This window comes from Glycine soja, chromosome 11 (genome assembly GCF_004193775.1).
Source record: "Glycine soja cultivar W05 chromosome 11, ASM419377v2, whole genome shotgun sequence".
NCBI lineage: Eukaryota > Viridiplantae > Streptophyta > Magnoliopsida > Fabales > Fabaceae > Glycine > Glycine soja.
The window spans coordinates 41,494,441-41,545,581 of record NC_041012.1 but is presented as its reverse complement, the minus strand read 5'-3'; the positions used below and the strand labels follow the sequence as shown (position 1 = coordinate 41,545,581).

General features: G+C 31.1%; 6 protein-coding genes and 1 non-coding gene across 7 annotated transcripts; 3 read left to right on the top strand and 4 right to left on the bottom strand.

Annotated features, from left to right (window-relative positions):
• Positions 1-634: 634 nt before the first annotated feature.
• Positions 635-3,715, bottom strand: LOC114376199 (WAT1-related protein At3g30340-like). Its single transcript, XM_028334188.1, has 6 exons — positions 3,452-3,715; positions 3,150-3,212; positions 2,924-3,040; positions 2,389-2,806; positions 1,687-1,838; positions 635-1,070 (listed from the first exon to the last, which is right to left on the bottom strand). The coding sequence occupies exons 1-6, from the start codon at positions 3,634-3,636 to the stop codon at positions 881-883; spliced, it is 1,125 nt and encodes a 374-aa protein (XP_028189989.1). The 5' UTR covers positions 3,637-3,715; the 3' UTR covers positions 635-880.
• Positions 3,716-6,977: 3,262 nt separating this feature from the next.
• Positions 6,978-8,224, bottom strand: LOC114376200. The gene has a single exon (XM_028334189.1). The coding sequence runs from the start codon at positions 8,181-8,183 to the stop codon at positions 7,062-7,064; it is 1,122 nt and encodes a 373-aa protein (XP_028189990.1). The 5' UTR covers positions 8,184-8,224; the 3' UTR covers positions 6,978-7,061.
• A 1,824-nt stretch (positions 8,225-10,048) lies between these two features.
• LOC114373301 (pentatricopeptide repeat-containing protein At3g62470, mitochondrial-like) lies at positions 10,049-12,503 on the top strand. The gene is made up of 2 exons (XM_028330795.1): positions 10,049-10,511; positions 10,568-12,503. Exons 1-2 carry the CDS (start codon positions 10,290-10,292, stop codon positions 12,140-12,142), a joined length of 1,797 nt encoding a protein of 598 aa, XP_028186596.1. The 5' UTR covers positions 10,049-10,289; the 3' UTR covers positions 12,143-12,503.
• A 1,967-nt stretch (positions 12,504-14,470) lies between these two features.
• LOC114375107 lies at positions 14,471-15,516 on the bottom strand. The gene has a single exon (XM_028332857.1). It carries the CDS (start codon positions 15,243-15,245, stop codon positions 14,553-14,555), a length of 693 nt encoding a protein of 230 aa, XP_028188658.1. The 5' UTR covers positions 15,246-15,516; the 3' UTR covers positions 14,471-14,552.
• A 3,661-nt stretch (positions 15,517-19,177) lies between these two features.
• On the top strand, positions 19,178-24,104 carry LOC114373300 (transcription factor MYB111-like). Its single transcript, XM_028330794.1, has 2 exons — positions 19,178-19,182; positions 23,602-24,104. Exons 1-2 carry the CDS (start codon positions 19,178-19,180, stop codon positions 24,026-24,028), a joined length of 432 nt encoding a protein of 143 aa, XP_028186595.1. The 3' UTR covers positions 24,029-24,104.
• Positions 24,105-24,881: 777 nt separating this feature from the next.
• Positions 24,882-26,189, bottom strand: LOC114374820. The gene has a single exon (XM_028332516.1). The coding sequence runs from the start codon at positions 25,992-25,994 to the stop codon at positions 25,044-25,046; it is 951 nt and encodes a 316-aa protein (XP_028188317.1). The 5' UTR covers positions 25,995-26,189; the 3' UTR covers positions 24,882-25,043.
• Positions 26,190-39,871: 13,682 nt separating this feature from the next.
• Positions 39,872-39,945, top strand: TRNAI-AAU. Its single transcript has one exon. It is a non-coding gene; the product is annotated as a tRNA-Ile (tRNA).
• The last annotated feature ends 11,196 nt before the right edge of the window (positions 39,946-51,141 follow it).

Sequence of the window (51,141 nt, the reverse complement as noted above, 5' to 3'; positions counted from 1 at the left end):
TAAGTTATTTACGATTTTAAAGGTAAGCATCACTTGGGCAATTGATAGTTACACTTCGACTTTTACTTTTTGACGAAATTAGATAAAACAAATTATTTACATAAAAAAACGTAGTATGGAAATTATTGATATGACACGAGTGATTTTGATTTTTTTTTTAAAAATCAATTATACTTATAATAAATGTAAAAAATTTACATATTTTACATCAATTATAACTATAACTAATATAAAAAAATAAAATAATTCATATTATAACTTTTACGTAAATAATTTTTTATTTCTACTTATTTTTGTAAAAAAGTCGTTACACTCCTCCCAATTATAAACATACTCTTCCTTATTTTTTTAAAATAAATTTTATTACTAAAAATATCTTTTTATATAAAAGGTATAAACCTATTAAATTTATATAAAGAGGTGGGGAGAGGCAAACTTGTCTCGACCCATTGTAATCCCTCATTTTAATGCAAATTCTAAAAAATAAAGCTAGCACACACCAAGTCGTTAAACTAAGATCATGCATGGAAAAAATTATTTTTGAGAAAATATTTATTAAAAAAAAACAATTGTTTTGTAAATAAATTAAAATGCTTGGCCACTTAGCATAAATTGGTCTTATCGGAGATAAATCTTGATTACAAGTAAATAAAATCTTATTTGCTGAGTCTTACGATCGTAACATCTTGACTTTCTCATTTCACTACAATTTTACCCTCTTTTTTGTTTTCCTTTTCATTTAACGTACATTACATTACCTTATTCCCAGACGGATCAAACCATAGCCCCTTATACATTGTCTGATGTATTGTTTAAGTAAAAACCTACTTAAAACTATGTAGAAAGTTGCTTGACAAACGTGAACATACATATAAAACAATTAGTGGCACTGCGAATCACACGATTCTGCGTGAACATACACTGTCAACTGTTGTATTTGCGGTTGCGGTTCTTGCTCCTTGGTTTCTTCAGCTTCTTGGACTAACTTGACCACACGATTCTGCATTTCCATGCTCTTACCCCATAGAAGAATGTACAATCCAATAATCACCAAGATAGACCCCATCACACTAAACAGCAAGTCGACGAAACTTAAATCAGGTAAAGAGCAGTTTTTCATTTCCTTAACTAAATTTAATTAAATTGCACTAAGAATGTAAATATTTTTTATACTTTCATTCAATCATCAATTACTATAAATGAAATGATTGTTAAATTTTATAATATTTATTTTAAAAATCATACATAATAGATATAACTCAATTCACAACATACTCCGAGTTTATGAAAAAAGAGTTTATGAAAAAAGACTTAAGTTGAGTGAGTTTAATTTTCATAAAATATATTATTGGAAGAGACAAAAAGCTTTAAATATGATTAAGTCTCAGATCAATAATTAATCTAATAGTCAATCCTTAATTTGTGAGGATATCTCGGGTTCCACCCGAAAACCAAAGGTCTTATAGTTGAAAAAAAATTATAAAATATTTATACATTAAAATTAAACTTAATATATTGAAAATCAGGCTTTAGAGAGAGGCGACTGATTGTTATATCTAACTTTAGTTACTGTGGAAGAATTGAGAACCAAGGAGCCACTATAATGTGGGGCACTGATGCACTATTGTGAGGGAGTATATATTATAATAAGAGGGTGCAACTGTGCATAAAGGTAGAAGAATTTACCTTCCAAGATGGAGCTGCTCATGCAAGACAGGGATATCAATCATTGCTGCCATTATCTGAACAAGAGGACTGAATGCTGCAGTAAAGACAGGACCTCTCTTCTTCACACACCATGACATGCCCACAAAACACAAACCCGAACCAATCATCCCCTGTAAACAAATTGTTTACACTTTGTTAACCTTAAGTCATGAAACTGTTTACAATTCTAAATTACGCTTTCCTCCTTCATTGTCACTGGTCATTATTAGTATTAGATGCTTTCATCTTTTCTCTCTTTTTTTAACACAAAAACTCCAATCATGAAACAGCATCACGCAAAGCTGTCTATAGCTTAAGAATTTGCCACCCTTTTTCCATACCACAAAAAACAAAGGATTTGATTCTTCTAAATTGAGTAAAGGTAAAAGAAATAACTTAGGTGTTGATGACAAGATCAACATGGTATTTTAAGATATTCACGATTTGTTATGCATTTGCATGTACTATTATTTACTGTTAATTATTCATCTATAACTTCAGATTATTTCCTTTTTATTCTAAAAGTGAGTAACACACTTTAGAGGACCTACTACCTGAAAAATTCTCACTTGCCTTTGTAAAAGTAATTTCTCTCTTATCTTAATTTTAACGCAATTCTATATCGAATGGTAATGCCACACGGGAACTCTAACTCATCATGGCTTGGAAAAGTGAACTTACAGCATATAGAATAGCAATGATTTGTATCTTTCCCTTGAGAACCCAAATGGACAAGTTGTGGTCAGTGAAGAAGCAAATAACAGCTGATTGAATGGCCCCAAAGAAGGACATGATGGCTGTGCTAGAATACTGGCATGGATATCTCTTGCTTATTTTTGACTGTAAAATAAACCAAGAAGACCAAAAGATGGTTCCCAAAACCAACGCTATTACACCAATAGTCCATTTTCCCTTTGTCCTTGTAGAAGCTAGATTCACTGCAGAACTGTTGGCCACAGGAGATACAGATTCATAGTGAGAAAAATTAAACAGTGGCTTGCCTTTGTAAAGTGTCAACATCAATGCGCCGCCTATGCACACCAATGAACCAAGAATCTTAGCTCTCCCACTTTTGCATTTGATTTTCACGGTCTCTAACCTGTGAGAGAAAAGAAACAAATGACACGGTTACCCTGCATCATGTGATGGTAGCTTACTACAAAGAATATAAGAATAACATAGGTTTGAATTTTGAATTTTGAATTTTGATTCATACCCAAATGGTAATGCCATCATGAATGTGACCACAGGCACCATGTTGATGAAAGCACAAGAAAAGGTAGCAGAAGTATATTGGATCCCCATAAGGAAAAAGTATTGAGTCACTGATGCCCTACAGTCATGTTAATCACATAACAGATAATTCGCAATTACATGACAAGAAAAAAAGTGCTAGTGAGAAAAGGAAAGACAACCAAGGACTTGTATTTTTTGTGACTAACCCAACAATGGCACTGCAGAATAGGTAACATAAAATTCGAAATGTGAGCCTTGGTCTGTCGTTTCTGCAATAAAATTAAATATATGCTCATAATTGCAAGATATCTAATATCCCTTCAAGTATACATGGATAAATTACTAGCTTAACATTCTTGATGCCAATACAAACAAATTGTGGCTTAGGTGGGTGAGTTCAGAATCATTCATTATCGCAATTTGATCTATCTGCATGTTAACAATATCAAAGAATTCACCCCCCCCCCCCCCCCCTAACTACTAAAATTAAGAAGTTTAGGGTACCAACCTTTCCCTAAAGTAGCAGATTGGGGCTATGAAAATGGTAGCAATTGACAGCCGGTATGTGATAAAAACCAAATGGTTCATTCCCTCTTCAAGGACTTTCTTGAGAAGAATATTCACTGCCGCAAAAGAAAAATCAATTGCTATCATTACTATAAAAGGTTTCCATTCATCACAAGTACTCCTCATTTTCAGCTATGCAATTCTATTCCACAGCTCTTGATGGGGCAGGGTGAAGCTTTTCCTTCCTTATAATTTTATTTGGATGAGAAAGTGATAGTTGCAATGCCACAGAGAGCTACCTGTGGATTTATATAAAAAAAAAATATTCCAGAATAAGTGGTAAGAAAGCAAGATCAAATTCTGCAGTCACATCCAACATTTTAAGCAACCAGCTTTGACAATAGTTTAATAATTATGCACTTCCTTTTGTTTTCTTTTGACTGATTCTGTTCAATATAAGGAGTTATTCCAGAATCATGTTAAGGGCTTGTATAAATATTTATAGGTTGATTCATAATCTATGACCCTGACATTATTAGCCTATTATATAGCCACGTGTTTGTGCATTTGCTAATTCGTCTAGGAAGGAAGTTGGCTATGTTTCATGCTGTCCCTGTTCTTTTCACCCAGTGGGCAATTGAAGCTTCTGTAATTGGTGAGAGGCATCTTTTGGGTGGAACTGTAGAAAAAATGGTGCTTCTCCCGCCCTCATTTACGTGGCATCTAATACTATTCATCTTTTGAAATAGGGTAAGCAGCAGCCACAGCTCAAAAATATGGAAAGCCAGAAAAAATTTATCAAATCTTGGTTCAAATTAATCACTTCAAAAGGCAAGAGAATATAGTGATGAGCACAGTAGGAAAACGTTTAAAGCATGAAGAATTAACGGTCCAATGAATTAAAGCTCAAAATCTTCAGGTGGCATGGCTAACGAATTAGATTCTTTAATGTGGATAAAAGCTCACACACACACACACACACACACACACAAATATATATATATATATATATATATATATATATATATATATATATATATATATATATATGAAAGGTTAAGAAGTAGTTTTTGCATTAATTTTTGTGAAAGAAAGGAGGAATTTGAAGTATTCAGGTCTGCTCTAGTGAGAATGATACAATAAAATATAAGTAGGTGATATTAAACTGCCATCTAAAATTTTTAGATATTAGGTTATTGATGAGTGAGTCTTTATCAATTATACATTACTTAATTTGTTTATTTTTATTTAATGTAAAATTTTATCTTCACACTTAAATTCTAATAAAAAGATATAAGAGTTGGATAACATAATAAGTTATTATATTTTTTTTCTCAACATATTATTGGTATGAAATAGTCCTGTTAGAAGAAATGATTAATATTAGTTGAGAATTATGAATGCACAAAAGATAAATATTTTTCTCTCAAACACAATTTATTTTATGTTGAAAAGTTAATCAGAATTTTGAATTTTGAATTATTTAATTAAAAGATATAAGTTGTTTGTTCCTACTTGTGTTTATCATTGTTGGTGCAATTTTATTATCTAATACTTGATAGTTGATACACAATAAATAATTTATTTATTAAAGAGAAAAAAGACCATGCAGTTCATGTTTTCAAAGGAAATTTGCAGCAGAAAATTAAGATGGTTCATGATAATAGATGATATATTCCATGACTATGCAAAAGTGCAAATTAATTAAACAATATTATCTTGATGCCGGAACCTGCTAATATGGTCATGGGCCATGGCCTACATGGCTTGGTGGACATGGCGCAAATTCTATAGCATTTTGTATTTTAGAGCTTAATTAAGCATATGATAACATGGGTAAGTTAATTAAGATGTCAACTATTCCTTGGCTTTCCTGGGTGAGGTTCCTCCCTCAAGCTTTTTCTGCAACTAATATGCAACACTTTCCATGCATGATTCCTTGTTTTCCTTTTGAATTAATATATATATTAAGAGCTTGGTAGAATAAGGAGGACCGTTCAATTTACACAAGATCTAATCTAAGCATTAGCACTTGCTTTCCTTCCAGGGCAGGGTGCAACTTGGATTTTCATCCTAAAAAAGATTAAAAATTGGAAAAAGTGAAGAAAGAATGCTAGCATGCATATAAAGCCTCGCTCATTCGCCATAGATTGTGCCTCTTGTAGACTTTGTCAAGGCTCTTGTCCGTGTCATACAAATTCCACCACTACAATATTCCCTATTAACCTCCTGATATATATATATATATATATATATATATATATATATATATATAGCCAACCAAATGATGACACATTCGGAATTCAAAAGAATAAAGCTTGACCTCTTAAATCATTTCGAGTATTTTTTTAATTTCAAATAAGAGAATTTACAAAGGAGGATCGAGCTGATGGAATCAATGAATTATTAGACAATAAATCTGACATCCCTTCAATTTAGATTATATAAAGTGAGCATTTAGTTTAATTTATTTTTTAAAAGATAATTTATTTTTCTCGTGATTTGATCTGAACCACTTAATTTAGACACATGAATTCTTATCTCTTGTCAGCATGATAATTGTACCATACTTCTAGGGACATATTTTTCCATTTGGAGTCAAAATTAGAAAATTAATATTGAGGTCCGCGAGTGAAATTGTATAATAGAATGAAATGATAACCACTTGAGTAGTTAATTGTGTTATTATTGTTATTTTTGGTAATTACAATCATCTTCCATAAAAAATAATCATATTTGAGTGGAGTGAGACTTGCTTAATTATTTTTGTTCTTGCCAAATGTTTGCAGAAGAAGCACGACATAGTCACGAAAAGAATATTAACTGTTTAAGTTTAGCCCAAAAGAAAGGTTAAACGTTTGATTAATTTATTAGCTGGTGCTGGTGTCGATGAATCATTCAATAAAAAAGAAAAAATAATTTATTAGCTGGTGCTTGGTGTCAATGAATCATTCATTAAAAAAGAGAACAGAATAAAACTTTCATCGAAGATTTACAAATGAGTAAAGGAGTATTGCTAATACTTTTAATAACACACTCTCTTGTTATTAATCATAATTTATTAAAAATTAGAAATTATGAAGAGAACTTCTTAAATAAAAAATAAGACTTATAAATTTTTATGATTTTAAATAAATTTTAATTAATAAGGTAGAGCATTTAAAAGAATGTCTTATGTGATTTGTGATTGAAAATATGTGATGAAAAAGAAAAATTTCATTAAAAATGATAAGTTAGATCTTGATGTTTATTAATTAAAATTGTGTATATTTCATATGAATTACCAAACAAAAAAATGAGTGTTTTGCTGGCATTTGCTTCAATGAGCTAGTGTTCTCCTCTTATATATTTAGGGAAGGAATTTATCACAGATAAATAAAATAATGCCTTACAAATTAAAATGACAAAAAAAAAATGTTTATATGTTTTAAAGTCAGGAACAAACAAAACATTCTACTTCCCTCACAGAAGAAAATTGGTAAACCTTTGAGCATACAAAGATGGTCTTCTATAGTATCAAGTTAAAATTAAAGAATGATTAGTAGAGATCAAGATATATTAAGAATTGACAAATTGAGATTTCTTTCACAGACAATATTAACACTAACTAATCAAGCTAGCTCAGAGGGAACATAGAGGAGAGGATCCCAAGATCCATTAAAACTAAACCAGCTGTTGTTCTGGTCACATTGCACAAACTGTTGCTGCTCCAATGTCCAAAGACCTTCATTTGCACCACCAACTAGAGGCAACTGCATGCTCACCATATTCATCATTTGGCCACTTTTGTTGCTACTTGATGGTCCCTGATCCATGCATGTCATATCAACAGTAGACTCAATTACCCCAGAAAGTGGCCATATATTAGTCAAGGTGGCTGCAGCAGTGCTGGAAGATGCAAGAAGGCCATTATCAGGAAGAACTTGGCTCATATATTGTGTAGGCCAAGGCAAATCATATGCCACTTCACTGGGCCATGTTGCCACAGGTGGGGTTTGACAAAGTTGATGAGAGTTGACTCTACCACTGCTTGTGCTTGCTACAGCTCCTTCATGATAATCATGATTTGGGATAACCACACTCTTATTAGCACAAGTGTTTGATGAAGCTAAAGTACTCATCACACCATGCACAGGGCTGGTTCCAGTTCCATAATTCATCCTTGTGAGAACAGTATCATTAGCTGAAGATGATGGTATTGGTAATAATAACTCTTTCTTCCCAGAACAATTCTGACTTGATCTTGAAACCATGCCAGATTGAACAACTTGAGCAGCAGAATTTCCAAGAAATTGAAACTGATCAAACTTCCCTTTCTTTCCATCAAGCAGTTTTGCCTTAAGTGCACCAAGAAGGCCTTCTGCATCTGAACCTGGCTCATTCACATCCTCAAAAGAAAAGGGTTCAGTGCATTCAGGCACAAACTTGGAACCACCACGCTTATTAGCACCACCAGAAGAAGCTGACTCAGGCAACTCAAAGTTGGTTCTAGCATTGGAACCTCTCAAGGCTCGTGCAGCATTATCATATGCTCGAGCTGCATCCTCAGCAGTGTCATATGTTCCAAGCCAAAGCCTAACTTTTTGTAGAGAGTCTTTGATCTCAGCCACCCATCTCCCTGATGGCCTTTGTCGAACCCCTACAAACCTGTGGTGCCCTCTTGATGATGACTTCTTTCTGCTGCGGCTTATTCCATTATCACTCATTGCTCCCATATTTTGCTTCTTTGACATCTCAAACCCTGCCACAACATGACTTACGTACCTAACCTTTTGATGAGTTTCAAGGGAATTAGATGGGGTTTATAAGCTTTAATTATAAGGCTCTAGCATCTTCATCTCTTGAAAAGGGACAGATAAGAACATGTTAAAACTAGCACGGACACATGTGACATAATTTAATGAGTATATTAGAATGTCACCATTGCAGGCCGTGTTGTTGATATCGACACAAAGTTTTACAAAAGGACACAACCTTTTTATAATATTCATTGTAAATTGTAGAGTTTATGTTGAACTATTAATTATGCCAAAGAAACCAGATAATCTTTTATAGGTTGATGAGTTAATCATTTTGTTTTTATGAGCCAACTTTTTATTATCATTTTAGTCTTTGTATTTAAAGTTTTAGTCTCTATAAACAATTTTTGTATATTTTAGTTCTTATATTTCTATTTTGTTGCGATTCTACACTGCTACAAAATTAACAATAGACACTAAAATGTAAAAAAAATTGCTGGTATAAAGACCAAAGTGTAAAAATTTGAAGTGCAGAAACTTAAGCAAAAAGATGGTGCAAAGTAGAGACAAATTCATAATTTCATATAGGAGCCAAATGATTAATTAGACTTTGGTTCTATTTTCTGATCTTCTTTTCCATCCCTCAACATAAATAATATTGCAGTAGAAAAATTTACAGTTTAGGAGAAAAAAGTTGTTAAAAAAACCATTATATTTAAAATTAAAGAAGTCGAGAATGGCATAGATAATTTAAATCCGTATGTTAAATATAATCATCCATTCGCAGTCATGAATGGTGACAATCTGATAATCATATGCAAAGTTGTCCTGTTTTGATTGTATGGCTACATTAAAAAATTATCTCCAATTAAGGACCTAAACTGCACAGCTATATGGCAATTAAAAAAAAAAAAAAGCAAATAAGGACATTTGAATAGCTCCAAATAATCCTTGGCTCCAACGTTATCATCTTTAAGATCGAGGATGCAAATGTAGACTAGGCCAAATCTTTCGGTTCACCAAAAAACAAACAATTAGGCGTTACTACAGTTGTACTTAGTGTCTTTATTTGATCCATTTCTTTTTCTTTCTTGTTCCTTTCCTGCATTGGTGATTTGGTGTGTCTCTTTTCTTTTATGGGATAAGACATAAGATTGTTTCCGTGTGTATATACATAAAAAAGAAATATGAAGTAAGAATATATATATATATATATATATATATATATATATATATATATATATATATATATATATATATATATATATATATATATATATATATATATAAACATCTTGCCTGTAATAACTGGAGCTAGGGGGTAATACACTCCAAAAAGTTATGAAATATCACTTCATCCTCAGAATAACAAACTAGTAAATCCCTTTGAGGAGCTTAAAAATATACTTCAAAAAATTTACAATTAACCTCAACATTCATATTATATCCGGGCACTTTAGAAGACTAATTACAAATTATAAATAATGTTTTGATATTAGATAAATAATTAACAAACTTATGAAACGATCGATTCAATATTTATTTTATTTTAAATTTTAAATTCAACATATTAAATTAAACATGAAGATATGATTACGAAGCAGGATAATAGTAAATTGGTGGATAATTATATTCTTATAAATTTTATGAGTAAATATTTATACTTAAATCTAAACTTATCCAGTGGATAATTTTTTTTTCTATAATGAATATTTATGGTAAGTTGAAATATTAATTAAGATTTTAAAAAATCAATAACTTGATAATTTACTCCATCTTTTCTGCTACTGCTATTGAAAAGATTATTGAGATGCCCCCCCACACCCCGCTCCTTTTCTTTTCATATTTACAAACTTCCATTTTCAGTGGCCCAAGGGCCCATCAGGGTTTAACCCGTGATCCTCACCCATTCCTTCATTGCCACACAAACACCTAACGCCACTCACTGCAATTCTCTTCTTTTCGTCCTTACTTATTTCACTGTCTATAATGTAAATGGCACTTCAATGACTCTATCTCTCCGACACAGAACCATAACCTCCTCCAACGTTCGACCTTTAACTTTGTTCCTACGCCACCACACAGATTCACAATTACCTTATGGCCCCTGCTGCGTCTTCTCCACCACCAAGCTTCGCTCTCTCCATCAGAGACGACCACCGCAAAGACGAGGAGAGCAAGTGCGCTTACCTTGTGGTAGCTCTCTGCCCTTGTCTCGTTTGCTTCGTTCTTCTCTTAATTGCACTTTCCATCATTCTCGTTGTCAAATTCCATTTCTTTTGCCACACCCCTCTCCACTCCTTACTCTACAAAAAAAACTGCTGATTCCCCATCTCGCCACTTTTTCCGCCTTACCCTCTTCCCCTTTTCATGAAAAGTTTCCGTTTTTGAATAGTCCTAGGACATTTGCTAGTAATGCTGATTCTGGGGTTGAGAATGATGATGATGATGATGATGGTGGTGATGGTGATAAGGGTTATGATGGTAGAGGTGTTAGTGGTGAATCATGTGCAGATCCTGTTGAGGTTGAGAGGGTATGCAAGGTGATTGATGAATTGTTTGCGTTGGATAGGAACATGGAGGTTGTTCTTGATGAATGTGGGGTTCGGTTGTCCCATGATTTGGTTGTGGATGTGCTGCAAAGGTTCAAGCATGCTAGGAAGCCGGCCTTTCGGTTCTTTTGTTGGGCTGGGAAGAGGCCTGGGTTTGCTCATGATTCTAGGACTTATAACTTCATGATGTGTGTTCTTGGGAGGACTAGACAGTTTGAGACCATGGTGGCAATGCTTGAGGAAATGGGTGAGAAGGGCCTTTTGACAATGGAGACTTTCTCCATTGCTATCAAAGCCTTTGCTGAAGCAAAGCAAAGGAAAAAGGCAGTTGGGATCTTTGATCTGATGAAGAAATATGGGTTTAAGGTGGGTGTTGATGTGATTAATTTCTTGCTTGATAGTCTCAGCACCGCAAAGCTTGGTAAAGAAGCACAAGCTGTTTTCGAGAAGCTGAAAGATAGATTTACACCTAGTTTGCAAACTTACACCATACTTCTTAGTGGTTGGTGCAGGTTAAAAAACTTGCTGGAAGCAGGGAGGGTGTGGAATGAGATGATTGATAGGGGATTTAACCCTGATGTTGTTGCACATAATGTTATGCTTGAAGGATTGTTGAAGTGTAAGAAGAAGTCTGATGCCATCAAGTTGTTTGAAATCATGAAGGCCAAAGGTCCTTCACCCAATGTTCGGAGTTATACAATTATGATACAGGACTTCTGCAAACAAAAGTTGATGGGAGAAGCTATAGAATATTTTGATGTAATGGTAGATCGTGGGTGTCAACCTGATGCTGCACTTTACACGTGTTTGATCACTGGGTTTGGGAGGCAGAAGAAAATGGATATGGTATACAGTCTACTGAAGGAAATGAGGGAAAGAGGTTGTCCACCTGATGGAAGGACCTACAACGCTTTGATAAAACTGATGACTAGCCAACATATGCCAGATGATGCAGTGAGAATATACAAGAAGATGATTCAAAGTGGCATCAAACCAACAATTCACACTTACAACATGATAATGAAATCCTATTTTGTGACAAAAAATTATGAAATGGGTCATGAGATTTGGGATGAGATGCATCAGAAGGGGTGCTGTCCTGATGATAATTCCTACATTGTATACATTGGTGGGCTTATAAGACAGGACAGGTCTGGTGAGGCATGCAAATATTTAGAGGAAATGTTAGAGAAGGGAATGAAAGCTCCGAAGCTTGATTATAACAAGTTTGCTTCTGATATTTCTAAGACTGGGAATGCTGTCATTCTTGAGGAGTTAGCTCGAAAGATGAATTTTGTTGGTAAGTTTGAAGTGTCTAATGTCTTGGCTAGTTGGGCTGACATGATGAAGAAAAGTGCCAAGAGAAGAGAGCCTACAACATCTGCTAGGCAATTTACATGATTACTTGATTGAGTTACAATTGGCCAAGGACCCCTTTCGTCCAAGGTTGTTATGGCAACACAATCTCTGAGCTACTGATCATGTTTAGATTCTAGTTTTTGTGTGAACTTCTTTTTTGTACCCCCGCTCCATCTCAAAAAAAAAAAAAAACTATTTATTTTGTATATTGCTGTTGGTTGTGTGTATAATGGCATGTACTAGTTTGAATGAAACATTCGGCTGATCCTTCTTGAAGTCTTTGTCAATTTGCTGTTTTACATTGAAGCAGACAAGTGGTAACTACCACATCACATGACAAACTGGTTTACATCAGATTTTTTTGTTGTACTTTTATTCAATGAACCTATGAGTTGATTGGTAATTCCCGTGCCTAAATTTTCGTTTTATTCTTTTCACTTCTATGTTTGATCTATGGTATAACAAGAGATTGCCTTAACAAATAATTTGTGATAAGGTATAGGACTAAGTTCTTACTGTCAGTTTTTTTTTTTTAAAAGAAGTTTCTACTGTCAATGGGCATACATATGCCAAAATGCTTGATAAGGATCTCTTTACTTTCTCGGTCACATGTAACCTTTATAAAATTGACAACTGGGATACTAACATCGATGCTCCATACTATGAATGGTTATTTCAAAGGTTTGTTTATTCAAATTAGCAATTAGAAACATGGATGAGTCTGGAAATTTTAGTAGATTTAAAGCTGCATGAGCATGCTAAAAAAATTTATACAGGATAAAGGTAAAAGAATAACTATATTTTTTTTACAATATTATTTAATATCCTCTTACTGAAAGAAAAGTATTAAATGTTTTATATGTTTTTAAGACATTGAACGTATTTATGTTTTATTTAATGTATTTTATAAAGTGTTATAAAAATTAATGAAAACAAGTTATAACTTATAAGAAGAATATAGCAGTGAAATACTTGGCAACAAACTGCAACTAACATTCTATTTGGTAAAAGACAACTTTCTTCTATAAATTAATAATGACTGAGTGTGTGTTCGAGTAGGCGGTGCGGTCACTGCACCTTGCTTATTTTTTCAGTCACACCAATGCAACTCTTTGTTGCTTTTCCATTTTCAATTATTCACCATGATTTTTGGTGCTAGAATTGATTTTGCTTGGTATCCAAACATGCACTTTGGTTCTTCATTCAAATTGTTGTCTTACAAGAATTACGAGATAAATCCAATAATCCAACGCGAAAGGAAGGTCTTGATCTGTTGACATAATTACGTTTTGACCTCACAACCGGTTAGCCAAGCATGCTCTGAGTGGGTCAGTAAATCTGTCAGCGTTTATGCAACTCTACCAGGCCCACCTTCATTGATATCTATTCGGTTAAGTTCCAAAAATTTGGATCTTCAACTTCAAGTACTACCGATTTCTGGCCCAAGTGTCTGGCCGGGAGGGACTTGGGATCAGTCTAATTGGAACTTGGAAGGTTGGTTTTGACGTTCTGTGGTTAATGCAACAAAAAGAAAAAGTACAATCACATAATTGCTGATGTGTCAATTGCATGAGATTTTCATTTGTCCATATAAAGAAGAAAAAAATTTGTAAGGTGGTAAAAAGGATATAGGGGAGAATCATGATAATTGAGGAGAGGAAAAGTCAATCGCTTGTGCAGTGCCATTGACTGGCTGAAAAACTATCAATCAAATGATTGCATAACGATTGTTCTTGTGCTTGGTTACTCGGAAATTACTGATCAAGGAACATTTAGATACTTCTGGAATCTGGATTCTAACATTTAAGTATCGGCAATGCTCTTTTCCCAGTATTGTTTTGCCAAACAGCTTGTAATAATGCATATACTGTTCATGATCTTAACAATATTATACGTTTGATAGATTTCTGCTTCTTTAAATTTAAGTTCTATACAATAACAGTCACTGAATAAAGTGAATATATGTATACAATTACATGAAAAATGGTTAAAATGTCTAGTTTTCTTTATAACTATCAAATTTTCTTTTTGCTCTATGTATAAGAAATGATATTACTTATATTCTCATTTTTCATACATTCCAGTGAAGGAAGCAAAAGTGATCAGAAAAAGCCGAATGAGTTGGTATTCAATTATGTTTAAGCTTTTTCAGGTTGGGGAGTCTGATATTTTAATTCGGTGTAAGCTTTGTGGCCTTAAATTTGATATAGAAATATTCAAACTTGACATGGACCTACCGCAACAGAAATTGTTTATGACCTACAATGATCTTAAAAGCTGAGATGCATTCCCCTCCTCTAGTCTGAAATTACAATGTGGAATTCCAGAAAATCGAGAAGGAAAAAACGGTTAAAAAGCTGCGGCTATGGCAAAAAGTGAAACAAAATTTCAAAGATATAATAAGCGAAGTATATGTAATAATACAAGAAAAAACTTGAATAACAAAACTTCATCATCTAACAGTGGAAGCAACAGTTTGAGCCCACCACCTGAGACTATCTTTTATGTCAATTTCATTGTTCAGAGCAGGAATCTTCCAATTCACGAGAGGGTTCTCTTTCTTTCTCCTTTCTTGAGCCTTCCATGCTTCAGAGAGGTAAGGTCTTTGGACTGAGGACCCTAATTCAGAATCCTCTTCTTCCTCATCACTTTTCCCTAGCCTTTGCAAGCCAGGAATGATTGAAGCCAAACTTGAGTCCTTATCTTCCTCTGAGAAAACAAACCCCAGATCCATGAACCCTTTCAGCTCCTCAAATTCAAGGTCTGATAAACTCTTGCTCGGTCTTTTCTTCCTCCTTTCCCTCTTCTTAGGCAACACTAGTAGTTGAAGCTGCACATGTGCTGCTTCTGCGTCTGTGACATCTTTTCCTGAGAGAATGGTTTGAAGCTTTGGTGAGAAAACTGAGTCTGGTGAGAGAGAATCGTCCTTGAAACATGTCATGGAACTCAACTGGTCGCTCATGGATCTGCTATGACCGCTTTGGATGCGTAAAAGTGTTGGTTCTGATGGTTCTTTTATTTGATTATGATCTGAAGAATTCTCATGAAGACTTGTTGGTATTGTTGATGAACTTGTGTGTTCCTTCAAATTTTGATGCCCGAACCAGCATGAATCAAAGAGCTTCAAGACTTCTTCTGCATCCATGATGAATAGATGGTGGCTTTGGAAACTCAGCTGAGGTTTCTGAATTGTACTAGCAGACGTAAATTGTCAAGACATGGTAGATAAGAATTAATATAAGATATGTTATATTATACCCTTCATGAACTCTGAAATTACGAGAAGAATTCAACCAATCATTTACACGTTTTGGATTTGAGACATTTCCCTTATTAATGTATCATTTTGTTGTTTATTATTTGTATTTTATGAGTGGTAAACCTTGGTTTTGGACAAAAATGAAAGTGTTTTGGAGTGGGGTTGGCTTTAACAAGAGGCAAAAACAAAGGTTTTTTATGGCAAAATAATAGAGAATTACGAATGCTACTAGATAAAGCCAGATATGAGGTTGGCCAATGGTTGATATCAACCACACTGTTGCCAATCTTTTTCTGTTCTCTCAGATGTTGAGATTCTTTTGTCACATCTCTTTCTTGCTGGTTTGGTGATTGCATCAAAGCTTTCATGTGTAAACTAATTGCGCCTAGCAGTCACAATAGCAATAATTGATAGTTGCTTCCAAACTACACAAAATTGAAAGCCTTTTTTTATCCCTGTGGTCGGCATTAGATGCAATTTTCATGCTAATTTTCTGACTGTGCTAGAGATTTTAGACTTACATATACAAAACTTTTTAACGAAAGGTATCATGTACCCTTTTTTATATAAATGGTTTTGGCAAATTATTTACTCCATAAACATCATTTTCCTTTGATATTTAAATCTGTTTCTGATATTTCATATGCGTCTCTGTGCAATTAAAATTTGTTGTTAAATTACACAAGTCTTAATTAAATTAATTAAAGAATCAGATTGGGATTCACTTCATGTAGTTATGAATTGATGTTAAATTAAACTTCACGTGATTAGCGAAAGCACAGAGTTATAATAATCCAACATGCTTCTACCAAATCATATTATCACTTTTAGTTACACCATGTGTGTTGCACTGTTGCTGCTACCTAATTGTATATATTATGGCTTTTAGTTACATCATCTGTGAACAAAATAATAACAACAGTAACACTTCTTTTACCTTCTTTTCTATATGTTACTCAAGTTTATGATTTGTCACAAGTACACAAGCACTAAAATTGAGTTTAATTTGTCAAATTAAGTTTTTCCTCGTCCAAACATAAAGATAAATTTTTTAAAGACTAACACACATATTTCCCAAATATTTAAAAGATAATTTGGGAAGAAATGATTTTTGTGAATGTAATACGTTCTGGTATAAAGTAACGACGGAGTGGTCTCTACGGCTTCTGCCACATACTATATACGTTCCACAATCTCGTGGTTAGGTGAAGTCAAGCAGAAAATCATTTTGGGAATATTATGATAATAAACGTACATTGTTGGTTGTGGCGGATTCAATCATTCAGCGAGGAGGGGAATTACTGATAAGCCTAATTCCACATGTGCGTTTCGTGATGGAAATTTTCACACAAGCATACAACAAATATATAATATATACATAAATATACATGTACGTTTATTATTAACAAAAATATATATGTTTATTGTTTACGTGTAAATTCTAGTTGAAAGGATTCGAATTTCCATTGTAAATTTTTAATTTTTTTAAAAAATTATTATGAATTTAGGTTTGGGGACCTAAATTCTTAACTTGATTTTAATTTTTTTTTAAAAATTACAGGGTAAATTTTAGTTCTTTTAATCTAAATTTATACTGTGAATAATAAATATATGTATGTTTGTTAATAATAAATGTTTATGTATATATTATATATTTATTGTATATTTATTTGAAAATTTCTCTCGTGATGACTTCACGAGACAGTACCGTTGATTTTGTTTTTTTTTTTTAATCTTTGCCATGTCATTGCAAACAGTGCCGATTTTCTTAAACAAAGTGCATCTGGTTTCTTAAACATTAGTGTTCTGTTTGGTGTAGAAAAAATAAGATAGAAATGGAGAAGAGAGCATGGACATAAAGTGTAGGAAAGTGAGAAACAATGAGGAAATAAAAAAGTGGAGGGTTTTACCTCAAGAAACAATCATACAAACACGCGAGAAATAGTATGGGTGTAAATAGAAACCTAAATCCTCTCTGGCCCAAATTCTTCCCACCCCCTCTACTTTCTCCTAATTTCTCTTTCATTTGTTTTTTATTTTTATTTTATTTTTGTGCTTTTGTTTTCAGTTTTTTTTTTTTTGTTGAGAGGCAGGAGGGATATGAATCTTGTAAGTAGTCTGTGTTCGATTGAATTTAATCTTTTGTACATCCTAATCCAATTAAACATAATTAAGTTGGGTTGACTTTACTTTTTTTAGCAATCCAATTTAATATTAATTGAGTTGGATTGAGTTGAGTAATTAAAAATATATTGTAAAAATTTCAAAAATAAGAAAAAAAATAAAAATAAAAATACTATTTTGTAAGGATAGAATAAGTATGTTACCAAACAAATAAATAATACTTAATGAATCAATTCATTATTTATATATATATATATATATATATATATATATATATATATATATATATATATATATATTTGAGTTAATTAGATTTATTGAGTTTGAAACTTATGAACTAATTACTTAATCCAATTATAATTTAGTGTACCTAAAAAAACAACTGCTTTCTGCTACTAATTTTTAGTTACTAGTGTATGTTTAATAGAATGAAGAAAAAAAAAAGAGATACAAATTTTAAATTAAAATAAAGAGTTAAAATATGAATCTAATGAAATTTCAACGTTTATTTTATTTATTTTTTATTCTCTTTTGCATCTATCAAATACAGTGTTAGTTAATCTTTTATTTTGGAATACTTTTTTCAACCTTCAACGACTAACTTTTTTAAATATAGTCTAAAATAACAAAGATAAAAGTGAGAGAGAGAAAAAATAATAAACAAATATATTGTGAAGTCAAACACTACTTTAAATAATGTCTGAAAAAACGTGGCAAGCTAACGAAATAAATGCTACAAGAACAGTAAAACATTCATCGGTACCATTTGCCAAACACTTCTAACTTTAATTAATACTACTAAAACTTATTCATTATAAATTATTTCTTTTACGCTAGTACTAGTACGTTGTAGTAATTGACAAACAGAGCCTTTTGTCTAGAAAACCATGTTGCAAAAGAAGGAACATAATTGGAGTCAGATTGTGTAAGCCAGGGAAGGAAGGTTGTTGTAAGAAGACTGGGGATGCAGCTGGTTCTGGAAAGCTCGGCTACAAATTTTTGTGTTACGTTATCTTATGACTTAATTTAGGATATTGAATAATTATAAATTAATGCCTGAATCATAACCTGTTAATTTATTTCTTGAAAATATGAAAAAGAAAATTTAGTTTTTAAAATTGACAATTTTTTCCCATTTGAGTTTTGGGCATTAAGACTTATTAAATAGATTTCTAACTTTAATAATTACTATATACTAGTATCATTTAATTGCTGACAATCGATTTGATTTTCTATTCACCGATATAATTTTTTTTTGACAGAATCACCGAGATAAACTGATAAATGTAAAGACTAAATTAAATACACGGGGCAATATTATTTATAGACTAAAAAATAGATTGGTGTAAAATTACTTATTTTAAATTTTAAGGACATTTTTTTTTCATTTTCTATGGACTAAATTGACAAGTCACTATACATTAAAAAAATGAAAATGATTATAATGTAGGAGATTAATTTGATTTGATGTATTACTTTATGCGAGATTACTAAGACCACTGCCAAAACTTTTCGGATGGGAATATTTAAACTTCACGAATATAAGTTTAATAAGTATAAGCATACGTATACTAGCTAGTTTATTTAGATAGATTTATAAACTTATTGAAAAATCTTCCAACAAACTACATTTTTACCTCTAATTAGTTACTACTTCCTTGTAATTATTCCCAAAAGGGTAAGAGTTACGGGTAATGAGGTAAATAACTTTGAGAAACTGCTCTGATGATAATCTTTCGAATGGATGTTTGCCTATTTTATATCTTATATCCAACCGTTTGTATCATTAAAAAAAGACATAACTATCAACATTGGTTATAGTCTTATAGATAATTTTAACATTATTTCAAACACTGTTGTGGTCCACATCAATAATAATATAGCGTGGGTATAGCCTGACCAATGTCTTTGAAGCAACTTCATAATTATTAAGTTAAGCTAGTGACGACTTTTCTTGCATTTTGCAGACTTAATTGTTTTGATTGTGCAGTCGTTGTTCGATGAAGCAGATAAAATGTTCAACCCAGAAAAAGGGAAGGACAACAAATTCAAAGAGAGATGTGATCAATAAATTAATATTGGAGCATGGCATTGTACCTTTCTTCTTCCTATGCTAAAGTGGTTTAGCGTGTGCAGGAGTATGAATTGTTGGGCAAATCTCCTTTGGCAGTTTCCCTGGCTGCCTTCGTGACCTGAATGGACATGGTTGAGTGCCCAACTAACCCGGCAATGCACCCGCACTTGACTTGTTGCAAGTTTTGTCACACTGAACAATTTCAAGCTCAACATCTGTATATATAGGTGATGATAATACTCAGACATAGCATATATTATACAAAAGGTGCAAAAAGTAAAGAGTAAAAGCTAACATGTAATAGCACAATTTTAACACACTTTTTTAATATTTTATTTATTATTGACTTAAATTTATTAAAAATTATAAAATTCTATGTTCTGAATGACTTCTTATTCAATGAGACTTGTTTATTTTATGAGTTTATAATTTTGTAATTTTTTATAAATTTTAATCAGTTGCAAAAAAAATATTAGAGAGTGTATTAATTGCTAGCATAATTCAAAATTAAAATACTAGATACTCCTATCTCAAATCATGATTTTATTGTAAGACCTAAATATTCCTATAAGCTGCGATCATTTTGATAATTTTATGAATATATTTTTGTGTTGGAAATTAAAAATGTATACCATATGTTGAACACTTAGAAAAATCATTTGTCTACATGTATCTGTGTTAAGAAAATGTGAAACTTGTAACAATAAAATTAAAATTTGATATGCCTAAAGAGGCGTAGGCACGATGAAAGCTTTCCCAAGAATTTCTCCTCGGCCACATGCTGTATCCCATGCATCCCGAATTTTGTAATCTAAGAGTTGGTGACAGCTAGATCCCTTTCACCTTAAATTCTAGTATGAAGGTTTTCTTGATTCCTTTTTTTTTTTGGGAGTAGTGTGCATGAATCATATAACATCATATAAACAAGAGTCCTACTTCATGCACACAAAAATTGCAGATACATACATACATCGATGTATGTAGTATATATAATTTCATAGTTTGTGATAAATTACAGTGAAAAACGAGCATCTGATTTATATGCGAAGAGAAATTATGATAAAGACATATCCTTGGACTTTGAAAATAATTGATAAGGAGAGAATCAGGATTATAAACCGGGAACATGAAACTTCCAGTGGAATTGTGCTGGCATATGCTCCTCCTACTCTTTTCTATGGCATATCCAAAATTTGGTGCGATTATTACTTGCTATATATAGGACTTCTATATTATAACATGATAGCCTTAGACAGAATTAGTGCCGTAAGTGTGAAAGACGTGCTAGCTGTTGAGGAATGACAGAGCAATTCTCCTTTGGCAGAGAGAACATGCACATGCATTCTTCTGGTTTGCCAAAGGAGAATTGTCCTGCCAAATTCTAACAGTTTATGATCAATGCTTAATTAAATTAGCAGTTTCTTCTTCTTTTTTTACATTTTCTGCTAGAGACATGTTTTAGATTATTGCGACAGTAATAAGCCCATTTAATTCCCTCCTTAACAATCGAATTATATGCGGATAATTCTTCTAAAACTAATGCCTTTTCTAGTTTTCTTCAGATGTGAGGAAAATGGACAGTGAAAAAAATTCAATTTTAATTACGTGACATGGAATTGAAAAATAGCAGAGATTTTCCAAGACTATGTCCTTCACAGGAAATGGCTTGTCGGTGGAAATCAGCCACAAGAAGACTCTTATGCATTGATATCATGTGATTAGATTAATCAAAAGTGAAATTTAGGCTAGTAATTTTTGTTTGCTACATTGCTATTTTTTATAAGTTAGAATAGTAAGTAAACTACCTACAAAAGGCAGAAGGATCATACATCGTGTTCTTTATTTGGCAGATATTAATATTCTCTCAATGTTTAACAACAGAGGAGATTTTTGTTTTGGTTTTCTTCTTGACATTATATCAATTATTTATCTTTCCTCACTTCTTATCTCTCTCAAAATTTAGACACTTAATTTAATGGGTGTCCAAAAGTTATATTTCTATAAATTTTAACATTCATGAGACAGAAAGAGAAAATTGATGTAAAAAGACAAAATAAGTAATGTTATAAAAGTAAAGATAAAGAAAAAATAATTATAAAAAGTGATGTTAACATTTATTATAAGGATAATATATATTACTCCTTAATTGGTGTTTCTCTGCCCGAAAAAAAAGAGTGTTTCTCTGTCCCTTTCCCCAGTAAATACAATATCACAAAACCAGTAAGTGTACCTCTTTTGGCCATGTTCAGCTTGTCAGAAAGATATTAGAGCGGTCCAAAACTTATGCTAATGGTTGAGAATTAGGATAGGTTCTGTTTATTTTGATAAAACAGGTTCATTATCGAAATTGACATCGTATTCGTATGATATATATGGATGAAAACTTTAATAACTGACCAAGAGTCTACTTAAACGATCAAAATAACAATCTTAAGAAGGAGAAAAAGAATAATGATACATAAATTAATTTTTATTTTAAATATCTCATTAATATTTCTTTTTTTTTTATCCTTGTCTTTTTATTATATCATAAACTTTATTATATATATCTACATTTTTTCTCTTTTTTTACTCTCTCTCTAGGTATTGGATAACATATTGAATGTTTATCAAACACTTTCCAAAAGAAAATAATAAGCTTGCCGAGAAAGAAGATCCAAAGGTGTATGTGTTCTCTCAGTTTCTCTCTATCTTTTCTTCTTCTCCATTGCGTCAATATTGATTTTCTTTTTCCTGTCTGAAATAAATAAAATAATGGTGCTTCCACGAAATTTAACTAGGGCACATGTATTTCCTATCCTCAGCATCTCCAAAACATTTTTCCTTGTTCTTGTAAAATTATTTAAAGCAATAGCTATATATGTCCACATGCAGTTATTTGTAGACTTAACAGTATAAGGTGGTATGTATTGGGCTGACAGTGTCAAATGGCATTTTCTACTCACCAAATAAATGCCACGCACACGCTCATTTGTCGACATAAAGAGAATAGAAAAATCTTTCATTCTTACATTAGGGACTAGGACCCAAAGGAAGCTCAAGTACTTCTGAACTCAGATCTTAATATTTATCTAATGATGGAATTGATCATATGTATATTTTTGTCAAAATTTAACTTGTACTGATGCCTGGATTTGGACCCACATTGCATATCAAAAGTCAGACAAGCAACCATAGATCACTGACCATAAGAGAAGCTCATGCGCATCCTACTATTCTATTAACAGTAATCCATTGAACCTGATAACAGAATAAACTTGTGATATATGTGAGCTTTATTTTCACTTGTTATGGCATAATTGAGGACAAAATACTCAGCACCACTGACGTTATGAAACCAGTCATAGATAAGAACCAGTTAATTATTTTGATTATTCTTCTGTTTAACCCTTTGAGATCCTGACTTAAATATTTGTGGATGCAAATATATATACATACATATATACATATTGTCAAAAAAAAATATACATACATACATAGATTTTCATTCATCTTGTTAGTACATAAATGAGGATTGATGTAATAATATAATATGCGGGAAAAATAATTAAAGATAGATGTGGACTCTTGACAATTGACTGACTTATAACATCTGTATTCAACAAACAAATTGCAGTGGTCCCATATACATAAGTGGTCCTTTTCACTCCTTCAGTATCAAGGAAACATCGACGCATCATAGAACTAAAATATCTAACACGAACAGCCATTATCTATGTACGGTATCTTAATGCCAGCGAAAAATTAGACATGAATATTTATAGTCATCATAAGATCAAACTTATAAATATTAAAATTAGAAAAACATAAATCAACGAGCACTAAAACGAAGCAAATTTAATATCTTACAAGAATCAAAATTGAAAAAAAGGTAAACTTAGAATAATTAAAAATGAACAAACTCTTTTACAGATCCAATTTTTTTTTTTAAAAAGTACGAACTTAAAATATCAAAAACATAGTAAAAGTTAAAAGTTATAACAAAACTTGTATAAGTTCTCGGAAGTTAAAAGTTAACTGAAACTGGATCTTTTGTGTATGTAGATGGTCCTTGATTGTTGGGAGACTTCCAGGAAGAACTCCAAATGATGTGAAAAACTACTGGAACACCTACATTCGAAGGAAGGTATCATCATCTCACAAGGTGGTGATCAATGAAAAGCAAGAGAAAACAACAGTGAAGCCTCATGTGGTGATAAAGCCTAAGGCTCGAACTTTCTCAAGACCTTCACCCTCCGGGTTGAGAGGGAGTAATGTTCTTAGAGAAGAAGGTGGTGAGAGTGGGGCCAAACACTGCTCAACTCATCATCAAGCATGTGCAGCTTCATCAGAGTGCATTAATAATTGGAGTACTGATCAGTGGTGGAAAACTATGATGCACGACAAGGGGGACAACTTAGACAACAACCAATGCTTGTTGGCCTACCAGGATGAGGTTGGGAAGCTAAAATTCATAATCCTCTTAAGTTAAATTATTCGTCTGATCTTATAGTTGCACAAATTTTATTTTTTAGTTAATAAACTTAAATATCCCTTTTAATTCTTGTAGAAGCACTTTCAATTATGTTTTGGTTTTTGTCCTTAAAAAAATTTAACTTCGTAAATGGACACTGATGTGGTGTTGCCTTGGTGTGTGTTATATATGTTTTAGTACCTACTACTATACTTGCATTATTTTTACATCTTCATCTTTATAATTATACAAATTTTACTTTTTAGTCTCTCAACTTAAAAAATATTATATTAGTTCCTCTATAAGTACTTGCATTTACATTTTGGTTCCTGATATAAAAAAAAATGTTAGCAGTGTCAGGAATGATCACAAGATATTGACATGACATTTACATTTACATCTCTCGTTTCTTCCACCTCCTTTTTCTCCTCTCCCCTTGGTTGTTTCCCTCTTTGCTTTTCCTCATCAAAACCTCCTTTCCTTTTATTTTTCTACTTCTATTTCTCTTAAATCCTCTTATATCAATTAATTTCCATATAACCTAAATCAGAGAGTCTTTAAAGTTGCAAAGTTGAATCTGTTTCTTGGATAAGACGAGATAACTGCGAGTATAGCAATTTGTGTCGTCTAACACTCTTGTCATGGCAATCCCAAGTCCTAGCTAACTAACCACGGTAGATGTCACTTGTCATCATTGCGTAGTACATACATATATACATAAATACAGTGTCTGTTAACTGTAAAAAGATAGATATATAAATATTATAATAAAAACATATACGAGACATTATTTATTAATTATCTTTTATTAATCGTTTAAATATCTAAGCTATGGGAACGATCGAGCTGGAGAAAAGATTCACGTACCGTATATAAGCAAGGCTCATTCATATTTGAGATTCAGTTTATGAATAATTATAAGCCACGTAAAACAAATAAAACATACAGTATTGTGAAAAACGAAATACTTACTTTCACTTATATATTCCTAAATTACAAATTAAATGAAAGTTTACAATCGATACTCTTAATTTTATAAGGGAAGCAAGGGCTCCTCCTCCTTTTGCAGCATGCGTTGCAAGCTCCCATAGGGTTGGAAATGAAATGTTGTTGTTTCACCGCGAGACTTCTTGCATATTGAATACAAGATTGAGAAGCATCCCCATGTGTAAAACTCAACCTGAAATATACCAAAATTCCCTATCTGGCTCATGATGCTTTTCTTAGAGTCCATCGAGAGTTTGGAACATGTGTTCAAGTACACGCAACTCACAAACAACCCTACAGATATAACCCCGAGCACTACATTCACCACAAATCCTGCAACTAGCTTCCTCTTTCCCTCTAAAAGCTCTGAAGCCTTCTTCAATGCCTCGGTTCCACTAATCTCTTCACGAATCGAGATCTCAATTGCCAAATTCCCATAAGTGGCCAAATACGCGAAGACTAAGACACCTGCTGCAACGAATATTATCGTGTCGATGCTGCTGGCTAAGGAACTTTGTTCAGCTTGCTGGCCACAACTTGAATTAACAACAAACATCACGCGCTGATGGAACACGAACAATATTCCTAAGAATATATAACCCAATTTGAATAGCCTTACGAAGAACCAGGTAAAAAGTAAGCTTCTCGCGGGTTTGGTCAATGATAAAATGAGGTTTTTGATGCTCAACTCCGCTTCTGGGTCTATCTTCTGCTCTGAGGCTAAGATATGGAGCAGTGGCTTTAGCAAGGAAAACATGGATATGCCAAGAACGGCAAAACATTCAACTTGTGCAATAACTATGATATAGTGAAAGGTTGCGCCTACAGAGTTGTCGGCACCTTCACTGGTGAGAAAAACACTGGATAAATGACTTATGGCATAGAAGGTATAGAAGAAGGACGGAGGTGAGACCAAGAGACAGAAGAAAACAGTGGATATGAGCTTATGTTTAGAATAGATATCTTGGAGTTTTCTGAGAAATCCTGCCAAACCCATTTAGATCGATGAAGGGTGTTCAAAATAATTTTCGGAGTGGATTATTGATGACCAGGTTCCGGCAGTGGCATATATATATATATATATATGCATATAAGTTACGGGACGAGGAATAATTCAAGGTCAATTTAATGATCTGAAATACAGACGTTACGCAAAGCTTTCGATCAGGAATTATTTAAAGTCAAGATGATGAGCTTATTAAAAAATAAGCGTGTTTGAATTCAATTTATTATAATAGAGGAAAGGAAAAGTATAAAAAAGAAAAAATAGTTATCAGAAGGTTCCTTGCTAGCACTGAATGGTGCAGAAATTTGCCTTTGTTTGGGACCCATTATCATTTCGGGATTACGAAATTTCTTAGCAATTTCCCTATGAGTTATTTTTTTATAATAAAAATATATTGTAAATATTTTTAAAAATATTTATTTAGTAGTTATTTTTGTCTTAAATGATAAAAATTGATATTTTTATTATTTATGGTTTAAACATATGAAAAGGATAGATTTCTATTATCTTTTCTTTTTTCTATTACACTTACCCGAGGATATCTTCTGAATAAGATTTTTAAAAAATATGCATGAATCAGTTTTTGGATTAGATATTCAGGAGATGATAATTTCTAATAGAACAATAAGAAAAAATTACATAAGAACATCGATACTAGACATAAAATGATGGTTTTATCTCCATGCATCCATGCAAACACCTAGAATTCACACTTCATACATTTTTATTTATCGAGAGTCTTTGTTGAGAGATAGATAAATAAATAAGTAAATGAACACGTGTGGAATAAAATAGAATCACCTAAATTGATAAACAAAAATCATAAACTTATACATTCTAGGCAAATAAGATAAGTCAGGTCCTAATGGTATCACTTTTTTTTATCTTTTATTTCTATTATCTTTTACTTCTTTTATTTTATCTTTTTTAATCCTTATCATATTTTAATTTAAATTTTTTATTTTTATTTTTAAATTTTTATCCTATCTAATATATTTATTTATCTATTATTTTAAAAAATTTATCTCTTATTTTTAAATTGGATTTCGATCGGGAATTATTTAAAGTCAATTTAATGATCTGAAATACAGACGTTACGCAAAGCTTTCGATCAGGAATTATTTAAAGTCAAGATGATGAGCTTATTAAAAAATAAGCATGTTTGAATTCAATTTATTATAATAGAGGAAAGGAAAAGTATAAAAAAGAAAAAAAAGTTATCAGAAGGTTCCTTGCTAGCACTGAATGCTGCAGAAATTTGCCTTTGTTTGGGACCCATTATCATTTCGGGATTACGAAATTTCTTAGCAAGCTAAGAACAATTTCCCTATATGAATTATTTTTTTATAATAAAAATATATTGTAAATATTTTTAAAAATATTTATTTAGTAGTTATTTTTATCTTAAATGATAAAAATTAATATTTTTATTATTCATGGTTTAAACATATGAAAAGGATAAATTTCTATTATTTTTTCTTTTTTCTATTACACTTCTAGAGGATAATTTCTGAATAAAATTTTAAAAAAATATGCATGAATCAGTTTTTGGATTAGATATTCAGGAGATGATAACTTCTAATAGAACATCGATACTAGACATAAAATGATAATTTTATCTCTATGCATTCATGTAAACACCTAGAATTCACACTTCATACATTTTATTTATCTAGAGTCTTTTCAAAGAAAGTTGAGAGATAGATGAATAAATAAGTAAATGAACAGATGTGAATAAAATAGAATTACCTAAATTAATAAACAAAAATCATAAACTCATACATTCTAGACAAATAAGACAAGTCAGGTTTTAATGGTATCACTTTTTTTATCTTTTATTTCTATTATCTTTTACTTCTTTTATTTTATCTTTTTTAATCTTTATCATATTTTAATTTAAATTTTTTATTTTTATCTTTAAATTTTTATCTTATCTAATATATTTATTTATCTATTATTTTAAAATTCTTATCTCTTATTTTTAAATTGGATTTATTTTACATTAATCTAGGTATAAATAAAATTTTTATAGATTCAATACTTAAACTTCTAAATATATTATTATTTATGATAAATTTAATACACTTATCAACGAGACAATTAGTTAACAATTATGTAGTTAGAAATGGAGGGTTTTGTCAATTATGTTATTAAATCACTAACCACAACTCAAATGCCTTAATCTCATAGAAAGCAGCTCACGTATAGTGGTACACTTGAAAATTATAAAAATACATAAGCAAATGTCTCTGACCTTTATATTTGAATGCACCATGTCTTCCATTATCAAGGTAATGTGTTCAGTCACTTCAGTGTCAGATCAGACGTAATTAAGTCCAATTTAGTAGCTGTGCATAACATGAGCTAGGAGCATGAGTAGCTGACAAAGTACACATACATTCATTGGGCTATAAAACTTATTAGCTGACAAAGTACACATACATTCATTGGGCTATAAAACTTACATTTTTGTTGATTAGGATAAAGTATTGGCTTACTATGTTTTGAATTGTAGTTATGTCAGATAAACTTTTTATATTAACGCATCTTAGTATTTATTTGATATTTGTTCGAAATGTCTTACTAGGTGTTCAAAAATTATTTTTTGTTGCTCTAAATATTTAAGCGGTCATTTTTATATAATTAATATACATAAAAATTTAAAAAATAAATATATTATCAATTTAAATATTTTTTTATATAACACTTATTTTTCATTTGATTGAAATATCTCTATTTGTATATATATGATTTCTTCTATTTTATATTTTAGACATTGATCATATTAAATATTAAAATATGTATATGTATGTCCCTGTCTATGTCAGACAGTTAATGTTTCAAATGTAGGGGTCTGTGTAGAAATTAATCGTACCTGCTGAGCACAGTCTAGGCTGTAAAAGTTTAAGACCTGTGATCCCGTACGTTGGCTATATTTGATCAGAATTACACTAATAGGATTCAAGAACTTAGCTTCCCGGCCAACATAATCAATTATGTTTTCATAATGGATTATGTATATATATCATAATCAATTCTTTGTATTTTTCGCAATCGAGCGTGGAAAGTTTTTTTTGCATGAATCCCACACGACTTTTAAAAATTTCATTCTATTTCCAGCCTTTCAAAAACGAGCGAAGATCCGTAAACTCCTCCTGTTGCTCGTCTCTTCTCTTCCTTAATTTCCTCTGTTGTACCAAAAAGAGGGGTAAGGGAATAAAGTAACATCTTTATCTTATCTATAACTTTGGGCTAATATTAAACCCTCATTCAAGAACTATATTGTCCAACTTGACATTCAAACCGTCAGCACAAAAAGGTGAAGAAGAAGCACCTAGTTGCTAATCAAGTTATCTGTCCGGCTTTTCAGTGACTAGTATTGCAAACCCAAACTCCCTATAAAAAAAACAAATATTGCAACATAAAAACACAATTTCATGAAAGCAACGATCAGAATTGGCAAACACAAATTAAAGCAACGGTCTTAAGTAAATATAAGACTGAAGTGCAATGATAATATCATAGGTTTAGAACGTTCATTTAAATAACTTTTTTCCTCTTATATTTTAAGTGCAGGTACTTTTTACAGTACTTAAATTAAAAATAATAATGATATAAAACATATACCCCAACCCATTTTTTTTAATAATGAATGAACTAATCATGTTGTGATCATATGTGTGGAAAAAGGTCTGTATATATATTTACCCAGTTATTAAAAAAGGTTGAGCTAGGTTAATGGACAGATCTGATTTATTCAATATAAATTAGGTTAATGAAATTTAAGTTATAAATTATTTTTATATAATTCAACCTGGTTTGAAAATTTTATTAGCCCAAAATGGGTTCGACAGTCTTGAAAATTTAAAAAATATGTATACCACAATATGTACATTGACGTGTTTTTATTTTTATCTTTGGTGATCCAAACTTATATTTTTTTATCCATAAAAATAAAATATGATATTAAGAAATTTATAATATTTATAAATTCTTTTGAACTTAATATCATTGATACAGATTTAAGAAATAATTTTTTCATTTTTATAAAAAAAATTATTTAAATTGATTATCTTTAACTGAGGAAAAATATTTTTATAAGCTTAAATAAAGTTATAATTTCTTAATTGAATTGTTTTTATGATTATATGTATGTGTGTGCATGTATGTGTGTGTTTGTTTTAAATCCCAAATTGTACAGTAGCTAACCTCCTCATAATAAATAAATATAGAAATGAGGATTTTATGCATGATAAAAGTATCCAAATCACTCAAAGCCTCCTCCCGTTTATGTTTATGTAGAGGGAGAGAAAATGTATTATGTAAATTGTAATGGGTTAAAGGAGTGGCTCAACTCAAATAGAGCTATCAAAATAAACAGATCTGACTCGTTGGATCCGGCTCACATCAACCTATCCTATAAATGGATCAACTAGTTCACTTAAGATTAATTATAGAAATGGTGTGATTGACCCACCACCAGTTTTGAGTTAAATGGATTTATTCACCAATCCACTTAATTTTTTTTTAAAAAAAAGTATATATTTATCTCATGATGACTTTCATGACAGTTCACGAGAGAGACGACAGTTATTGGCCTCTCATGATGACTTTCCTTTACACCAATGAGAAAAAACCAACTCCAATCAACTATAACTATTGGAATGCAGTTTTAAAGCTTTCGGCTCAAAATTAAACGCATACATCCACCATATAAATTACCCCAAAATCCGCTCCAATCCTTTGTGCCAATCCAAAGAGTGCATATATATATATATATATATATATATATATATATATATATATATATATGTTGCCAATATTAAATGTTTGATATCACTGTTAGTCCCACCATTAAGAAGACCAATCTGCAATTACAAACCCTACTCCACCCCACACTTGTGCTCTATAGATGCACCAACCAATTCCTCAGTCAACCTGAGGTCAATCACACAAACTCATATTCCTAGCATAATCCCATGTGTTAGTTGGTCTCAAAATTGTTCCCCTTTGAGAATCAATTCGAAATTTATCTGTGGGTTGGCTTGTCATTGTGATACAAACTCATATCAAGACCAAACAGGTTCTTTAGCTAGAACCAAGTAAAAAAGTTGATATCTTGGACTATTTTTTCCATATCAAAATGGTTATCCCTAAACACACTGATTACGTAACTTCCATATATTCCAGCCAACAGAGGCCCACAAAACCATTATGACTTTGTTTCCTCTCTTAGTCAACGTAACTCCATGTTGTTACATGAAATGCATTTTTGTTGTGTCTGGAAAGACAAAATACTCATTCAGCCACCCACGGTACAAGCTCCAAATTTGGTAGCTATAAACACAGTTAAACGGGACATGATCGCTTGATTTTTCAACTGAGTTACACCAAGGATAGACTTGATGCCAACTTAACCCACTTCCTGCTCAAATTAACTTTAGAAGGCAATCCAATTATTCAAAAATCTCCAAATAAAGTATTGTACCTTGGGAGGTACCTGTAAGCACCACAAATATAAGAACAAAGGTTGTTCTTTACAACCTTCCCAAAAAGTAGAAATATACACGTAAGATGAGTTTACAAAATATGCATACTAACCATACAACCATCTCCATTCATCTTGCAAATTACTGTTAAGTTGTATGGTACTCAAGAAAAGTTGGGGTTCTTCTTTCAACACTTCCTCGCACACAAAATCGGATCTCCTCCATTGTAAATTCCATACGTACTCATCATTTTCCCAACTACAAATCCTATTGACAGTTTCTTGTTGTTGTGAGGATAAATAAAATAATCTAGGATATGTACATGATAGATTACTTCCGCTTACCCACTTGTCTACCCAAAACCATGCCTTTCCTTCGTCACCTATACTCCACTTGCAACACGACTCAAACCATGTGGAAGAGTCCTAGCCCCTACAAATAGAGCAAAGATCTCTCCACCAATTAGAAGACTTATTTGACACATTTCCATCAACAAGACCCCTCCACCCTCCATATTTAGACTCAAGAATCTTAACCCGTAAAGTATTCTCATGATGAAAAAGGTTTTATCTCCATTTACCCAAGAAAGACTCATTAAAAGCTCTTAAATCCTTAATCCCTAGCCATCCATGTGATTTTGGCCAACAAACTCTCCCCCATCTAATCTATCGAAATTTCCCCTCATTCTCATTCACAAAGGAATAATTTTTGCAATCTCTCAATACTCTTAACCACACCCCTAGGAATTTTAAAGAAAGACATAAAAAAAAAATAAAGTGATAGAAGACATTAACAAGTTTATTAAGAAAATCCCTATGAAAGAGAGAGATTTGTGCTTCAAAGAGTTCAACCTTCTTCCAACTTTATCCATAATTGACTTCCAAGTATCCTCCAACCTAGGATTAGCTCCAATAGGTATCCCAAGGTATATAAATGATAAAGTGGTTATCTTGCAATTCAATAAGGTCACATATCTCTCCAATAAAAATGTATTTTAGGTCAATTTTATTTTATTTCTAATTAAATGAATATAACAATTTAAAGTCTTAAAAAATATTACAAAATATTAATAGATTTTTATGTGGGTTAGATAGGTCAATCTGATCTACCACAAATTTAGTCTGGGTGGATTAGGTGATAAGTGAGTCTGGTTAAACTCTATAATTAATTATAGTTTTTTTTTCTTTTTTTGGGCCTGGGGTTTGAGCCCATTTTAATAGCTCTAGACTCAAAGGAAAAAGGTTATTGATGAAAGTTTTATAAAAAGGAAGAGCAACTTAAGAATATTAAAAATTATGGGGGTGTAATAAGCAATGACCCATATGGTAATTATGTGTTTAAGAATGTTGGACACTTTATTTTTCTTTATACAACATAAAAATTTATTATAAAAAAATTATGCATTGATAGAAAAAAATTTTACACTAAATTTATTGTCTTTTAAAATAATTATCTTAATTTAAAGTAATTTAAATAATAATTTATCATTGGATAATAATACAAATCTATTTTAGACTCTGAGTAGATAAACATTAAACTTTTCTCAATATAAGTCATCTTAAGACATTGTATTTGTAATACTCTTGTTGTTCTTAAAATTAGCATGTAATTTCACTATTTTCTATTACTTATTTTTATATTTTTTAAAAAAACTCTCAAAATATTAATTACTTTTAAGAAAATCATATTAAAAATTAGGTTTTCTCAAATATTAATTTATTTAAATTAATTATTATAAATTCCTTACATTAAATTTTTATCATCTCAGATACTTACATTCTCAAAATTGATTGTTTATTTTTTTTAAAATAAATCATTTTTCCTACTAAAATTAAGTAGCATAGTTTTTATTAGTTTATTTAGATTAGGTATATGAATTTTTATTTTTTAATATTACTTAAAAATATAACTGTATAATACTTGTTAATTAAATTCAAATCGGTAATCTTTTACAAATTATTTGAGTCTCTCACTTGTAATTCATAACTCAATTTCAATGAAATTGTCCGTATATAATATTTATGTAATGCGATCAGTAATGTTTAAATGATGGTTTCTGTTACCTTTAATATCATGATTCATGAGGTCTCATTTTAATTAATAGACCTTGCTGACTTTCTTTCCTCGCGCAAAACATATTCCCATTTTATACTCAAATAAAATAAGTTGTCAAGTGAAATGTGATGCACCATTCCCAGAATTTATTGTGTTTATCGGGGTTCTTTTTTCCTACGGGAAAACTGATACTACTAATTAAGAAAATTAATAACTTAACATATGAACAGTAGGATCAACTCCGTACTAATATTTAAATAAAACTGAAATTTTATTATAATATTCTACACTATAAAAAAAAAGCATTTGAGATCAACATAAATTACAAAATATAAAATTTAAATTCTGAATTTATATAATGAATAGTAATTAAGATATCTATAATACTGAATCTAATTTTATTTTTTTTCCAATTGAGAAACTTCTTATGACTTAAGAGTAAGAAGGAGGGGTACACTAAACCGCAGACACCGACTATTTTGAATATTCTCAAAATGGAAAACCAGGGATAGATGGGTGGGGAAGCAAGCTGGGCAATGACGCATTAATTAGAGTGGATCCTTACGGCGTCGTAGAAAATAAAAAAAATAAAAAAAAAAGAAAGTTAAAGGAAATTACCAAAAAGATGAGGACGGCGTCTTAACTAACTTACGCAGCCCACGCGGCACGCTCCAAGTGATGACTATTTTGGAAATATGCATTACTCAGCATTTTGACTAATGTGACTCTTGTCTCTTTTGTTCTATAAACACATACACACCTATCCCGCATTCCCACTCCTCTATTTGAAAAGCAGCTACCAATTTTATTATTTAAATTTTACTAAGTGTTAGTAGTATTTTATAAGTCATTTTAGCTAGCATTGTCTCATACTAAAACCCTACAAATTAATCAATAAAAATACTCGTAAAACTTGTACGTATTTTTCGGTCTATAATCAATTTTGTCCCTTTTATTCTACTACTCATTTTTCTCTTGACTTTGCGAGGGACCATGCTTCAACAAAACTTGAAGTCAAAGTCTTCTCTCTATCTTCCCACCCATTTAATGCTAAATAGGTCCTATAAATATAACACGTAAACTAGCTAGCTCATCCCATCATAACCTATTATTATTCATTATTCATTCCCTCGCAGACACCCAACAGACTCCATTTCCTCTCTTCTCCTCACTCTTTCTCCCTTGTTTCAGTTTCCACTTTCCATGGCACGCTTTGGCTCTCACCTTGTTCTATTCTTGGTTCTCTTTGCTTCCCTTTGTTCGTGTCTAGAAGCCAGAAAGCTTCATCTTGGTGCACAGAAACACAACAAAAACAAGGTTGACCCATCTTTGTTTTTTAGTTCTCTTCCCAAGGGCACCGTCCCAACTTCCACACCCAGCAGAAAAGGACACTCCACCGTGGTCGATGAGAAGCTCATTGCGCGTCACCTCATAAGCACTGAACAAATTCTTCTGCGATCTGTTCCTAGCCCCGGTGCCGGCCATTGACTAATGACTACCTTCAGTAGCATAACTTGTTCCTCCTTCATCAAATGTTAAAACCTTTTTTTATTTCTTCATCAGTTTTGTCATATTCTTATATTCTTTCTATGGGACAAGATATTAGCATAGGGATAGTAGAATACTTGAATCAATGTATAGTTGGTGTATATGGTTCTGTTTTCCTCTGTTATGGATTATTCGCAACACTTTTAGATTCATCTTTATTGGGAGGAAATATATATATGTATACACATAGTGACAATTTTGTCTTCTCATGTTCAACTTCTAGTTCTGTACAATCAAGTTTTACATAAACATAGTCTTCATTGAAATATTACCTTTTGTGCCTTTCGAACTTGTATCGTTTCACAATATGATATGTGGTACGAAATTTACCATTCACCAATTTGAACGAAACTATCTTGTTGCAATTTTATGGGACGATGATCTTTCCTCCATGACTGGTAATGCAAAACTTGATTTTGTCAAGTTTGAATTCGTAACTTTCGTGCAGTAGTTTTTTTCTTTAAGCATGGCTAAAAATTTGTTTTTAAAAATATTTTTACTTGATTGTGATTTTATAAAATACATTATTAGAGCACATAAATCGTAAGATATTTTCTATAAATAATTAAATTTATTTTTTAAACAACTTAATATTTACATGGTAGCTATCTCAAGAGAAAGTTAAATTTGAATCCTGATTTATCGTAAGGTGTAATTAATTTATTGAAGCAAAAATTATCAATTCCTTTTTATATAATCCACAATCCTAGTCAGTTTGATATCATGGGATGTCAAAGAAAAAAGAATTGTTGGTAGTCGGTATGAAAAAACTCTTTCCACTGCACTATTTTTTGGATAAAAAGTTCTTCACTTTAATGCATATGATATCTCCATTACCCAATTTTAATGCTTTGAACCTGTACGAAGAAAGAAAAAATGGCGCTGGATATTTGGTTCTACTATACTGTATAAAAACAGCGGTCTTCCAATTTGTTGCGTTTTGGCAAAGTCAAAAGCGCCAGAGAGGCGGAAAAACGCGTTCAATGGGCTGTTTTGTTTGTTACTTCTCGTGGAAGTTAGATGGGGATCACCGTCTTGTCTCATTGGCTATTGCTGCTTGTGACGTTGCACCCTTACTTTACATTTTATTACTATTACCATTGGCATTGTTAGTATATATAATAGTAAAACGCGAATAAAAAGTGGGTTGTGAACTTCATGTTTAATTGATAAAATCATAAACGTGGGCAGCAGCCATTCATTGACTTATGGAGTTTTCTACTTTTCATTTTTTTCTTTTCTCCCAAAGAAAATATGCCTTTTTCCCAATTGAGGTTAGTTGCTTCAATAAAAAACTTAAGCCCACCACAAAGTCGTCAACCACGTATATTTCTCACAGCACATAATTTGCATTTTTTTTGGAATCAAGAAGGTTCATGCTTCTTTTCCATTCTTCCATCCCTAGCTTTCATTCATATTTCAAAGATCTAATTCGATTCGCAGTGCTTTTAATTGACTTACGTCTTTGTATAATCTTGTATTGCATTAAATAAACAGTCCACATTTTTACCGGTTGGACACGAATATCGGATTCGTTTGGGTTTCTTTTGCATTTCCTATTTTTCTTGTCTACTCACAAAAATTGCAATGCTTCACACTACATAGACTCTCCCCTTGGACGTACACTAAGAACCAATGATCAATTCTATTTGGAACACAGAAACTGAGGCCAAGAACTTGGTTAGCTATACCGGATAAAGTACCCGATCAGGACGAAGGGATACCTGACATGCTCAAATCAAACACTCTCTTTAGCCACGTACCCACATATGCCAAACAATACATCTCAGCCTTCATCATGTGCAAACAACGAGCATCATTTGACCATCATTATCATCAGTAAATCCACTTAAGGATAATCACTCAATTAAAGAATCTAAGCATGATTAAGAAGAGTATTACTCAATTGGTAATTATGATGTGATAGACTCATAGATCCCAAATCCAATAATGTTAGTATAAAAAGGAAAGAATCCCTCAAATAAGGAGACTGATTCATTTCTCACATAATCATTACATATCCCTTATAGTTCTAAGCCGAATCCTCATTTAAACATTAAAATACCTTTTGCAGGTATTCTCTCTTGTTGTGTCAAATCCTCACGCACATGAGATCTCAGCAAGAAACATCAAGCAGACGACCTTTTGACTTAGTAAACCCTTTGATACAGTAAGAGACCCTTCGATAGAAAGACAATTATCCATCCTATTTGTGAGAGGAACAGAGAGCAAGTACCCAAATTTGGGAAGAACCGATATGAAATTGAAGCATAGTTTAAATTCTAATGGATAAATGCTATTATTCAATGATTTGATAGTAAATATGCAAGTTTGATCTTAATAACAATCCCGCAGTAGCCTTGGATTATGGAAAACAATGTGCATGCTTGGTTTTTAGTTTGAAGGCCCAAAAATATGTTCAAAAAGTAAAGCTGGAAAAGTATTTTGTTTGGTTTTAAGTTGAGCTTGATTTTAAATTGAATTTTGTTACAATTTTGCTTTGAAAGTCAGTTTGAAATGGAAGTAAAAGGAGAGTTTATTTTTATAAACACAGTTTACAATATGAATTTTATTCAAACTTGTGTTTATAAATTTTAATGATTGATAAAAGGTCAGACATTAGGGTAATTTTTTTATTACAAATGAAAAGAAGACAAAACAAAGAAAAAAAATTATGAACGCCTTATTAAAAAACAAGGCCATGGTCGTGAGTATGAAAAGCTATTGATGTTTTTTTTTTTTCGAACAGCAAGCAAGCATTATATTGATGAAAGCATGGTAGGTGCCACGAGTAGTGACAGACACCCAGCCAAGAGATACAAGATATTAATGAAGACTGGACATCCGAGTTCAAGAACATACAACTCGTTTAAACTATTGATGTACGTTGCTAAAATCTATAACGATGAAAGACAAACTGTGGATATTTAAGGACTCTTTTTAATAGACTTAAATATCATCATTAATATCTGTAATGATAGTACCATGATATTGATGGGTATAGTAAATTATAATCGCCTGGTCGATCAACAAATCTGTATTAATGGTAGAGAAATCTTGAACATTTGAATATTCTATCAATGCATGGTAGTATAAGTCTATAATGATAGGTTCCTAATTTTAACTATAGTCTTCTTATAAATGAATGAAACTATTATTATTTATGTAATTACGTTTTTCTTTCTGAATACTGATTCTGAATTTAAAAATAAAAAATCATACGTAACTCAAGCTAATGTTTTTAAAGTTTGGGACATGGGCATCCTTGGCCACATACGGTCACGTCCAACCCGTTTGTCTATATATTTGACTTGGTTATCCGAATTAATGATATCAACGTAAACACCCAAAAATTGCTACGGTGAATTTGCCCCCTTCTAAACCAACACAAGGGCTCCACAAACCACCACGCACTTGGAAAACAAGAACACAAAAATCAATTTGTCTAGATTGTGTTTGTGACTGTGTAACTCTAGATCAGCTGATCCAAAACGATATACAATTTCATTATAATTTTCTTAAGAAAAAAATCATGATAAATCTTACAAAAAGAAAAAGAAGAGAAGATGAAGAAATAAATAATTAAATGAAATAATTTTTAAGCAATCAAACATGCATATACATGCGTGCGTGACCATCCAACTCAAAAAGATTGAACTTCACAGATATAATTAGCTAATTAAGTGGACCAACAAACAAATATTGACGAAATTGAAATAGGTATCCTCGGAACTGAACAGGAGATGAAATGAGGATTAAATAAAGCAATTGAAAACTTAAACAAGTGACATGCATATTTTTCGCAATTTTCACATACTGTGAGAAGGATTTTAATAGTATATCTCAAGTTTGACAAAAGATCACAACCTAGCTCCCACAATCACGTGGGCATAGTTAGGGTTGTTAGGATGATGTGCATGTTTACATTAGCTTGTGTCTTACTAATTAAAAGAAACTTTTTATCTAAGCAACTCGGTGAGAGCAACAAATTGTTAGCGAAATTTCTAGCGGTGAGATCTTAAAATCATACGAGCTTTGGAAATGGCCGAAATCAAGTGAGTTTATACTTGAGAACATTGAACACTGTAGTTGGATTTGACTACAAACATGTATAGGTTCTCTAAATTCTTTCGTGAAACTATAAAACGTCGGCGTGAGCAAGAATCATTTTTCACATGTAATGTGATAACCTCTCGTGGTGTGTCGTCTAATCGTAGCAAAGCACGTACCGGACCCTCATTTTGTTTGATTTTTTGGGGTAGATTTACCCATCCCTATCACGTTGAATGAATTGAAATAAAATTAGAGAAACAATATCACATTGAAATGAAATTAAAGGGATTGCATTAATTAAGGTTAAATTAATCAGTAAATTCTCTTGTAACTTTGTAAGATTTTTTTTTAATTACGTTCTCATCATTTGATTTTTTTTAATTAAATTTTTATAATTTAAATTCTATAATTATGTCCTTTATAAGTTAACGCACCATTAAAATGCGGCTAAATATCACTAACACGACATTTTTTTAATTAAATCCTCGTAATTTAAATTTTATAATCATGTCCTTTATAATTTACACATATTACATACCATATAATGGTATGTAATGAGTTTTTTTTCTTCATATTTACAAGAGTCAAGAGGTTGCAGAAAGATTATCCAATAGTCGAGTTAGTCGGGTCAATGTATTGTGCCGAGCCCAAATACAATCGCATGAATATTTCGTTTTTTTTTAGTTCTAGATTTATAATAAATTTAAATCAGACTTATCAAATGGCCTATTAGCTCAGCTGGTTAGAGCGTCGTGCTAATAACGCGAAGGTCGCAGGTTCGAGACCTGCATGGGCCATTTATTTTTCATTTTTAGTACATTTGTGTGTTATAATTTTCTTCTATCGCCCCTTTACATTGCAATAACGCTAAGGATTGGGATCAACACCTGCATGGGCGGGCCAATATATTCAAAAACCGGCCCAATATATTATCCCCTAAATTTTTATTGTCTGGAAATTTAATCAATATGTTTAATCATTCTGTTTCATTATCAATAATTATGAGTAGGGCATGATAAGGGTGAGACATTCATCTATGCTAAGAGGTTTAGATGGAATGTTGGGCAGAGGTTGTATAGGGTTATTATTGAAATTGTCTTCAGGGACATGCTCTCTTAAAATGCTGGCTTCATCGGAGCCAAGTACCAAATATTAAATTCCTTTATACGCAATCCATAAACAACTGGATGTGAAGTTTGTCTCATTTAAAAATCCCAACTACTACATTCATGTCTCTTCATGAGTTTACTTTACATTTGGTGATTAGCAAAACAGATTAAAATTCTCTGTTCTTTTTATCTCTAGTTCCTAATTACAAGTTGACATGTCAATTAAACAAGTCTCATTTTTTTTCTATTAAATTTAACAAATACATAATGACTTCTTCTCAAGTGAGTTGTTGAATTTAATATATTTAAGTTGGGTGTAATATATCACTAAATTACAAAAAATATTATTGATAAATACCACTGATTTTGCCAAAAAATATATATTACTGATTAAATAATTAATTATATTTTAATTGTAGATTAATAGTCTGTTAATAATTTATGACCGCGTCCAATTTAAATGCACAGGATTTTATGTAAACGTTTTTTCTTCAATTACATTCTTTCATCAACTCAACTGTTATTTGGGCTTCGCAGTTGCATACCCATTAGCATATGCCATATGAGCCCGTTGAGACATAGATCCTGTTAGGGAATTTGATATTGGTCCCTACCCTTTTTGCTATTGACTCTTACAAATCCGGGAAAAGACCTCCTTATCCCTCAATGCAAATCCTCCCCTTTCCTTCACACCTAGTGACCCCAGCGACCCATCACCACCCCGACATCAGTTGCATGCAGCACAACTACGCCCCAGATCCACATGCACATGACCCCCTCTTCCATGATCTAGATTCGTCCGCACCACCACGAGTCCTCTGCAACTCCCCTAAATCACCACTGCACCAACACACTTTAACCCACCCAAACCACACCATGGAGTCACGCCCCACCCCACACACACTATGCCACCAAGTCATACACCACCGCCATTGAAATAACAACACAAATACATTCTGTTGAAACAATACAGCATAATTATATTTTTATTATTAGTTTTTTTTTAACATCCTCACTTATAAACAACAAAAATATGATTTTATTGTATTGTTTTAAAAGGATCACATTTTTAATGTATTTTTTTCATCTTTTAATATCACGAAAATATGATTTCATTGACATATAAACAACGAAATCATATTTATATAATGTATTTTTTCGCACCCCATTATATAATAGAAACACAATTATATTATATGATGATATGACAAAATTGTGTTTTCATGAAAAGGATATTTTTGAAAAAAAAAAATAGGTGTCAACTCTTGGTAGGAACTATTAGCAATGAAAACAGAACCAATAGCAACTCCCTTCGTGTTAATAATAGCAACTTCCATTGTTTCGTTACGGCTTAGGTAAGGAAGGGTAATTAGGTTAGGTTGTTTATACTAGTGTATGTTTAAGTTTGACTTTAAAATGTTTTAAATCGTTGGTTGGTAGCAGTTTGTCTCTTGAAAATTTGCCTATAACTACGATTTGATCATTCCAAACTAAAACCCAACACACCATGATTAAAAAAAATGTGTTTAGATTACCGCCAAATTTCATCCAATTAAGTAAAATACTTTGCACTTGTTTTGTTTGGTAAAAATTATTTCCCATGAAATAATTATTTTTAAAAAATATATATTTTAGAAAATTGATAAAAAAAAACAATATTTTTTAAATGTAGAAACCACACTCAACTTGCAATATAAAAAATTAATGAGCAAAAGAAAAGAGCAATGTAATCATGATGAAGTAAAATAAAAGGTAAATATGGAAACAAACATTTATATATATATATATATATTATCCAAATTAATCTTACCTATTTTCATCTTTATTCTCTACGTTAAAAATATTTTTTCCCCTCCAAGTCCACCTTCAGTAAAGCAAGGACATATAAAAAGTGTTTGCACTTGATTTAGTAAAAGAATATTCAAAACCCTTTGCTAGTTTTAAGATATTAAATCCTTTATATATGATTATTTTATCAACTTGTCACTTTTATATTTTCATTAAAAAAGAAAACCTTATCAGTTATCACTTTTTGTTTGCTTGGAAAGTAACCTTATGGTGTTAAGATCTTTACGGCTAGCAATTTTTTTTTAAGAAACTTTTCTTTTAATGAATTATTTATTCCAAGTGTGCATATTGCCCATCATTCCGAGAGTTGATACTCTAATTAAAATTGTTAGGTTTATAGAGTCTCTTTCATGCATCAATTTTATGTCAAACTTTGATATAATTACCTACACTTTGTAATTTCGTTCTTTTAGGGCTAATTAGCTAGTCGAAATATATTAAAACAATATACGATAAAATACCTATCATAACAGTAGTACGTACTCTGTTGTAATAAATTATTTTATTGTACCAATTAAATATATTTTTCTTTTCTTTACTATCTATATTGTTTTTTTTATATAATGTATTTCTTTTCTTGAGAATAGTGATAAATTAGAAAGTAATAAGATGAGATAGTTGTTTTCTTTCTTTTTCTCTCACCATCCACATTATTGCCTAACTATTGATATCATTAATGTGAGTGTCACCATCCTCATAATTGTCACTAGGATGGATAATGAATGAAACTATTTTAAATATATATAATTTAAAATTTGAATTAACAATTGACTTAAATTTGATTTAAAAGTTAAATGAGTTGATCTTGAGTTTAAGATTGAACTGGTTAAATAAATAAGTTTAACTTGAACTACATATAACATATCTTGATTGATTCATAAATCAACTCAATATATACTTTTATCTATTAATATCATATTTATTTGTCTATAAATCTATGCATATATTAATTAAATATTTTATATTATTGAATTCCTATAATTATTTTTAGTCAATTTAATATTCTTTTTGTATGAAACGAATAAATAAAAGTATGTATAATAATTATAAATTTAACATGTACATATATAGTAATGTGTTTTATATTATTAAATTGATATAGTTAATTTTTTTTATTAATACCATATTGATTTTATTTATGCATAAAATAAATGAATAAATAAAAATATGTAAAATAATTATAATTTTAAATTAAGTCAAGTTGACTAATTAAATTGAGTTATTCGTGAGTTTAACTTAGTTGAGTCGGACTAAAAATAAATGTTCATACCAAACTTGAATTGAGCTTAAGTTGAATTATTTCATATCATGTTAAACCAAAATTGACTCAGTCTCATTTGTCACTATCTTCATCATTATTATTATCATCACGATGTTATCACCGTCGTTATTATTATCAATATCAACACCATCACTATTTATCATTATGTTAAAATGAGACAAGATAATACGTTTGAAAAAATAAAGTAACACTTATCAGAGTATTAGTGAAAAAAATAATTAATATTATATTAAAAATTAATATAATACTTATTTTATATATTTTTTGAATATGAATCTTAGTTTAGGACGAGGAAATAAAAATATATTAGTCTGATTTTTCACTTTATATATTTATTGATTTTGGAGAATTTGAATTCGCATTGATTGAACTTTTTTCTAGCTGCATTAGTTTTGTTACCTGATTTTCTGAGATCTAAGTGTACTTTGTCGTAGCATCTTCTAGTGACCCGTAGGTTTTTTAGATTCCAGTTCAATTAACCCTGCGCTGCAACCTAAATTCCCCAACTCCCCGCCGCAAAGGAGCACCTACCTACCTCTCATCAAAATCCTATGCAAACCAAGTTCACGGAGCTGTTTTTGTTCTCGATGTTAGATTTTAGAGAGATTGCATCACTCAAATGGCTTTTTAAAGTGATGAGATTGCACACATCGGAACGATAATTATATTAATGTTTCTCCGGAACTAGACATGAAGGGTCTTTCCCAATGACTTCAAATGATTCTCTCCACCATTGATTTAATTTTTAAACTATTGGAGTCCCTCGTATTCCCATAAAAGAAAAAGGTTTATAATGAATCATCATCTATAGTCAGAATCATCAACTAAGGAGAATATATACTATTATTCAATTAATCAAATTGTGAGGCTAGCTAAACCTTTGTGTTTCTCTTTATAGGCCGTATCATATGAAAATATAAATTATAATTAATCACACATGGTGCACCAATATGCTATCTAGATAAATTCATTATAATCACACGTGGATGGTTCCTATATTTTATCAACTTCTTGTCTAGGACGGCTTAGCATCTTTAGTCTTTAAATTAGCCCCTCTTCTATTTTTTTGCACCTCTTCTATAAGAAAATGTCTTATTACTATTAGTTATAAAAGGCGTGCTAATTATATTTTGTCGTTTCTACCAGATTAAAAGCGTATTTTACTTAAACGGGGGGTTTCGTTGTTTAATCAGCACTTCTTTTCATTAAGTTTCGTGAAGTAACTTTCAACGAGTTAATAAATTAAACGATTTGGTGACATGGCCATTATAAAGTTAAGCATTAGTCAAATTAAGATTTGGTTACGATAATGGTAATGATTTCTACCTCTTAGATAAGAATCTAAGAAACCTTTATTTCTTGCTCTTCAAAAAAGAAAAGAAAAGAAAGAAACCTTTATTTCCTAAAGTAAAATTTACTAACAGTAAGTATTGGGATAAAGACAAAATTCAACTGTAAAAAAAGTTAACTATTATTTTTTAATTAAAAACAGAGCTTTATTTTAACAAATAATGTTATTTTTTAACCTTTATTATAGTTATTTATGCTAAATTTCAATTTTGATTAGAAGTTAAATATTAAAAAAACATTTAATATATTGTACTTAAATTTTGTAAAAAAAAAATAGTAAAAGGTTTAAATAGTTTACAAGACATCATAAATTAAAACATTTGCATTGCAATTTTGTTATATAAATACAACTAATGTATCAAAAGCTTAAAATAATATCAAAACAACTTCTTAATACTATTATTTTAAGCTTGGTTACGTCTGTAAATACTATATATATTCACACAACAATTACTTACCTTAATTATTATAATTAATTGTTATCCTTTTTTAGACGGGTATGCATAATCAAACTCTACTAAGTCATTAGAGATTAAAGTATAATGATAAAACAACTCATGAAAACTTAAAATCTTCAATAAAATAATCAAAATCGTTTTTATCTATCTAAAATAAGTAAATCTAATTTAATTATATAATAACACACTAATAGTATAAACTTTTTTAATCAAACAAGATGATTTCTGATTAGTTGGTAATAAATCACATACATTTTTGTATGAAAATTAAGCTCACAACAGAATATATCCAAAAAAAAGTATATATACCTCAATAACCTAACAACTCTATTTCTTTGCAAACCATGCGTATAATTTTGATCTGAACCATGTTTTGGGTTTTCTAATTTTTCAACAATATATAACATTTTATTTTCTTCTTTTTCTTTGTTTTAATACTTCCCAACCCCTGGTCCAGTAATGAAACTTTTCACTGGATCGAACTAGGGTTCATTCACTTTCTTGCATGTCCTCTTTGTGATTTTTGGATCATTAATGAAATCTAGAAATTTCACACATGCACCGCGCGACGGCCGGCGACCCATTCAATTCCTCCGACGAATCTAAAGCATTAAGCATCCAATGAAAAAGGTTCAAAGCAGGCAACGTCATGTAGTTCATCAAGTCCTCTTTCAACTACTTTCCGATTTACAAGTCATCGCCAAATTGTGGCACCGTGAATTTCAACTATACACCATATGATTCTAACTCTATTAATTACTCATGAATATGTCTCTCACGTCCTCACATGTTATACCGCACCGGTGGTCACCAAAAAACTTTAATGTTTCCTTTGTAGAGAAAGGTTGAGGAGGATAGATAGGCTCTTAATTAAAGTAGCATATTGCATTAACATGGACGACATTCGAGGATGGTCCTAACGTAAGTCCTGAGTGCCTTCATGCTTGGCTCTGATTTTGGTCATTGTTCGCAAAATGTCATCATCTTAGTAATTATAGCACGAGTGGATTATGGTGGTCTCCACACTTCAAATTTCAATTTAGGGTGGCTGCAAACGTAGTTGAATATGATTTTTGTAATAACCGTATTAATTGAATGAAAATGGAAAAAGAAAATCAAGATAAGTAAGTCCTGAGAGCGCAGTTGCCTGGGTCTGATTTTTTGGTGATTGTTCGCAAAATTTCATTTTCTTAGTAATTATAGCATGCCTCTTCAAATTCTAGTTTAGTGTGCGTGCAAACATGATTGAAAGTTTGAATTTGATTTTTGTATAAATCATATTTACTTTTTTTTTAATTATGTTATTGATACGAAAGGTATCAGCCACATATTATTTGAATGAAATGAGAAAAAAAAATCAAACTAAGTCATGACTTGTAAACTGTGATTAATCCAAATATATTTGTACCATAGAAGGCATCTAACTGAAGCGTAAAGAAACTACATGATATTATATTGATAAAACTTCTTTTATATAATGTACATATATATTTAAAATATTTCATTTTTTATAAATTTATTTGGATTATTTGTTATTATTATTTGGAAACATCAAAATTAGATGCTAGCAGTTTGTGCACATTATTTCAGGTATTAATATTATTTTGCTTTGTTATTGCTATTAAATACTTCATAATTTGAAACAAGTGTTCTACTAAAAAAAATTGAAACAATTGTTTAAGATTAAAAAAATCATAAATATGATAAATTTTAATAAAATATAATTTTATTTAATTATATATATAGCGTTTTCGTTAATGTTGAAAAATAAATACTATTTTCTTATTTTCTTACAAAGATAAATCATCCAAAATAAATTTAAAGTGTGAATTATTTTTAAATAGTGGAAATAATATCTTTTAAATATATTGAATTAAGTAGCAATAGGTTGTTTATGGCTTGACATGGTAGCATATGAATAATGATTTAGAAACAAAGCAGATCAAGAATTACGGTGTTTTAATTTGGTTTCTAAAATTTATGAAATGTAGGTTAAATATGGTCTATTAATTTCTTGATTAGTCTCTATCAAATTACATCATTGACACCTTTAATACATATCTTGAGAACCATAATTATTGTAAAACTTAATTAAAAGAAAATTGGCAAAAAGTTACTAAACAAAGAACTCAAAAAAATTAAAAAATAAAAATTAATAAACGATATATTTCATGATTGAATATTTGATTTGTCTAATTTTTTTTATTTAATTAGCAAAAATAAATTGATGGAGGCCTTAATTATGTCTCTATTTTAAATTATTATAATATTATTATGTTGCTTATAGAGTTAGGCATTTGATATATTACTTTGGATTTGAGAAAGAAACGAGCTTGATGGCGTTTGCTCGTGTTGGCTATAGGGAAGTTGTGGGTTTGAGATATGTTTGCTCGTGATGGCGAGGACGTGAGGTTGAATCATGAATGGTGGCTGTGCTGTTGATCACCATTAATGGTGAAACTCTGAGGTAGTTGTAGTGTGGTATGGGAAAAGCTTTTTGAGGGGTCATGCAAGGAGTGGTGTAGTTTTTGGCGAAAATTAAATCAGATGATGGGCATCACTTTACTGCGGTGAAGATTCAATGAATATCATGAACTGTGTTGAGACTTGAGATGTTCCTAATTAAGAAAGAGGGAAAACATAAAAGAATATATATCTAATTTTTGTGGCTTCTTTTTTTTAGACGATCAATCTGACAATCTAAAATTATTGGCAAAATATTGCCCCAAATCCCAATTAGTGGTAAATGTTTGAACAATGTACAACGTACAGACTACTAATGTAGGTATGTCTTTATTAATGCTTTGACACTTTGACGACAAATTAGTTAATAATGTTCATACGTTTAAAAAATATATATAAAAACATATTTAACTTAATTGCTTCATTATATGACAAAAATCATATAACCAATGTAAGTTTTAAAAAATAACCAGTGATAAACATAATGCGTGGGCTTTTTTTTTTAAGAAAAAAAAAACCCACAAATTATATTATCACTAAAAAGGTTTGGAAACTATTAATTTGAGGTTAATATAATCGTGAATGTAAAAATATTTTAGCCCCTAATAAAGACTTTTTTGTATTAGTATATAATTAAATACTTAATCAAACCTAAATATAATAAAAATAAAGGTTATTATGACTTAGATCTGAATTGATAGTCTTATTCTGCGTGAGTTGGTTTCTTCCATCGTTCGTGAGTGGAGCAAGACAACAATAATGCAGTGGGAGAACAAATATTTGCAAAATATTTTGACAACCTAGACATGCATGATGCATATAGCAAACCAAAAATTGTGATGAGTTCTTTGCTGGTTCGGATCCGATATCCATGAATTTTGAGCCTGCACCCGTGTTTGGATTCTGAATAACAATTATCACCATTTCTCTTGTACTTGGAGATGACTTTAAAATGTTTGGGACGTAGGCGTGAGATTCAAATGAAAAATTGGTAGAATATATGAAAGCAACACTTAGGGCTACAAATTACATTCGGGGACCTCCATTAGCCCCACACACATATTTATGGACCTAACTTCCGAGTTTTGAAGGTTGAGTGTTTATTTTTTTAAAATATTTATTAGGTTAAATATAAGTGGTCCCATATATGTCACTACCACATGCGTTTTCAGTAGTCGATGAAAATTTAATTTTGTTTCATTTGAATAGCTACTTCTTCCAATTCTAGATTTTTCACTCTCAAGCTCGTGTCATATTATATTATATTTCTTTCGTGGTAAAGAGATTTTACTGACTGCACTACCACTTTCAAGTGGACCACCGATAAAGATCAATCTAATAAGCACTCCCCTTTTCTAGCAAAATATTTTAAAAAAAAAATTGGAACACTTGAAGACAATCTTGCAATCTCTTGAAGCATATATTATTCTCTCTAAACATCATATCGCACTTAATGTTCTTTGTTCAATTGGTAAGGGTGAAGTGGACATTAAAAGTCATGTGGGTTTGCTCAGAGTGAACTTTAGGGAATGTGGTCCATAACAGAACATAGTTCAGTGGCAACAGTTTGAGCATCCAGAGAGAACCGTGCTAGATCAAAATTCGGTCAGATCCCATTCCTTATATGCTATGGAAATTGGAGTTTTTATAATTTCTCATATTGTACTACTTTCCATTTGGGCGCACATAAGACATAAGTCAACCCATAAATGAGAAAGTCATATATGTGATTTTGGTATGTCGTTTTTGTTCAGACAATTAAAAATAATTACACTCGTCCAACAAAAATTGGTTAGACCATAAACCTGTCATTGCCATAAATATATTGTAGTGTATGGACATTTTAAAAAGCTCATCATTTTAATACTTTTAATAATCTCATTTTAATTGGATCGGAGTATATGACTTTTAAGATACACAGAAAAGAGAGTGGACGAACGAAGGAATAATGATGGGAAAAAAAAACATTATATTCATTCCGTCCTTTGTTTGGTTTTATTTAATAAGTGAATTGAATGATCGAAAAAAATAATGTGGAATTCATCAATATTTGCAGTATGTGGATGAAAATTGGAGAGAAAGGTGATTATATAATAAAAGACGAAATCGCCATTGTTTTTTTATTTTATAATTCTCGTTTTATTAAGGTATTTTTTCATATTATATATTTATATACACATGAGAGTAAATAAGAGGAAAGGAAAATGTTAACTTTCACCCATTTATATGAGATAATTATTTATACATTAATTAATTTACTTTTTAAAATACAAGAGAAAATTAATTTGTTAATGCTAAACTCACTTAAAAATTTCTTGACACATCAATGAGCGTATAATGTAATATACCAAGAGTAAACAATACGTGCAATGACTCTTAAAAAGTATCATTTAATCACACAAGCTTTCATGTCTAATAAATTTGTTAATTTTACGGAAATTGATTATTTTAAAAATTATGTTTATTATGATTTTTGATCGGTTGATTATAAAACTTTTTCTATTGATGATAATTAGAAATTAGATTCTATGTTATAACATTTAAAATATAAAACTACATTATGAAAAATGCAATGGTAAGTAAATTAAATACTTTTTCTTGAGAGATTCATAACTATTAAGCGAAGTTGAAATAGACATAACGTTTTAAGTTGAAATTCTATTAATTTAAAATTAGTATTGTTTGATTGAGTAGAAAGAAAAGTAAAAAAAGATTAAAAAAATTAAATTAAAATAGAATGTAAAAATATAAATTCTGCATTATTTTACTGTTTATTATTTTTTTTATTCTCTTTTTCTTCAAACGAAACCTTAGTATTCTTATAATTGAATGATTTTTTTAAGTCCATTAATTACAGCGAATGTCATGTATTTGGGTGAGGGGACGGACTCTGGTACGATACTTCAGAGGAACAACCAATTAATTTAAGTCCAGTCAAATTAATCTGAGGAGGAGTAAATAAATGACGCAAACTACGTTATAAGTTTTAATTTAAGTTCCAATTAGAAATTAGAAAGAGAGAATAACAAAGTTAAGGTTGTACCTTACGTCCTTCTGGGAGTACTTTGTGTGTAGGGGATGAGACAATGTGTACATAATGAAAGTAGCACGGAATGTTTCTGTGGGGATGGGTTGATTCCCTCCTCGATCACTTGTGGATCAAAGGCATCCAAACCAACTAGCTAACATGAAAATTAAATATTAATTTCAAAACATGAAAACGTAAGACTTCAAATTACTATTACCTGATAATTGAATGCAAATGAGGACACCGACTAATTAAGACCACAATTCATCCAGCCCGATGTCCTGAATAATGATTTTATTCGCACCATTTTTTTCATACTTTCTCTTCTTCTTTATTTTTTATATATATACTTTGTAGACTCACCAGAATGGTTAATCGTGTGTCCCTTGAGTTAAATGCATTGTAGATGAAATTATTTATTTCATTTAAAAATAATTTTAAAAAATATACTACAA

Coding starts and splice junctions, on each gene's coding strand:
- LOC114375107 (XM_028332857.1), bottom strand. CDS start 15,245: ATGGATGCAGAAGAAGTCTTGAAGCTCTTTGATTCATGCTGGTTCGGG.
- LOC114373301 (XM_028330795.1), top strand. CDS start 10,290: ATGGCCCCTGCTGCGTCTTCTCCACCACCAAGCTTCGCTCTCTCCATC. Junction 10,512..10,567: donor TACTCTACAAAAAAAACTGC/TGATTCCCCATC, acceptor TTTCATGAAAAG/TTTCCGTTTTTGAATAGTCC.
- LOC114376199 (XM_028334188.1), bottom strand. CDS start 3,636: ATGAGGAGTACTTGTGATGAATGGAAACCTTTTATAGTAATGATAGCA. Junction 3,213..3,451: donor ATCTGCTACTTTAGGGAAAG/GTTGGTACCCTA, acceptor ATTTTATTGCAG/AAACGACAGACCAAGGCTCA. Junction 3,041..3,149: donor TTCTGCAGTGCCATTGTTGG/GTTAGTCACAAA, acceptor ACATGACTGTAG/GGCATCAGTGACTCAATACT.
- LOC114374820 (XM_028332516.1), bottom strand. CDS start 25,994: ATGGGTTTGGCAGGATTTCTCAGAAAACTCCAAGATATCTATTCTAAA.
- LOC114376200 (XM_028334189.1), bottom strand. CDS start 8,183: ATGTCAAAGAAGCAAAATATGGGAGCAATGAGTGATAATGGAATAAGC.